Below are 56,109 nucleotides of genomic sequence, written 5' to 3' on the forward strand. Positions count from 1 at the left end.
GACAGAAGTATGTAGAACATGTACTTTGGTTTATGTGATATTTGAGTATTTAAATTCAAATCCTATTTCTATTAAATAATAAATAAGATTAGGAAAAAAATAAGCTTACTCAATTTTCTTCCTAACTTTATTTATTATTTAATTATCACACTAAGATAGGTTTCATTATGGTATTTTCAATCAAATTTTTTCTTTATTCTCTTTTCCTCTTTCTCCCTATCCCTCTGACACTGCTTGTGTTCTTCCCTGAAGACCTTTGTCCACTTTCATTGTTAGTGTATTCTTTCCTTCCTCCATACCTTATTTTATCCTTCTCTTCAGATTTCAAACTTTATTCTCATGCCTGTGTGTGTGTGTGTGTGTGTGTGTGTGTGTGTAGGCATAAACATTGTAATTAAAAGCTGGAATTCATATATGGGAGAACATGCAATATTTATTTTTCTGAGGCTAGGTTACTTTACTTCAAATAATATTTTCCAGATGCATCCAACTTTCTGTAGATTCTATTTTTCCTCACAACTAAACAGAATTTTATCACACACACACACACACACACACACACACACACACACACATACACACCTTTACACATGCATATACTACATGCTGATAACAGACCTGATAACAATTTGAAATTCATCTATTGCTTATATTGGGCATTCTGTATTATAATTATACAGCAAAATCTTAGTAAGACAGAATAGGTGAATTGTTTTTGACTTCATTGCCTCTGGTATTCTGTACAGTTCTGATAGAAGCATGAGTTAGTTTCAATCTCCTAACCTCATATTTGAAATCAGATATAGTGTTTTCACAGAGATTTCTTTTCTTTTTAATGTTTAAATATATTTATCTATTGATTTTGCATCTATGTATGTTCCCTACAAATGTTTATGCATGCCACATATGTACAGAAGCCCATGAAGAACATAACATAACATCAAATCCACTGGACTTTGTAGGTGTCAAATACTTACAAATTCATGAGAAACTGCAAGTATGAGGCAGAAAATTTTGTGTAATATCTACTGGCCCAGTTTTCTTTACTTTTTTATTAATTGTTTTATTTATTTATTTATTTATTTTTTAAGTTTATTTTATTTATTTTTTTGTTTTTTGTTTTTTGTTTGTTTGTTTGTTTTTGAGACAGGGTTTCTCTGTACAGCCTTGGCTGTCCTGGAACTCACTCGGTAGACCAGGCTGGCCTCGAACTCAGAAATCCACCTGCCTCTGCCTCCCAAGTGCTGGGATTAAAGGCATGGGCCACCACTGCCTGGCTCTGTTTTATTTATTTACATTTCAAATGTTGTCCATCTTCCTAGCCCCCCTCCCTGAACTCCCCATCGCCTCCCACTCCTCTTTGCTTCTAAGGAGGTGTTGTCTCATCCATTCACTCACTCCTCTCTCAATCCTCTAGGATCTCCCTTCTCTAGGGTATCAAGCCTCCACAGGACGAAGTGCCACCCTTCCCACTGATGCCAGATAAGGCAGTCCTCTGTTACATATGTAGCAGCAGCCATGACCAGCCTAAGTATAGTATTTGGTTAGTGGCTTAGTCCCTGGGAGCTCTGAGGGAGTTGTTGTTGATACAGTTGTTCTCCCTATGGGGTTACAATCCCCTTCAGCTTCTTCAGTCTTTCCTCTAACTCTTCAGTTGGTGTCCCTGGGCTCAAGTCAATGTTTAGCTAGCTGTGAGTATCTGCATCTGTCTTAGTCAGGTGCTGGTAGAGCCTCTCAGAGAATATTTTTACCAGGCTCCTGTCAGCAAGCACATCTTGGCATCAGCAATAGCCTTTAGGTTTGATGTCTGCAGACAGGATGGATCCGAGGGTGGGCAGTTTCTGGATGGCCTTTTCTTCAGTGTCTGCTCCATTTTTGACCCTGCATTTCCTTTACACAGAACCAGTTCTGGGTTAAAGTTTTGAAATGGGGGCCCTGTCTATCTACTGGACATGTTCTCTTCAGGTTCCATTCTCTGCTATTGGCCTTTTCCTTTAATGTCATCACCATTGGATCCTGGGAGCCTCTTGCATCCCAAAAAACTGGGACTTTCCAGTGGTTGCCCTGTCAGTCTGCATGTAGAAGAATGCAAATTGATCCATTCTTATCTCCTTATACAAAGCTCAAATCCAAGTGGATCAAGGACCTCCACATAAAACCAGATACACTGAATCTAACAGAAGGGAATGTGGCCAAGAACTTCCAATGCATTGCCACAGGGGAAATTTTCCTGAGCAGAACATCAATGACTCAGGATCTATGATCAAAAATTGACAAATGGGACCTCAGGAAACTGAAAAGCTTCTGTAAGAAAAAGGACACTGTCAATAGAACAAAATGGCAACCTACAGATTGAAAAAAGATTTTTACCAACTGTGCATAAATAGGGGGCTAATATCCAAAATATACAAAAAACTCAAAAAGTTAGACTCCAGAAAACCAAATATTCCAATTAAATATGGTGTACAGAGCTAATCAAAAACTTTTCAACTGAGGAATCTCAAATGGCCAAAAAGCACCTAAAGGATGCTGGCAACCAACCATTGGACTGAGCACATGGTCCCCAATGGAGAAATTAGAGAAAGGACTGAAGGAGCTTAAAAGGTTTGCAACCCCATAGGAAGAACAAAAATATCAACCAACCAGACCCCCCTGCCCCAGAGCTCCCAGGGACCAAACCACCAACCAAAGAGTACACATAGAGTGTCCCATAGCTCCAGTTGCATGTGTATCAGAGGATAGCTTTGTTGGGCATCAATGGGAGCAGAGGCCCTTGATCCTGTGAAGGTTTGATGCCCTAGTGTAGGGAATGCCAGAGTGGGAGGCAGAAGTTGGTGGGTGGGTAAGGAAGCAACCTCATAGAAGCAGGGGAGAGGGATAGGATAGGGGTTTTCGGAGGGGAAACCAGGAAAGGGGAGAACATTTGAAATGTAAATAAAAAAATCCAATAAAAGAAAAGAAAAAACAAAAAGAAATATTCATCCTTAGTCATCAGGAAATGCAAATCAAAACAACCCTGAGATTCCACCTCATACCAATCAGAATGGCCAAGATCAAAAACTCGGGAGACAGCAGTTACTGGTGAGAGGATATGGAGAAAGAGGAACACTCCTGCATTGTTGGTGGAATTGCAAGCTGGTATAACCACATTGGAAAACAGTCTGGGGATTCCCCAGACAACTGAAAATTGTTCTACCTGAAGACCTAGCTATACCACTCCTCTGCATATACCCAAAAGGTGTTCCAGCATATCATAAGGACACATGTTCAACTATGTTCATAGCAGCTTATTTATAATAGCCAGAAGCTGGAAACAACCCAGATGTCCTTTAATGGAAGAAAGGATGTAGGAAATGTGGTACATTTACACACTCCTCAGCTATTAAAAAGATGGGCATGGTGAATTTTGCATGCAAATGAATGAAACTAGAAAATATATTCCTGAGATAATATATAGACACAAAAGGTGTGTACTCACTGATAAGTGGATATTAGCCTAAAAACTCAGAATATCCATTATACATCTCACAGACCATATGGAGCTTAACAAAAAGATGACCAAAGTATGGATGCTTCAATCCTACTTAGAAGGGGGAACAATATAATCACAGGGGGAGGGCAGAGAAAAGGAGGGACCTGGGTAGCAGAGGAGGGGGGGAAGGGGAGCAGGATTAGGTATGGGAGGAGACAAGAAAGAATTTCAGAGGGCCAGGAGAATGAATAGAAAGAAGTAACAGTGGGGAGTGGGGAACGGGTGTGGGGGAAGCACAGAGGTTTCCTGATCCGGTGAAGGTAACATGGAATAGAGGCTGCTGCAGAGATGACTTTTTTCCATTTTATTGGTTTTTATAAATATTCTACTTATAGGGCTTTTTACTTTATTTTATTTATTCACTTGATGCATTTTAATGAGCCAGTCAATCCGGATGATATAACATGGATAGTTCTCACTTTTATATGCAGTTTATTTCCTTTAAATGAGATTTTTATCACTTTGTTGAAAAGTCTATACACAGTATATATTTTTTATTATATTCTAACCTCTGCCCTAACTCTTCTCAGATGTAATCTCCATCTTTCTACCCAACAAAATTCTTACCTTTGCCTCTAAAACCAATCCAGTTCAGTTTGTACAATTCAAATACTTTTTCTTGGGTGTGGGGCCAAACCTTGGAGAGTGCTTAATCTATCATGGGTTAAACCATTAAAGAAAAGTGTCTCTTCCTTTCCCAGCAGCTATCACCTTCTCATCTAGGGGTGGGACTTTGTGCCCAATTCCTCCCACCATGATTGTTTGAGAACATTTCTCATTACTCCTTATTGCCCATGTATGTACTTGGGGAGTAGAAGCCTACAGATTCTGACCAGCTTCAGAGTCTTCTTGAAACTGTTTTGAGCTGTTTACTTTCTAAACTTAAGGAGAGCTTCCTATTAAATGGCATATTTACATCTTACTTTGGAAATCTTATAATTTTACCTTTCTGTAATTGTTCAGAGACCTTCTTCAAGATCTATGGTTTTAATCCCATAGGAAAATACTGCACAACCAAGGTCTAGTTCAATCTACTCTCTAGAGGTGGACGGTGCCCTTCTCTTCTACACTGTGGTCATCATGGTGCTCTGACTGTAGCCTGAGAAGCAATGATGGCGAAGATGCCTTCAGGAATGAAACAAAGACAATATAGCCATAAGCATGAATATTATCCCTTGTGCTAGAGCTTTGATTACATTTTCTAAATCATTCAGTCATAGACATGCTTATATATTTATGAATTTCAATTAAATTCAACAAGTGACCCTCTGAACAATGAAATGTTGAACAAATAACTTTTGGTCATCACTATTCCCTGGTTATGAGATATAAACCATTTAATGTGCCTGCTACAGCACTTGAGTGTTTGTTGCTTCATTTTTTATCTTAAAAAAATCATTTTGTTGGCTATTTATGAATTATATGTGGGTGAAATAACACCACTTCTGTGGTTAAGTTTGATTTAAAAACTTTTAAGCCGTTACTGGATGAAGAAGATTTAGAATGATGAGATTTGTAGATTTGTGAACAAGATTTTCATAATTACATTCAAGTAGGTGTTACCTATAATTACTTGATAAATCACCAATGGAGTGTATACAAACAATCTTATAAACCATACAGTTTTTACATATAATACTAGTAAAAAAAACTTTGAGAGTTTTCCTAAATTTTTGGAGAAACATGAATTCTTTTGTTTGTATGTTACTCTAACCAGTGTGTTTTCTCATATGGAAGGCTGGTACTTCACAGAAGCCTCCCTCAGATCATACATTAGCAGAAAATAGTGACTTTAGTCAAAATGAAACAAATGAACCAACAACAGCACAGTTTACAGGTAGGGTCCATTGTTTCTTCTTTTTGTATTTATCCTGATGCATCCAGATGCATCCTTTTCTCTGTATTCTTTGCCATAAGCCTGTGTCTTCAGCATTACCAATCTCTGCAAAAGTTGTTTATGATGCTCCCATATATCTCAGTGGATTAAGTGCATTTCCAAACCTGTAAAAAGTGTGTTTGGCTCTGAGCCTAATTCTTTATAACTCCATGAGCTCAATACCTCAACTCTCTAGTGGCCCAAACTAGATAGAATACCTCTATGCTGGTGTGTTTTTCAAGGTCCTACTGAGATCCTTTCTGTATTTAATTTACATTAATAAATGGAGTGGGTCAATAATCATGTTTTTTACTGGGATTCTTTGGGGGGGGGATCAGTGCAGGTGTTATCTTAGAGTAACCTCCCTGTGTGGGAAACTCCCTTGGGGCAATTTCTCTGCAGTTCATTTAGACTTATTCTAAATATACATTCAGATCAATGAAATAACACTAGTACATATAAGCAGACAGTTTAATTAAGAAAGAAATAATATTAGTATATGGCTAATTTAAGAATAAATATATTCCATATCATTTGTATAAATGGAAGTGAGGGTTTACATATAAGAGGTTTCTTGATCAGAGATGAAATGTTTATATTATTTGGGAATTCCATACATTCACTCATTACATTTCAAAATCAAATCTACCTCTACTTTCTCCTCTTTCATTCCTCCCCTACACACCACCAACTATATAATTTTTTTATCCTATTTATAACCTCTGAATTTTTGTTTTAAAGTTGCTGAATCTACTTAGTACTGCTTGTATGTGATTGAATGTAGGCCCTTCTACTGAAGTATATCAGCTTGATAGTGGTTGTATCCCTGAAGGTAACATATTCTTTCTCCCCTAGCAGCTATAATTGTCAACAGCTTCTCAGCTAGTGGTGAGACTTCATAATTATATCCTCTGTCTATGCTGAAGGTTTGGCTGGTAACAATTAGTAAAATGAATATATTTTAAGTTTATTAAAATTAAAATTTAACAAGTAGTTATAGACACTACATCGATTATGTTAGCTTCTGGTTTCGTATCCTTCCCTCTTCAATGATATTTTAGAGAAATGTTGTCCTCTTTCTTTCTTTAAAATAAAATTTGACATTCCATATTCATTCTCATTGTTATTTAAGAATCCTTGCTAATATTTGGACAGAAGAAATTAAGGTATATTCCCCATTTGCTATAATTCCACATGATGTTTTCTTCACATCTACATAACAGGCATTATGCAAAGACAATGAAAGGGAGAATAAAGTAAACTTCAGTATTTTGAGTATTATATACTTTCCTATTTCATACCAAATTCAAACAACCAATCAAAACATTTTAAATATTAACAGAAGGTTGTAAGCAATACTATATAGTTCAGTCATTAGACAAAAGTAAACATGAAGTGAATATGAACAAAGTTCTTCATATACTTACATGAAGATATTACAATATAACTCATTATTTATTACATAAAAATTATACTTTTAAATAAAAACCCATGTACCCTATTCAGAAAATTTTGGTGAAATTTCAAAAGATGGAAATTATAATTTTGATACTGTTTCTCAACCTTGCCCACAAGTAGTGTGTTATCATTTAGTCCTGGCTTGCTAAGTGTGTGTCAACTTAGACTTCAGAATGAGCTAACTTAAAGAGTTTTCTCAGCGCTTCCTTCACATCTTTATTCCTCAGACTGTAGATCATGGGATTCAACATTGGGAATAACACAGTATAAAAGGTAGACACCATTTTATCCTTTTCCAGGGAGTAGCTGGAACTTGGACGAGAGTAAATATAGAGAATGGAGCCATAGTACAAGGTCACAGAGATGAGGTGTGAGGAGCAGGTGGAGAAGGCCTTGAGACGGCCCTGGGTGGATCGGATCCTCAGGATGGCAGCAATAATGAAAAGATAGGAGGTCAAGATGAGTAGAGTAGGAGAAATGACATTGGAAGCTAGGAGGAAGTATAGCACAAACTGGTAACTCTCCCTGACATCACATGCTAACTTCACCAGTGGTGGGACATCACAGAAAAAATCATCAATGACATTGTCACCACAAAAGTCCAGTGTGAATGTGTTGCTAGTTAATATTATTGCATTGACAAATCCTCCTGTATAGGAATATACAACCAAACAGATGCATAGCCTTCTTGACATAGCTTGAGCATAAAGCAGGGGATTAGAAATGGCGGTGTAGCGATCATAAGCCATGGCAGCTAGTAGGTAACATTCACTATAGGCCAATCCAGCAGAGAAGAAGAATTGAGACAGACATCCAGCAAAGGAGATGCTTTTGTCTTCAGAGATGCAGGTCACTAGGATCTTTGGAGTATAGACAGAGGAATACCAGAGATCCAGAAAAGACAAATTTCCAATGAAGAAGTACATGGGTGTGTGGAGCCTGGAATCATTGCAGATCAATATGATGAGGGTGGTGTTTCCTAGCAAGGTCAGTGAATATACTCCAAGGAACAGGACAAACAGTATCTTCTGCATCATGGGGTCTGTTGAAAAGCCCAGCAAGATGAAGCCAGTCACTGTGTGATTGCCCCTCTCCATGCCTCAAGAAGTTTGCACCTACGAGTACAGAAGAGCTTAGTTGTCTCTACTAGTATTAAATATCAATATTGTTTCTGATGGTCTCCTGTAACATAATCAGCAACAGCATGAACCCTGTACTTCTTTTGTAGGTGATAAAAGTCTCCAAGTCTAAACATATATTCAACAAATTTAATAAAAATGCAGCTACATAAGGTGGCCCCTTCTGAAATCTCAATAGCAGAAAAATAAAAGCAGCATGTTTGGAATAAATTTGGCCTTTGACTAGGGTACTTAGTGGTAAAAGTATAACTAGATTTAATTTGTGAGATATAGAGTATAATGCATAATACAATATTAACATGAAGTAGGAGGAAGAAGATAATGGTTATAAGACTTAACTGAAAGGTAACAAATACTTGTTAAGCTTCTAAATTGAAAACAATTACAAAATATTTCTTCAAATTTCAATTGAAATGAGTCTATACGGAACTGATAAAACATATTTATGTGGAAATGAGAAACCTCTATAGACATGCCAATGCCATTTGTGCATGCACTATATAAACATGACAAAAACAAATTTACATTTATCAAAGGAGATGGACCATTCCACCTGGTATCCATCCCATGTGCAGTCACCAAAGATAGATGCTGATGTGGATGTCAGGAGGCACATGCTGACAGGAGCCTGATATAGCTGTTTCCTTAGAGGTCTGCCAGAGTCTGACATATTCAGAGGCTGCTGCTCACAGCTAACCATTGAACTAATTAAGGGGTACCCAATGAAAGAGTTAGAGAGAAGGAGCTGAAGACTCTGAAAGGGGTTGTGGTCCCATAAGGAGAGCAACAATACCAACCAACCAGAGCTCCCAGGGTCTAAACCACCAGCCTGGGAGCACATAAGAAGGGACCAATGGCTCCAGCTGTATATGTAGGAGAGGATGATCTTGTTGGGCATAGGTGAGAGGGGAGATCCTTGATCCCATGAAGTCTGGAACCTGAGTGTGGGGAAATTCAAGGGTGGGGAGGTGGGAGTGAGGGGGTCAGTGGGGACACATCCTCATAGAAGCATGAGGAGGGGGGATGGGATAGGGGGATCCTGGGCGGGGGGGGGATGGGGTAAGGGGATAACATCTGAAATGTAAATAAAATATCCAATAAAAATTAAAAAAGAAAGAAGATAGAAAGATGGATCAGCAGTTAGGAACATTTGCTGATCATCTAGATGACAAAAGTTAGATTCTCAGCCACTCACATGGTAGCTGACAACCATCTGTAACTTGAGTTTTCAGAGCTTCGACATCCTTTGCTGGCCTCTAATAATATGTATTTAACAGATATGCATGCAGGCAAATCACCGATATACATAAAATTACAATGACATCCAGTATGAGATAATAAGTCTCTGCTGACTAACTTAACTTGATGGTAACAGACCGCTCTCTAGTTGATCTCTTCAATAAGAGAGAAATCATGCCTGTAACTGGAAACCTGGCCAACTACTAAGTGCTAATGAAGTCATGGATCTTGGAGGAAAACTACAACTATTATAGTCCTGAGCAACAATTTAAAAACTAGTCTGCATACCTAGAGATAAGTGTAGCCCTCACCCCTTAACAATGAAACTTTTATTTCCAGCAGAAGGGGACCATGATAGAAAATAACCAACAAAGATGCAGATTTGTGGAGCCTAATCCCAATGGATACATCTAAAAGTTATTCCCACACCTAAGGTTTAGGGAACATTGTGGAAAAGAGAAAATAAAATTGTAAGAGGCATAGGATCAGGAAGTTTGCTGTGAGATCGTTTCCAAGTAATATCAGATGATAGTCTCATAAAGTCTCAGTAGCATGACTGCTCAGCCCTGAAAATATATATACAAGTAATATGATACAGATTAAACAATTTATATTTAGGAATATATGTATGTACATATGTGCATGTAATGATAGTTAATAAGAAAAACAGCTATGAATTTGAATACAATACAATAAATGCTTAAGATGAATGTGTAAATGTTCTTTATAATATTATAACTCTCAAAAACATAAACTGTAAACAGTGCTATGTTTTAATTGGGATGCTAAGAATTTTTAGAGTTATGATTTCAGATGTTTTACTTACATATCCCTAAGCTGATTTTCCTCTGTAATGCAGATGATAACAATTCCATACATATCCCTAAGCTGATTTTCCTCTGTAATGCAGATGATAACAATTCCATACATATCCCTAAGCTGATTTTCCTCTGTAATGCAGATGATAACAATTTCTTCCTATAGTTATAGAAACATTTAATGTTTAAATGAAACATTGCAGATAAAGTCATTAGTACATTGTTATTCAAAATACCTGTCATATCAAACTGTTACACAGTTGTAATATGGTGACATTTATTACCTTTTAATTTAAAATATTGCAGTTGGTTAGATTTTTACTTGATGTCTTCCTTCTGACCTCTTGAGCTACTTCTATTCTTCACTGGCATTCTTTTTCTTCCTGTCACTACTTCCTCTGAACTGTGACCTTCACAGTGACCTAACCAGAGGAATGACCCTCAAAGTTGATCCTTTATTCTCCAATTTCAGTTGCTATTGAGATATCAGAAGGTGTCTCTTTGGTTATGGTTCCTGAACTCCTTGTTTGTACAGTTATTATCATTTCCTAAAAATTTTCTGTATTGTCAATTGATGTTTTTTGTTTTGTCTCTAATGGTATAAAATTCTACTTCTCTAGTCAACTATCAGCAGTTTCAAAAATGGAAATGAAAGGCTGAAGACATCTAAGGCACTCTTTCTCTAGCACATAGCTATATCAAAAATCTATAGTGCTGATTTTTACAAACAAATACAAATCTTAAAAAAAAATAAGAATTTACAAAACTTACCTAGTTTTCATCAACAACATCTTATACGAATTTAACTCTGCCTATCTTTTACCCAAAATGTTTTATGCCAGCTTCTGGTTTCCCAGAGTTATAGATTGCTGAAAGCCCTCAGGATTTCACAGCCTGCAGGGAAGGACCCACAGGACAATTAAAACTCTATGTTGATAAATTGGATAATCTCAAATATGAAGGAGGAAAAAATTATTTGTTGACTATGTTGGTGAAAATGAATCAATGAAAAATTGTGGAAAATGTATCAATGATAAATTATCTCCTTAATTTGTGTAATCTAATAAAAGAGGTATATAATATATTTATGAATTGCCTATTCATATATGTAAATATACATAACTAATTATACATTTTCTCCATGTTGATGTTTCTGTTTGTTGTCTCTCCAAGTATACTTTACAGTTTTCCAATATTTTTATATCATCATGTGAACTGTATTAATTAGATCACTGAGATCTTTTACTGTCTGTTTACCTAATGACTTTATCCAGGAATGTCAATGTAAGGGAGCAGAGTGAAGGATGAACTCTTTACTTGAATACATGGTATAGCTGGTAGCAGTCTTGGACTTTGATAATGGCTCTGAGAGTTTGGCCTCTTACAAGGCTCTCTCTTCTATATGCATAACACCTGTTTCCCTATATTTTTAAAGATGGAGGTCATAGGACCTGTCATTGGATACATCTCATAATTATCACAGAATTCTTTTAGAACTCACTACAAGATAGATATCCCTTTGTTTCTTTTGAGAATTTTTGTTCATATTACAATTTTTTATTTTTGAAAATTTTATAATGACATGATTATATTTATCCTTCAATTTCCTTCCTACATTACACCTCCTCGAGCATAACCCTCGACATTTGCTGGTCTCAACCTTTTATCTATTTTTTATAACCCACTAAGTTAATTAATGCTGTGTCTATGTGGATGGGTGTGTGATCCTGACCTTAGCACAAATAATTTACCAGTGGGAACACCTTCAGAAAGAATGACTTTTCTTCCTTTAGGAGTTGTCTGCTGCTAATAGCTTCTCATTAAGAGTGAGGACCTGCAAAGCATCTCATCTATCTAAGCTGAAAGGTTGGTTGACTTGATATTGGAAAAGTCTTAATGGTAAGAACTATAACTACTGAGAGCTCAAGGATATGATATGTTTCTCATACACAGAGGCCCCCCATTTACCATATCTATCTGCATCCTATAGCCCTTACATTCCTTCTGCTTCCTCTTCTATAACATTCCTGAGTCTTGGCATGTTACTGTTGGTTGTGAAAATGTCCCATTTTCACCTGAGCACTCAGAATCCATTGACAGTCTAAGAATGAGAGACTATGTCTCTGTAACAGCTTTTTACAAAAACTTACATATATGAATTTATTTAGTTGGTGGTATAATACTGCTTGGTTTATAAGTCAACATTCCTACAGTATCTTTAGAGTTCTATAGTAATTGTGAAGTCCTCTTGATAAGAGAATAAGACTATACTTATCTGTAGTTATAACAACAAATGCTTAGATTATTGTTAGGGAATATGCTAATTTAGTAAAGTAGTGGATGTAGATCCTCTTCCAGTAACCATGAATTCATTAGCACTTATCAGTTAGCTAAATTTCCAGCACTAGGCATGTTTTAGCACTTGTTTAGCAAGTCTTATATCCAGTTAGAGAGTTGTTGGTTACTGCCAAGGTACAAATGCTACTCCTGTACTCTTAGGGTTATCATACCATGCTGATTAAAATTTAGAGTTATGGAACCCAGTCCCATTGGTTATATCTACAAAATACTTCTCCACCTAAGGCTCAGGGAACACTGTAGAAGAGGGGGATGAATGATTCTAAGAGCCAGAGACATACCACATAGTTTGTTGTAAGACTGCATCTTTTACAAACATTAGGCAGAGCCCGAGGAGTCTTGTGGAAGAGTAGGGGAGAGAAGTGATCATGTCAGAGTGATCAAGGACACCACAAGAAGACCCACAGAGTCAGCTAACCTAGGACCATAAGGGTTCACAGAGCCTGGCTCACTGAGCTGAGCTAGACCTCCTACACATTTGTTGCAAATGTGCAGCTTGGTGTTCATGTAGTTTCCCTAACAAGTGGAATTGGGCTCTCTCAGTCTCTGTTCCCTGCCATTGGATCCCCTTCTCCACTACTTTTGGACTGCCTGGTTGGGCCTCAGTGGGAGAGATTGTATCTAGACTTGCTGGGATTAAATGCTCCAGGGTGGGGTGGTACCCAAAAGGGACTCCTTTGAGGAGAAGATGAAAGAGCATTAGGAGGATTCATTTATGAGGGTAGAACTGGGAACACAGAAGTAAGGGGGCTGTGATCAGGATATAAGGTAAATTTAAATAAATAAATAAAATTGGGATGTAGCTTATCATCAGTAAAATACACACACACACACACACACACACACATACACACACATACACACACACACACACGAAATATCAGAAGTGTTTCCCATAATGTCTCACCAACATGACTATCAAAACATGAAGTGAACAAAGATGACCCCGATGGACACACTAGAGGGGACAGGGAAAAGTCCAGATGGTCTCATCTCTATACAAAAAAACTATAGACAACTGAGAAAAATTGGTAATGAGGGAGTGAGTCTGCTCCAGAAAGAACATACCAATCAAATAAATGGGCTTTTCAAGATTTTTATTTTAGTCAGGTCCACAATTTTAGGAAATCTGTGTATGATGAGACTATAAAATGTCATCATGTATGTGGACTAAAACCTTTTTCACTGTAGCTGTTTCTGGGTCACTCACATTCCCATCAGTAACTTTGTACCAATTGTCTCTAATCCAGACTCATGGTTCTCCAGTGTGAACTTTGAAATTGAACTTTGTTTTACCATTGGGATCACAAAAAGAGGGGATAGACATTCCTTAGTCCTCCTTTTCCAGGAAGAAAATTCTCACAACAGACAGTAAATTCATTTGCTAATACTATTATGTCTCACACTATTAAGAAAAAAAATATGGAAATTTGTGAAAAGATGGAAATTGTTTGTAGTAAAGATGGGTTAATATAAAAGACAATAAGATGGATGGTTTGATATTTCCAGAAAAAGTAAGGTGGATGGATGGGTGGGCAGATGTTTTCACAATAGACAAAAGAAAAGTAGAAAACTTTTTCAAATTGTGAAGATTTGGGTAAGATATATAAGTATTATGGCTGTTCAGTTGTTCTGATTAAAAGAAAATTCTGTTTCTGGAGATAGGCAGAAGGAGGGAGTGAAGGAGAGGGTGAGCAGTAATGCAGAGTGAGACCTAGCAGTTAGCTCTCTCACTGCTAAATCTTTTGGAATATAGAATAAGATAAAAAAAAAATAAACTCTCCCCAATAAACCTCTGCTGATTGCATCCAGAAAAAAAAGATAACCAATGTTTCAGATGAATTTGAAGATCTATATCATGTTGTATGTATTCCTAAGAACATGTGTTTATAAATATTCAAATATCTACATGCATAAGTGAAGGTGTCCACACAAATATTTGCTCAAACATGAAAGTAATTATATGCATTTATTTGAATTCACCCAAACAATACAGAATGTGTAGTGATTACAACTGGATACAATGGAAACATACCCCATAGATTTTTCTTTATCTCATTAAAAAAATTAATCTAACATCACCAGCGGACTGTTGATTAATTGTCCTGCTTGTCATTTCCCTGAGCTGCAAAACCATGAGGAATTCCATGAATAAAAAACCTCTGGGATCAAATAGCTGTTATACAGATCTGGAAGTAGCTGATTTGAATTCTAGGGTGATGTGTCTGCTGAAAATTTGGTAAGTTGTATTGTACAGGTATCAGTGGCAAATAGATATTGTTTCATTCTCATAATCTCTCAAGAGTTACTTGCTTTACGTTACAGGTGGGAATCTATGAAACCACAGTTTTCCTACCCATCCATCATTGTTTAGCAATTTAAGAAACTTCTGAGAGCAAAATCAAGGGTTTAACTTTTCTTCTGTTTGTGATAAGAAAGGCTAATGTACGTTAAGGAAAGGGAAAGAACCCTACACAATTCACACAATTCACTCCTAACTAAAAAGAGTGTCCTCGGAGAAGAAAGTCCCAAAGATTTGAGCTGTTGTGAATACCTCACATGCCCTGTAAGTGGTAGACAGAAAGGGGTGTTTCTATGTGTCTTCCCAAACAATGAAGAGTCTCAATTATTTCAGTTAATATTTTCCTAGAACGTGAGAAGGTTAGGTGCTTTTTGAAGGAATGTCTGACAGCTGATTGCCATGGCTGTAGGGTTTCCATGCTTTCTGGCTGAACTTGTCTAGAAGAACATCTCTAAGAAACATTAACCTTTAATATAAAGTTACTGCTAAGCCTCACAGGTCTCTATTATTGAGTAACAAACACTGTAAATACTTGTGCATGTGCATGTGTGTGTGTGCACCTGTGTGTGTGTGTGCGTGCATGTGAGCATGTTTGTGTTGTAGATCTAAATTTGTTCTGATGTTGAAATTTAATTAACTCAGGAATCAAGAAATTTGATGCCAGGTGTGGTGGCGCACACCTTTAATCCCAGCACTTGGGAGGCAGAGGCAGGTGGATTTCTGAGTTCAAGGCCAGCCTGGTCTACAGAGTGAGTTCCAGGACAGCCAGGGCTACACAGAAAAACCCTGTCTCGAAAAACCAAAAAAAAAAAAAAAAAAAAAAAAAAAAAAAAAAAAAAAAAACCCAAAGAAATTTGAACCTCAAAAACTTCATAGTTATTTTGAAACAAGAAAGCTTACACTAATGGGCTCAAGAAAGGTATGTATGGTACATGATCCTAGGTAATTTGCATGCAAGAAGGTTTGGAGAACAGGAAAATGTAAAATAAATGGAATAAATATATAGTTTTTTAATCATTTGTGTAATATTAAGTATTCTATATTTTTATAATTATGTTCCATCAATGCCAAATAATATTAAATTCTTCCATGTAATTACTATTATTAGTAGTCATTGGGTCACTGGATATTCTTTAAAATGTTTCTATTTATTCTAACTACCATCTTATCTGTAACTTCTACTTTATCATATAGGGGATGCACATTAAAGAGAGACAATCGATTATCTAAAGAATTAAGTTACTTCAGATGTTTATCAGTACAACAAATATCTTCTGATCCTAAATGTCACACTAGGGCCTATTTTGCTTCTCAGAGTTACTGTGTAAACATCAACAAAACACTTTCATGTGAACAGGCATTTGTTTATGTAACGTTTATATCACTCTGACATACTTTGATGTTGTTCTCTTATCAGTGGTCAATATTGCAATATTTTTCATAGTATCACATTGAGACAACTAAGATTTTGGAAGCTTTGGCTTTATCAGATATCAGAGAGTTATCATGTTTTCTGATTTTAAAGAACACTGATTTATAAAATGTTTTTCATGTGTTGACCCCTAGAGGAAACAGTACACTGTAAAGTTTACAATATCCTGTTTAACAGTTGCCTTAGAAGAGTATTAAACCTGATAAAGCTTGTGAGGATGGTGAGGAACTTAGATCCATCCAATTATCACTTCACAATTTCAGATCTGTTTGGTTTGCTCTCTCTCCGATTGTGGCACAAGTCGTGTTGAATATTGTTTCTAAAAGCTCTTCACATTGAAAGACAATTTGCTGCCCTAGTGGACAGTGCTTCCTTCACAAATTTCCATACATTTTAGTGGCTAGATGGTGAATACAATTGCTATCCATCTGGTTTTCTTGTTTCTGTTTGTGAAGACCACAGGATGGTCAGACATTATTAGGTCAAGAAATGTGAGATATACTTTTGGGATAAATTCCATGATTTATTTCACCAGAGAGTGGGTTTGGTTGATGTTTATAAAGCCTAAGATTTCCCAGTGTGACCTTGGACTTGTTATGAAGCTGAGAATGGACTTAAACTCCTGGTTTATTTTAGCTTATTCTTTGTAGGTGTCTCCTATGTGCCATGCTCTTCTTGGCACAACATTCTCTTTAGTGGGGACAAACAGCAAACTCGATGATTTTCTTTCTTTTCTTTTTTGTTTTTTTTTTTAATTGAAAAATATGTCCTGTTATAAAGTTTATGCTGACTAATGCATGAATATCTTGTGTCAATATTCTGAAGGTGGAGGGCATAACATTTACTACCACATTTGTTCAGATTAAAAAAATAATGATTAGTACATGTTTTATGAATGTTAATAAAAAAATCATGTCTTCTGAGGTAACTCAATTTCTACTATTCTTTATATACAGTCTATGCCAGTCAGATCTACCACAATACTCACCTTCTGTCACCTTCCTTTTGATTTCTCCCTTCTGTGAGAAAGTAATATTTTTTTCTTCTGCCTAGAAATATTCTTTCCCACAGGCAACTCTCCACACTTTCTACACATGGAAACATGCTTTGTTCTTTGTGTGAACCAAGTAATCACACATAAAGTATTATCCTCATTGCTTATACTAGAGTCTATAATTTGACATCCCATAGCCAGTTATGGCAGTGATTGTAATAGATTCTATTGTATTTGTTTACAAAGGTTTCATTTATCCCAGTAACATATACTCATTTTACGTAGAGGCCTATTCCTACTTTCTGGTTTTTTTTTCTCCTTGGTACCAAGAATATCTGGAATACAACAATTCTTTTAGGTGAGCAGCTTTGGACATAGATAATATGTTCTTGAAGAAATTGTTTTGTTTTATTGCTTTGTCTACTTGACTCCTAGTACCTAGGTATTCATAAATAAATAATCAATTTGGTAAACAAAAGTAAACACATTCACTTTATAAGATTATTTTGATAGTTTGATGGAATACTTTTTAGAATAGAATGTCTGACATATATTCAATATTTAATACATCTCCTCCACTAAATACTACACAGATTAAATGTTTTTAACATGTAAGATGTGTCAACAAAATTATCTGTTGGACAAAACTTTTCATCGGCAAATTTGATTTCACTGTTATGAATATAAAATTATGTAATGAGTTGAGGAAACAAAAACATGAATACTCTGTTTCTGTCTTTCTGTCTTTCTGTCTCTCTGTCTCTCTCTTTTTATGTGTTGTGTGTTTTTGTTGCTGTGTTTATATGCATGCATATGCAGTGGAATGTGATGCCAGAGGTTCTTTTTGAGAGTGTTTTTCACCAATATAGGAACTCACTAACTCTACAAGGCTAACTGTCCAATAAACCCAAAGGGTTTCTCTGTCTTTACCTGCCTAGCATTGATGTTACAGCCATGTGCTACTGAGCATAGAATTTTATATGGAAGCTGAAATCTGAACCTGGGTCCCCATTTTTGCATCACAAATACTTTACTAAGTTAGCCATCTGTCCAAGTTGAGGGTAGATATTTTGTTACAAAATTTACAAACTAATACTGTAAGTAAGATCTACCTTTAAAGTAATATAATAACAGTTTAAAAGAAATCAAAAGAATACAATTGACTGAACTTACTTGGTTCATGGCAAATTTAAATATTTTATCATCAGAATTCTTTGGGCTCATTTCCTACAAGATTAAAAAGTTATTTGGTTAAATGAATTATGCTCTGAGTTCTATTTTCTACTTGATAAGTAAAAATACAGCAATACTCTGATAATTCAATAAATATAATATTGCAAATGACAACTATTTTATATTATGAACTCATGTATAACATATAAGAACATAGAATCATTTCAAATATTAAAATCTTTTTATTACTATATTTTTAATTAAAATACATGCTTCTAAATTCACAAAAACTGTATCAATTACATTTCCATGACATTTATTCATTCAATTTTTTTAAAAAGTTATATTTTCAATTGAACTTAACATAGCTATTTTACTAGTTTGAATTTTATACATTTTTTTCAATCTGCTTTTATACCATTTAATTACATCCAAGTATTAAGGTCAGTTCTAGGAGGAGGAACTAGCAATGCAATAGATGCAAATAGTCAAGGTTGGCAGCCAAATTACATGGCTTGAAACTGAAAATGGAACTCCAGAGTTACTAATTTAACAGCCTGGCAAGCCAAGGATGGGTAAGATCTGCACAGAGTCTTGCCAACCTAAGTCAGAAGTGCATTGTTTTTGATAATGCATTTTCCACAACAGGTAAGGAAGGCATTCTTGTTAGAATGACCTAAGACAGGCTCAGTCTAGTTTATGAAATAAAAAAGGGGGTGATGTGGAGAGCTTTTGGGGCTGCTTGGCAGTAATCTGACATTGGCCAAGGACAAGGAAATGGGCTGCTTAGCAGGAATCTGACATTGGCCAAGGACAAGGAAGTGGGCTTATGGCAGGAGTCTGACATTAGGCTAGAACAAAAAAGTAATTTCTGTCAGGAATTTAAATCTTAGGCTAGAACAAAGAAGCAGTCTCCAGGCATGAAGATGACTTTGGGCTAGGGCAAAGAAGAAGGCTCAGATAATTTGGTCATCCTGATAAGCCCTTAGAAATAGTGGTCATAGTAGTGATTATTCATTTTTTAAAAATTTATTCAGTACAGTGATTTAACTTGAAACTTCATTTTCTCTCCCCTTAAGTCACATTTTTTACAGCCATGGATCAGAATAATAATACTGTTAGTGAGTTCATCATGTTGGGATTCACAACAGACCCTGTGATTCAGAAGGTGTTGTTTGCAGTGTTTCTTGTTGTGTACACGTTGACTTTGGTGGGAAATAGCTCCCTCATTATGTTAATCTGCAATGACTCTAGGCTCCATACACCCATGTATTTCTTCATTGGAAACCTATCATTCCTGGACCTTGGATTGTCTTCTGTCTACACACCAAAGATTCTAGCAACCTGCATCTCAGAAGACAAGAGCATCTCCTTCACTGGTTGTGTGGCTCAATTCTTCTTCTCTGCTGCACTGGACTATACTGAATGTTACCTTTTGGCTGCCATGGCTTATGACCGCTACGTGGCTATCTCAAAGCCACTGCTTTATTTCCAAGTCATGTCTTTAAAGCTGTGTATATTTTTTGTGGCAGCCTCATATTTGGGAGGTTTTATTAACTCTGTGATCATTACCAAAGACACATTTTCTTTGACTTTCTGCAGTGACAATGTAATTGATGACTTTTTCTGTGATATCCCACCACTGGTGAAGCTCGCCTGTGGCAAGAAGGACAGCTTTCAGTCTGTGTTATTCTTCCTCTTGACTTCCAATGTCATCATCCCTATTGTGTTCATTCTGGCCACATATCTCTTCATCATTGCCACTATCCTGAGGATCCGTTCCACTCAGGGCCGCCTCAAGGCCTTTTCTACCTGCTCTTCCCACCTGATCTCTGTGACCTTGTACTATGGCTCTATTCTCTACATCTATGCTCGGCCCCGGTCCAGCTACTCTTTAGATAGAGACAAAATTGTTTCAACCTTTTACACAGTGGTTTTCCCCATGTTGAATCCCTTGATCTATAGTCTGAGGAATAAGGATGTGAAAGAGGCTCTGAATAAACTCCTCAAGTAAATCAAGATTATTTCTTTATATTAAGAACTGAAATAATGAATTGGGCTACTTATGTTTCAAGAATAAGTTCCAGTTATTATAGTGGTATAAAGAATTATAAAAGTCCATGTCCTTCATCCACAAGACTTCAGGGTTTAAATAAAAATAGTACAAACCAGCTTACCATAAAGATACATGTACACTGGTGTTTATTGTAGGAATATTAAAATATCTGGGTTATGGAATCATTGTTGGTATCTATAAACAGATGAAAAATTTGGAATGTATACAAGGGATCATTATGATTGGGTAGTGGTAGAGCAGACAACATATAAGTGGTCACTTATAAATCCCTACTGTTTGTTCTTTCCAAATTCTTGATGTAATGATAGATAAAAAATTTTACTTATCTCTCTCAAGTCAGATACACTACTTACATAAAGCTGGCCTTGAAATCTTCTCTCTATTAATCTATTAGCAGAACTTTCTCTGATCCACCAGTGGTATAAGTAATGACACAGAGGCTGCTGATAAAGTTAAACCTAAGGCCTTTTGCTAAGACAGTCTCACAGTTAGCTCATCTAACTTAACCTGACCATCTAGACCATGACCTGCCACATGGCTAGCTCTGTACCTCTCTTCTCTGCTCTGGTCCATGTCTGTTCCCCTTGGTGTACACTCAATTCTCCCATGTTTGCTTTCATTTCCCTCCCTCCTCTGCATGAAAGTTTCACCCTCTTTCTTCCTGACCAGTTATTGTCCATCAGATTTTAATTATAACCAATCAGTAGCATGACAACCTTTGATGAAATTCTGGATTGTTTTGAGGCAGGTGAGGAAGGATGAATATTTACAAAATAGATAATCCAGTTATGAGAATAGGAAGGACAATATCAGAATTTTACCAGAACTTAGTTCTTTGCCTTTACAGAATTAACACTTGAAAATACAGAGAGTTATCTTCACATGACATGATGAAAACATATCTCAATACCTCTCAACTATAGGAATTACAAGCATAAAGGCCCCGGTTTTTATAGTTCATACTATCATGGTTATATTCCATTTCACAGCATTGACTCTTTGCCCTTGACTCAATTTGGATTTCATGCTGTGACATCACTGGCCATGTGGGTGGCATATGCCTTGGCTTAAGTGTTAAAATTCTGGGTTCCATATGCTACTTATTATTGTATCAGTAGGAGTCCTTCTTAGAATCTACTGTTCTACTGAAATTGACAAATTAAGGAGGATTTAATAATGTATAAAAATGTGAAGAGAGCACTGTAAGTGGAGAATATAATAGGGTTGAATAATTTATTGCCATAGAATTTGACGATATCTAGGCATTCAAGGGGGAGGGAAGGAGAGAGAAAGAAGTAAAAGGGGAAAAAGAGGAGGATGTGAAAGGGGAGAAAGAGAAGAAAGAGAATGGGGTTAAGAAGAGTGAAGAGGATGATATGAGAGAGAGAAAAGGTGAGGGGAGTTAGAGACTGTGCAGAGCTTTGCATCCAGTTCTGTGATCTTCCAATGACTCTGTCTGAGGCCCTGGAGATAAGAACCCTCACCTCTGTTTATTACTTCCCACATATTTACATATTTAATTGGTACAAGTTGGTAGATTGATCTCTTGAGGTAGTGAGCAGATTGTTATTGATTTAGAGGAAATGGAAGAAACCAGAACTGTGCAGAAATATATGTATTACTCTATTTAAGAATATTCAAATGCCTACATTGGGCCATATGGAAGTGAATATAACCTTGAAAAATTTTAAAACCAGTAAAATACAGATTGTGGGAAAATGTGACTGAATACATCCATCAGTTGGAAATCAGTGTCTAAATAAAAACTTCCTGAGTCTTACTGACATTGATCCAACTTTAATGTACAACTTTCCCTAATTGCTTTGTTGTTCCCCAAGCAAATGAATTACAAGGTATTTTAGATTTGATTCTCTTGGGATTAAATATCTAATATAAATGATCCTAGAGCTAGCTGGTTGAATTTTGGAGATTAGAAGGAGGTATTTTCTTTAAATTTGGTAAGTAGCATAGTGACATTTTGTGTATCATTAGAGTTTTATAAATTTTATTCTGCTTTCATAATGACTCAACAATTGCTTGCTTTCTGCCTCAAGGGGAACTGCAAAGTTTTCTGCTCATATGCCCTCATAATTCTGTAGCAGTTTTTAACTTCCTGAATGAGAAGGCAATTAGTTTCTTATATATGAGGTTCTATAGGATAATTTACATGAGAGGAACATACAGAAAAATATAATTAACTTTCATATGATAGGATTATGCATTAAGAATCACTTACTATTAAACTTAGACTGTCTCAAGTGCTTCACTAAGTAATAGATTGGTGTTTCTCAACTCAGATTCTGAAGGAATTTTAAGATATTTAAATTCCTTTCAATTTATTATTGTTCCTCAGAAAGCAAAAAGACATGAATGGTTTGAAAGAATACCAGAGGACAGTTAACTCTGTCAGGCTTGTCATAGCCTTTCAATAAAGTTGGCCAAAAGAAAATTCATTTCTTCAATTCTTCTTTCTGTTCCTCCTTCCCTCCTTCCCTCTCTTCTTTTCTCCCTCCTCTTATTTTCCCACTTCCAGTGCCAGGAAGTCACATGCCTTCCCCAGCTGTCAATACTTCTTTACTTAAAGGAAATGTTTAGCATATGACCAAATGTCATTAATGAATCCATAAGAAAAACATGATTAAATATTTGGACTCTTTCTGTAATGGTTTTGACCTTTTTTATTGCAAAGATCTAGACTGTTTACATTCTCAAAGTCATTGCCCCTTACAATTATATGTATAAAACCAATTGAATATATAAGAGGAATAAGCTATAAAAGAAGGTAAGAGTGGGTCATAAATATGAAAACTTTGAAGTCATAAATAAAATGCAGGTGGGCCATTGAAATAGAGGATCAAATTGAGAGATAGTGGCCAAAAAAAAAAAAAAAATAGAAAAATTCCAATATTGACTTTTGAATTCTTATTATGATAATTTAAATTATGCCATAAATTATGGCATGAACCAACACACATTAGCTTCTCAACACATAGTATCTATTACACATCTGATATGTTTAAATGTAATGTGCCCATTAAATGAAATCATAATTTGATAGGAAATGCATTAATACAGAGAAGTGCTTTATATTACTATTTAGAAAATTGCTTCTCATGAGGATTAATTAGATTTCCAGTATTGGCCAAACTGTACAGAGATAAAAACAGAATTCTACCTAAATCTTTCTGACCACACATCTCTAGATGAGGAGAATTTTCTGCTTTCCAAAAATATGTAACCACTCATAAACTACTTTTGGGCACATGTATGAATTTATTAAATTTTAACAAGACTATAAAATAAAACTTCTGCCTTCCCTATAGTAATGGACAATTCCACCATATTTCTTCAATATTGTGTAGAGCCTGTTTTCATCAGAATGTCTCAGTCTAGGAGAGTTAGAGGAGATTTTATAAACCAATTTTTTTGTTTGTGTTTTTCTTTTTTTTTTTTTTTCAAGACAGGGTTTCTCTGTGTAGCCATGGCTGTCCTAGAACTCACTCTGCAGACCAGGCTGGCTTGGAACTCAGAAATCCACCCGTCTCTGCCTCCCAAGTGCTGGGATTAAAGGTATGCACCACCACTGCCTGGCAAATAAACCACTTTTTAGAGAACTGTACCACCTTGGGTTGAGACTCATCTTGGGTTGCCCATGTCATTTTCTGCATATGCTTTTGAATTAATGACTACTAATGAATGTCTTTCTTGTGTTGATTCTATTAGTAAACAGTTCAGGGTTTTGTTTGGTTTTACTTGCTTTTATTTATTTTGATGTCACTTTTCAATATTTTATTTATTCATTGACAATTTTATACATGATATATATATATATATATATATATATATATATATATATATATATATATATATATATATATATTGTATCTTGATCATATATACCCAAAATTTACTCCTTCCTTTCCCCTTAAACCTTCCATTTATATATAATCCTCCCAGCTTCATGTCATTTATAGTATAACTCAATGAATCCATTTAAAATTACTGACATGTGCACAGGTATGGGTCTACCCACTGGAGCCTAGATAACCTAACAGGGACAAATTCTTGATGAAAATGGTCTTTCCCTTTCCCAGAAATTATCAGCTACCTTTAGTTCTTCTTCTATGGCCTATTAAAATCAACTAACTGCTTTGATCCTGTCTTTTTATGATTTTAATTATTTTTTCATACAGTCTACTTAATTACATTTCTCCTAGACAACTCCTTTCAGACCCTCCATATCTTTCTGTCCACACAATGTCATATTCATTCCATCACTATAAAACAGAATAAAAAATAAGTAAAATTTGAAGAAAATCAAAAACCCTGACAATAAATTTTATGGTATTTTCCAAATTTTACAACAGTTCTGTGTGACAGTTGATGATCACTTTAATTTACAAGTGAGACCATTGAAGTTTGTTGGCTGAGAACTGGAGAAATGAACTGGAACTTTTGAGAAGTCTTTGTGATTTCAGTGTTAGATTTTTCCAGTCTCATTTCCCAATCTTATCCCAGTCTACTCTAAAGCAGAAAACTAATAACTCTTCAATCTGAAAGATGGTTTGATACTCAACAAGAGCTGTATCCTTCACAAACATGTTGTATTTGACAAAATTTTCTGCATATATATAAATTCTACCATCTGAATTCCGTAGCTACACTTGGACTTTCTTGTATCTAATTCTGAAAAAAACCCAGAATATTCATAAGTTTGATTATGGCAATGAATATGGAAAAAAAAAACTATTCATTTGGGGCTAGTGGCATTAGCCACAAAAGCCACACTAATCTAGCCACATTAGATGTGACTAGAATGTGTATTTTTCTTGAGTCTATTCGGAATTTGATTGAATTGTTTCTCGAGTATATCCATTCATCCTCTCATGAAACATGATTCAAGAACTTTTGTAAAAGACACATCTTTGAGCAGTATTAACAAGCAAAGTAGATAATTAAGCAGTTTTTGTGATTAGCCGTTTGATTAACTAGAGAAGAAGGAAGAAAAGAAATGGGAAGATATTTGGGATATGAAGGCAGGTGTAGAGTTGACCATGGAATCCTTACTGAGAAGGTCATATATTTATGAGCAAACAAAATGTATATAATAAATTTCTAAGGAGAATGGGCAGAAAATGAAAGTATACTGACTTTCAAAGTTTTGAGCTACAGATAAAAAGAGTCTGTGTAAATAAGTGTGTCTAAGTCCATGCAGCGAATGCAGGATGGAAAAAAAATTCTCTGAGGACTTAATTTCAGTGCTGTCTTTTTTTACCTTGCTAGTTTATGTGCTACGTGTACAAGAAAAAAGTGGACAAGCCTCAGAGATCTAGAACATAGGGTTATTTGCTCATCTCTAAGAATTGAAGAATATCAAGAACTTTTAAAGGATGGTAGAGTAAATTTCATGGACTAAAGGTATTTGGGTGATTTACCATAGCAGAAAGGGCAGGCAATGTTTAGAGTCTGCTAAGTTTAGTATTCTCATTACTGACTCAGTATTAACTTGTAACCCTAAGAGTCTTCCAGCTTTGTCAGTAGAGTCTAATTTTGTGAGTTCATAGCATTTTTATGAACATGAGACACATGAGAACACTCTTTTCTAGCACTTAAATTTTAGTATTATTTTTCTCCAGCACTAGAAGTTTTCTGCAGTCAGATTAGTGTAGAAATATCATGGCTTAATTCACTTTTCAGTATGAAGCATAGCACTTGGCATACAGTAAGAATTCAAAGCACATTGTGAATGTTTTTGGAAGATGGCTTACTCATGTCCACTGCTGTGACCAGAGGAGGGCTGAAGAACAGCTGAGATGTGCGAGACAGGTCTGGGATTATGAGCCCTATAAATCCAAAAAGGTGCTTTTAGTTTGCTCCTTTTCTTCTATAAATTCCATAATGGAGTTATGGGCATCTGGATACAAATGAGACCTTGACATTCCATATTTGCATAATATAATACAGAGGATATAGGTTCTCTCTTTATACAATCTTAAGTATAATCCTATTTATTTGTTCATATCTGCAATTAATATATTGGACATCTGTTACTATACTTGCAAGATGAAGATGATGATTCCTTGATGTTTTTAGGTTGTCATAACATGATGCTGTGTAGTGCTGTCTTCAACAATGTACAATTGTGTTTTCAGAGATTTACAGGTTGCATCAAGTAAAAAAATCAGGGTGGATCCATGGTTATCCTCTAGTGAGTTACATTTCACATGTTAGAAATGTCCATCAGAGAGAAAGGGATGGTGAGAAGATCAGAAAGAAAGAGGGAGATGGAGACAGATAGAGGGGGGGCAAGAGTTTTTTCTCATCAAACCACTTAACTGTGCAGACTAGGATGTCAGCTTTATCTTCTAGAATTTCATCCCTTTCCCAAATGTAGTCACATTGGATTCATCAAAGGAAATGGAGGACACAAGTATGCATTAAGTCTCAACACACAAAAAAAAATGTGTTGAAATAAGGTATCTCAAATATTAAGACTGACTTAGCACACACATTTCTTCTGTCTCTTCTCAAACTCCAACCACTTATTCATAATTTAACTTATCTTTTGTATACATTTGAAAATGCTCACGTGGATGAGGGTTCCATTGTGGGAAGGGGTTCATGTGTACATGTGTGTATGTGTGGAGCTCAGAGGGCAACTTTTTGGAGCCCTCTAGGTGGTGCTTTTTTCTTTTCAACTGTTTCTCCCTGGCCTAGAATTCATCAAATAGCCTATGCTGATGACAGTGAACAAGAAGGATGCCTAAGTCTTATCCTTTTTAGTACTTGAATCAAAAGTGTGCACTACAGTGTCTGATTTATTTTTAAAGTGATTTCTTGCTATTAACCTAACGTTTTCATGTTTACAAGGCAAGCACTTTAGCAAATGAGCTATTTCCCAGTACTTTTATAGAAATTTTATAATCAGGAAATAAACCAAGTCTCTTCAAACAAAATATTTATCATTTAATTGAGTGATAAAATTATGATTGACTTTATGATATTTTTCTATTTTTGTTGAATTATAGTTATATTTTTATCAAATATATGCTGATTACTGTTTACACTCTCTCAACTCCTCTGAGATCTCACCTTCTTTTCATCTGAATACTTTCTGGAATAATTATTTTTGAAATTGTATTTATTGAGTGTAATTCCCATTTATTTTCCATAACGGATCAAGCTAAATTCCAACTTTATCTAGTCCTAGATGAGAATTCCTAGTGGAATGGAACAATATAATGATACTGTGACTGAGTTTATCCTGGTGGGATTCACAACTGACCCTGTCATGCAGCTGGTCCTGTTTGTTATTTTCCTTACTGTGTATGCATTAACTGTGTTAGGAAACAGCACCCTCATTGCATTGCTCTGCAGTGACTCCAGACTCCACACTCCCATGTATTTCTTCATTGGAAATCTGTCTTTTCTGGATCTTGGATTGTCCACAGTCTATACACCAAAGATCTTAGTGACCTGCATCTCTGAAGATAAAAGCATCTCCTTTGCTGGTTGTGTGGCTCAATTCTTCTTCTCTGCTGGACTTGGGTATACTGAGTGTTATCTGTTGGCTGCCATGGCTTATGACCGCTATGTGGCTATCTCAAAGCCACTGCTTTATTCCCAAGTCATGTCCTTAAAGCTATGTGCATTTTTAGTGGGATCCTCATATCTGGGTGGTTTAATGAACTCTTTCATCATCACCAAAGACACATTTGCCTTGACTTTCTGCAGTGACAATGTAATTGATGACTTTTTCTGTGATATCCCACCTCTGGTGAAGCTCGCCTGTGGCAAGAAGGACAGCTTTCAGTCTGTGTTATTCTTCCTCTTGACTTCCAATGTCATCATCCCCATTGTGTTCATCCTGGCCACATATCTCTTCATCATTGCCACTATCCTGGGGATCCGTTCCACTCAGGGCCGCCTCAAGGCCTTCTCTACCTGCTCTTCCCACCTGATCTCTGTGACCTTGTACTATGGCTCCATTCTCTACATCTATGCTCGGCCCCAGTCCAGCTACTCTTTAGATAGAGACAAAATTGTTTCAACCTTTTACACAGTGGTTTTCCCCATGTTGAATCCCCTGATATATAGTCTGAGGAATAAAGATGTAAAAGAAGCTCTGAATAAATTGTTTAAATAATCACAAGCTTATTCTACAAAAAAAAAAAAGAGATGTGTCTCAGAGAGTGTATATGCAGTTATGCTCCCCCCATTATTGTCAGGTATGAATTCTTATGGTATTAGTTATCCATGATTGACAATGACAGTTCACCTTATCTGTGCTTGAGGATGACAGTTCATATTATCCCATATTAAAAATTAAATATTTTACAAGGCAACATTTAAAAACCAAATATGTATATTTGAATTCATTTCTATGTTACTCCTGGCTGAAATCAAATAAACAAAAGACTTAATCTCCCAAAGACTTTTGTACTATAACAAATTTATAGATTCTGTTTTCCTTGAACTAAAATTTTGTAGACTGATTCTTGTAAAATAGGATCTAAGTTTGTAATTTAATCTACTATAGGTCAACCTAATGCGTTCTCCACATGTAGACCTTTCTTTTTACTGTCAGAGTGTGCTATGGTTCAGTTCTCTTCATTAATCCCTACTTTTCATAACCTTTGCAGCAGAATATGGCTAAAGCAATATCTGTATTCCATACTGTGGCGGTTCTAATTTGGAACCCCATATTCTTTAGATTAAACAAATTAAACATATTGAAGATGCATTGAGGGCAATCATAGATAGCAAAAAATGTAAAATAAAAATATGGCTAAAATACTTTCTTTAAAAAACTGTTTATGGCTTTGTAGCTATTTTTACCTTTTACTCTCAGATAAAAATAAAATATGTAAAAAAATAGTTGTTATAGTATGTTTATTATAATAGTTCTTTTTGAATTAGCATTATTCTATTTTAATATGTTGTTAAATAAATGAATCATGAGAATTTGAAAACGTGTGTCTTTTACTAAAATATATTGAAATATATCTTATGTTTATAATTGCATATGCTTAAAGTAAGCAACACAATGTTCTTATATATATTGTGAATATATTAACATAAAGTTGGTTAGTAAAATCATCAAGTTAGATTCTATTCATGTTTTTTGTGAGACAATTTGTAATTCATCCAGCCTTTTTAAACAATTTAACTTGCATTTATTTAGAATAATAATTTATTTTAAAAATTTCACATTGTAAAACTTAGTTTATATTTTACCTTCTCCAGCTCTGCCAAGTTCCAGAAACTATGAATATAACTTAGTCTTTGATTTATGAATTTGAACCCATACATAGCTGAGTTCATGCAGTATGTGCCTTTTTGCATTCAGACAAATTCATGTGGTACTTATCCCCAGTGCTATCTCTATTGTTGAAACGGAAAGATTTACCCTTTTTTCAAAGTGTGTGTGTGTGTGTGTGTGTGTGTGTGTGTGTGTGTGTGTATGTATGTATGTATGTATGTATGTATGTATGTGTGTTATGCCTTATATAAAATGCTCAGTAGACACAGAGTTTCTCTATACCTGGACTTTTATGATTATGCAATAAACCCAAAATTCCAGGTATCTTTCAATAATTGCATTTTATTTACACTGAACATATAACCCAAAAGTGAGATTGTTGACTGTATAGTTGTTTCATTGTAAAGTTTTGACTAACTGTCTCACTATTTGCTGTAATGGTTTTAATTTATGTTCACATCATTAGTTCACAGGACTTTTCTCTACTTAAAGTCCCAACTTTTTTCTTTGTCTTTTAAATTTTAGCCATTTTAACAAGTATGAAGGATAACTCATTTGAGTTTAAAATTAGTGTATTCTGTATTCTATTCTGTAATATGCACAACTCAGAGTTGCTGTAAAATTTACGTAATGAATCAAGGGTAGGTATAGAATAGTAATCTAGAAGAGAGAAAAAAAGATATACATAAATAAAATAAATAAAAGAGAGACAGTAAGAATTCAAAAGTCTCTATATCCCAAAGACTCTTGATGAAAATTTTTATTAGATAAACTAATTATTTATAAAATAGTATTTTATGAATTCATCTTTCATTTTCAGCATTATATATGAATGATTTAAAAATTATAGAACACTGCATTTTGATAAATCAATTTTCTAATTTAATATTCTTTTATCTATGAGATTGAGGTCTCACCAAAATAAAATCCTTCTGTTGGTCACCAAAAGTAATTGGTTTTTTGAACACAAACAAACTAGCTGGGTCAAATAACAAAAGTTCATCTTCTTATAGTTTAGGATGTTAGATGTTACATTTGGTTTTATGTCAAGTCTACACAAACTTCGTCATTAAGGTAGAGGAGAACGCTATAAGAAAATGCCCTCACCTGATTAGTCTGTGACTCCAATGTGGGCAGGTGGTCCCAGGGTGGATAATAAAGCACTTTGAGAAAGTCAAAGAGGACCAGCCAGTAAACAGGGCTCCTTCATGGTCTCTGCTACAGTTCCTGTTTCAAGGTTTGCCCTCAGTTCCTGTCTTGGTTAGACATTTAATTTCAAATTGTCAACAGGTTGCTGCTTGTATTATCCTTATTCAATCATATTGGTAGTGTGTTTCAGTATGACCCCTGTATGCATGTGTATGTTGTGCCTTAATTATGTCTAGTCTCTCTAGTTCTCTCCTTGCGTTTTTCTCTGCCCGCTCCTCCACCCCACCTTTCTTTTAACAGTACAAAGCAAGATACCCGAAAACAAAGCAAAAGCCCTCATGTGGAGAGTGGACAAGGCAAATCTATAAAAAGAAAAGAGTTTCAAAGAGTCTCCAAATGTATACCAGTTCCCACTGTTAGGATTCCCATAAACACCAAGTTAATAACCATAACATATAGGCAGAGGGCCTGATGAAGGCCCATGCAGTCCTGGTGCTTGTTTCAGTCTGAGTCCGTGTGAGCCCTTCCTGGTTAATTTAATGGGCCATATTCTTCTGGTGTCCTCCATTCTCTCTGACTCCTAGAGTTTTTCCTCCCCCATTTTGGTAGGGGCCCCAATCATTAAGGAGAGCCAATCAATGGAGATATCTAATTTACGCTCTCTCTGCTTAAACCCAATTCTCAGGGTAGCCTTTAGTGCTGCAACAGAAAACTAGAAGCTTTCACACTATTTTCTAAGGAGTTAGTGCTTTTTTTCAGGTTTTCCTTTGTTCTTCTCCTCACTTTCTTCTCCCTACCCTTCCTGTCCATTCCTCTCCTCTCTTCTCTTTTTCTATACTCTCTATTTTTCACCAATAGATCAGAGTTTCTTGATAGACAAGACAATATACTGCAGTCTGAAGATTGAGAAGAGCATAGCTCAAAGAAAAATGTAGATTACATAATAAATACAAGATAAACTTAATTACCAAAATTTAAGTCTGTTTTCAGCTGTACTTAATGATTATTATTGAGACTTATAGCCATGTATTGACTTTTAAAATATGTTGCTGAATTCATTTTATCCCAATTAACCCAGTATCTTCAAACTCCAGATGGACTCTAATTAAGTCTTTGGAGACAGAGGCACATATTTTTCTACTGCTAAGTTGGTAAAGTCTCAAAGGGCTGCTAAAGAAATGTGTATATTGAGTTCAGTGGACATAGGCCATGCATGAGAGAGTAGGCAAAAGGTGTCACATCTAAGAATTGGCTCTTCTAACCAAAGGTAAGCATAGATAGTAAAGCTTAGCAAAACAAGGCAGTTACTCTGTGGCCTTGACTGCAATTAGAATAAGCATAGGTCTGTTTCGGTTCTGAATGGATTGCTTCTATAAACACACATGCACACCTTTCTTCTTAGTCCGATCCTACTTGATGAGACACAGATTCTTCACCTATAGCATTAAATTTTGTCTGAAACCATACCATGGATATTTTTATTTACTCAGGGGAAATTAAGAGGACAGAACCCGTGGTGCTTTTGTGAATTGAGTTGTTGTATTGCACTTTGCTTCCCAGACATCCAAGGTATGATGTTTTCATTTCTTGGTACTGATTTTAAAGTACCAGAAGGTCATGTTATTTCCACTGAATTTGAGGGGCTCCTATGAACAAAGCAGGGAAGGGATGATATGGAATAAGAGATGTCTTAATAAAACTTATTTTTAATTCATTCCCTATGGAAAACATCTTCATAAGCTGCACTATGTAGAGGAAGACAGATATTGATAGAGCTTTTAGAATTGGAGACTTTAGTGTGATAACTTTTGACATTGTTTTTATTTTTGCCTATTGCTTCCAAAGCATGCTTTAGTTGACAATTGATTAAAAGTTTCTGGTGGGGTATAGACCTTGAAAATGAGTTTTTAGTTTTATTTTTATTCCTTCTTTCTAGTTATGAGATAATGCAGTATGCTTGAAGAGTCTAACAGCCTGTAGATTTTTACCATCAGTTGTGAGTTGATTAGGAGTAAACAGCTGAGGAAATAGCTATAAAATAGAATACTAATGGGCCATCTACTCATTTTATTAAGTGCTGCAAGTTTGTTAGAAATTATCCTATATACTACATTTTATTAGCAATCATAATAGCAAACAATAATCCACTAGAGTTTTCTTTTGTAGTCATTTTGAATGCTGTAGTAAATTGCTCCATTTATGCATTTAAACTTTTTGATGGTTTTCAAACAATTTTATGAAACATTATATTTAATGTCTCTTCAAACTTTTCTTGGAGATTGTTGGTGTTTGAAGATACAAAGTACAAGGATTTTAACTCTCTTGATGCCATCCCATTAAAGACTAGACTCTTCCTCAAGTTGAGCGCTGTGATGTCCAAAATGCCCTCAATCATGTTTATATTCCCACAGCACCTAAGGCAAAGTGAAAAACAATGTGGTTTTTTAAAATAAATAGTTTTAAACATTTTTAGTAATTAAAGAAGTTGATGTTAGCTAAAGTCTGAGTGAACTAGAGATGGGAAGACAGTCATTCACTTCTACTATTTATAATGACTTAATGTTTGGAAAACATTTTTTGCTTTGTGAAAATAATTTTATTTTTATATCATATATTTTGAAAAGTTTTTCCCTTCCTCATCTCTTCCTAGATTCTCTCCCTCTGCATGCCCATCTGATTATACATCCTATTTATCTCTTTCTTTAGAAAACAAACAGGGTGAAAATATGAATGTTTAATTTAAAAATTAAAATACAACCCCAAGTAGATAATTTCAGCAAATTAAAGAAAATCAGAACTAAGCAAAGCAAACAAACCAAAAGAAAAAAAAAGTAAAACTGCAAAGAAACACATATGCAGACAGACAGACACACACCATAAAAACACAAAATTGAAAATAATAATAGATAAACAAAAGAAAAGTAAAGTTAAAAATGCCCAAACAAAGCATTATGAAACAAAACTATCTCCAAGAACATCCCTGCCTTTATTTTATGTTGGCTATTTATTGCTGATCATGTGACCTCCCTTAAGTGTGGTTTGTATTTCCTTTTTTTTTAATTAGATATTTTATTTACACTTCAGATGCCATCCCCTTTCTCCATTCCCCCCACTTAGAAAACCCCTATCCCATGCCCCATATGGTTTGTATTTCCAGTGAGGTGCCTTTGGAAAAAAACTAATTTTTTCCATGCCTATTAGCTTGGAAATGTACTTTCAATCAAGGAAATTCTGAGGTACATTATGAACTAGGCTGCTCACCAGATCATCTTGATCACTATAGACACCCTATTAAATCTGTTATTCCCATTTATCAATTCATACAATAGGTTTATCTTGTCCCTCATGGCAAAGATGAAAGTGGGAGGTGGGATTTATTGCCATAACTGGAACATAGTAATAAATACTTTTTCTCTGTGTACTTATAGTTTGAAAGACTACAGTATACTGCTGGTCATAAAAATATCAAAATGGTAGAAGATGTTTTCCATAGATTATGGAGAAATGATTGAATGTTTTAAATTTAATGGAAACTGTTTAGTTTCTTTGGCTATAACAATACACAAGGCACATAATAATATTTTAGAAGAGCCAACAGTTATCTGTTTTTTTATTAAATTTGAAAGTTGTAATTTGTTTCAATCATATATTTGTTTTTAATTAGAAATAACATATTTTACTGAATACTTTCTTTAAAATATGCTCTCTACCATACATAGTTATTGAGTATTTTCTTGTATATATTCTTTACTCAGTCTGACACAACCTATTAGAAAATCTTACATAATGTTTATGAGCTTTTTGTATCTTGTATTTTTGGTAAGAGACTGGCTCTTTATGATGCAGTTCAGAAATGAAACTCTGAAAATCTCTAATTTAAAACTTGGGCTATTGCTCTAATTCAGAAGTCTTCCATATTCATAGCCAGAAACTCACAGTTCTTTGATAATCATACTATTATTTAAAGGAGTAAAAGTCTGTAAACCTCTAGTTATTGTTGATTTGATGGATACATTGCTTACATATCTTAGTAGGTTATGTTTCTAATATATGTTTTCACCATATCATGTTATTCAGGTCCAATATTTGTTGACTGCTTATTTCTCTTAATCTCTTATGAGATTATCTCTAAGCTGTGTGTTCCCTGCATTCTCCTACCCCGGATTTCCTCTCTGTGGACATGGAGGTGGACAATCGCACCATTGTGACTGAATTTATCCTCATGGGCTTCTCAGCAGACCCCCACTGGCAGCCGATTTTATTTGGTATATTTCTAACCATCTACTTGATGACCTTGTCAGGGAATATGACCTTGATAATTTTAATTCGCGTTGATACCAGGCTGCACACACCCATGTACTTTTTTATTGGAGGTCTATCCTTTTTGGACTTCTGGTATAATTCTGTGTACATACCTAAAATCTTGGTCAACTGTGTTTCAGAGGACAAGCGTATTTCTTTGGCTGGTTGTGGGGCTCAGTTTTTCTTTTCCTGTGTAGCAGCCTACACTGAGTGCTACCTACTGGCAGCCATGGCATATGATCGACATGCTGCAATTTGTAGCCCATTGCTCTATTCAAACATCATGTCTACTTCTCTCTGTGCTGGACTAGTGGCTGGCTCCTATGTAGGAGGGTTTTTGAATGCCATAGCCCATACTGCCAACACTTTCAGGTTAAAGTTCTGTGGTAACAATATTATTGATCACTTTTTCTGTGATGTGCTTCCATTGGTAAAAATGTCTTGCACAGACACCCGTGTCTATGTAAAGATCCTTTCCAGTATGGTGGGCTTCACTGTCCTCTCCAGCATTCTTGCCATCCTTGTTTCCTATTTCAACATCCTGCTGGCTATCTTGAGGATCCGCTCAGCCTCAGGAAGACGCAAGGCTTTCTCCACCTGTGCCTCTCACCTGGTCTCTGTCACACTCTTCTATGGCTCCTTGCTCTTCATGTATTCATGACCCAGTTCCAACTACTCCCTGGAAAGAGACAAAGTGGCTGCCATGTTCTATACCATCATCAATCCATTACTCAACCCTTTCATCTATAGCCTGAGAAACAAAGATGTCAAAGAAGCCTTTAAAAAGTTGATGCAGAGTATACTGCAGCAAACATGAAGGTTGCATTTATGCAATGGGGCTGTTCAAAACTGGCTTATAGACAGGTTTGCTGCATTTCTTTCTTTAGTTAGAGTTGAAACAATGTACTAACAATCATGAAAGCCTTGACTATATTCTCTTTAGTTATGATTAATATAGTCTTGCTATGTAACCTTTTCCAAATCCATAATGATGGGTTTTGCAATGTAATATCCTTTTCTATTTGCAATACTAGCTTTAAAAAATAATGCTTCCCCATTTTTGGTAGGAATGATCATGGGAAAACAATGAAATAACAGATGTTGAATTAGTTTCTACCCCGTGGTTTGATTTTGAAGTTTTGAGCATGAACTATATTAAACATAGAAATGATACACAGTAGTTAGATTGCTAAAAGCTGTTCAAGATTTTATAAATTAGTATTCATATTAAGGTGTCCTAAGTTTCTTCCTATTAGTATAATTGAACACCTAAAATATATTTGTGTAAAATGTGTTTTTTGTACCAGGATATTAATAAAATGTTCTTAAGAGGTATTTTGAGTTAAATAAAAATAAAAGGCTGGAGACATGGCTCAGAGGTTAGTGAATATATTGTTCTTGCAGAGGACCAGAGGTCACTTCCAAGTATCCACATTGGGTGGCTCATTATTGCCTATAACTTAGGCTTTAGTGATATCTGATGACTCTGGCCTATTTAAGCACCTGTAAAGAAGTACACATGCCCATTTACAAACACAGACAATGTATACATAATTAAAAGAAAAATAGATCTTTAATAAATATTAGTTTTATTATTTTAATATTAAGTAAATATTAAAAACTAAAATATTCTAAATCAAACATTAAAAACACATCTTTATGCTAGTACTTTAACCCAAAAAAGTACATACATTATCATTTATGCTTTACTTCAATGTAAGCCCCATTGAAGTAAAATATTATAATTAATTGGAAAAAGTTTAAGTAAAATAATATTCAAATGTATTCTGGACTTCACAATTGTTTTCTTTCCTTAGGTATTTTATATCAAGTTTCAATTCAGTGTTTGTCATAATGTAGGAGCTTAGTTGATATTTTAGTTACCTTTTTAAGATTGTTATTGAAATATTATAAATCTTGTACTTTGCATGTGAAGACACTAGAACTCAAAGTTAGAACTTCCCTATTGAAAAAAAAAAAATTGGTGTTGGGAGAATGATCTAATTATGTTATTTAGTTAATTTTTATTTGGTAACTTAGATATGAATTATCATATTTTTTACTTTTTGTAATAGACTTTGATCCAGCTTCTTCAAAGGTATATTATTATGTATTAGACAAAGTATTTTGTAGTTCACATTGTAGTCTGACATATAATGATAATGCAAATGATTTGTGTAATATTCTTACTAATTTATTATTATATAAAAATTTTGAAATATTCAGTTTTATTTCTGTATTTTTCTTTAGTTTAAAATAGATTTTTTTCATAAGATATATATAATATATCCCGATTACATTCCCCCTTCTACTCCTGCCATCTAGAGCCACTCGTTTTCTGTCTATTCTTAAAAATAAAAACAAAACAAACAAACACCAAAAAACAACAAAAACAAAGCAAAATAAGAAAACAGGTTTCTAAGAGGTAATAACAAAACATAACATAATATATTGTAAGATGAAACAAAAAACATCACATTGAAGATAGACATGCCAAATAAACAGAAAGAAAAGAGCCTATGAGAATGATCAAGAATCAGAGACTTACTTGTTCACACACCCAGCAGGCCCATAAAAATACTGAACTGAAAGGTATAATATGTACAGAGTACCTGATGCAGACCTCCATCCCTTCTTATTCTTATAGACTTTCTGCATTATCTTCTGGGTTCCCTCAACTCTGAAGAAAGAGACTTGATAACGACATCCCATTTACAGATATGTGTTTTAAGGTCTGTCTCTCTGTCTTTGTCTGTGTGTCTCTTTGCTCTCTGTCTGTCTCTGTCTCTGACTCTCTCTGTATGTCTCTGTCTCTCTCTGTCTCTCTCCCTCTCCCCTCTCCCCTCTCTCCCCTCTTCCCTCTCCCCTCTCCCCTCTCCCCTCTCTCCCCTCTCCCCCTCCCCCTACCCCCTCTCCCTCTCCCTCTCCCTCTCCCTCTCCCTCTCCCTCTCCCTCTCCCTCTCCCTCTCCCTCTCCCCCTCCCCCTCCCCCTCCCCCTCCCCCTCCCCCTCCCCCTCTCCCTCTCCCCCTCCCCCTCCCCCTCCCCGTTCCCCTCCCCCTCCCCCTCCCCCTCCCCCTCCCCCTCTCCTTAACCCCTCTCTCTTCCCACCCCTACTTGTGGGTTAGGATGTATGCCTTAGCTTCTTCTCTAGCACCAGGAATACTTGCCACCATGCCCATTGCCATGATAATAAAGGAGTAAGTCTCTGAAACTGTAATGTAAGCCCCCAATTTAAAAACTTTCTTTGATAAGAGTTGCCTTGTCTTGGTGTCTTTATACAGCAATAGAACACTGACTAAGACTGTTGACACTATCATAGATATTTTGTCCACTTAAAACTGGAGTTGCCCAGGCTTCAGTACATAAGCTAATATGATAAAAGCCCAAGTAATATTTTTGAGTGGTTCTTTCTTTCTTTCTTGTTGCTGCCCTATGTTTGGGGGCCAGAAATGTTGAGAGCCACTCTGCCCCACACTTGGGGGCCAAAATGTCTTGGACTGCTCTGTCAATGTTGAAACCCACACTGCCAAAAGCCTTGGGGCCTAAACTGTTAGAGCCTGCACTGCCCCAAGCTGCTCAGGTCTGCAGGTTGGGGTTCAGCAAGAGAGAGAGTGAGGATGGATGCAAAGAATGGAAACCAGACAGAGTGTGATTCAATCCTGTTTATTCTTCAGTCTCTCTTCCTAGTCCAAGTCCCAAGTCTTGAGTTTCTAGTCCCTAGTTCCTAGTTCCTAGTCCCTAGTGCCTCCAAGTTCCAAGTTACTTCTTCCAAGTACTAAGTGCCTAATGTCTAACTCCAAGTTCTTCCTCCAAGTGCCAAGTGCCTAATACCTAATATGTCTTCTTCCTCAATGCCTAATTCCTACTCCAAGTTGTATTCAACTCTTCTGTCTGCCTCTCTCCTTTTATATGTCTTACTTCTAAGCCACACCTTTAAGTCACACCTTTAAGTCATGCCCTTAGGCCTTCTCTCTAAATCTGATCTCTAAGGCTCTAAATCAGAGCTTTAAGTCTCACACACCCAAGGGAAGATCCTGGGTATCTAAACCAAGATGTTATCAGAGTATGCTCAGCTGTTGTAGGCTGATGTTATCAAGTGTCTTTTCAGGGTATATGGCTCAAGATGGCTGCAAGGATGATAGCCGCCTTCTGTTGGCTTCCCACACTTTCTTTCTTTCTTTCTTTCTTTCTTTCTTTCTTTCTTTCTTTCTTTCTTTCTTTCTTTCTTTTTTCTTGCTTGCTTGTATATTTCTTGATTCCCAAGTACTTCTCTGAACTCTGTGATAGAGCCATGAAGATGATAGACCTGACCCTTATCTGGTGGCATTTTTACTCCAGGAAGTAGTTACTCAAAAGTATAACAACAACACAACAACATGCATCTAAATACAGATGATTTTTCAATTAATGTAACTGAGAAGATAATATAGGATGGTGGGACAGAAATAAAGCATTTGATGAGGTAATTGAGTGGAGACAAGAAAATAAATAATTTCATTAAAAAAGGGTCAAGCCTAGCTTTTTCTGATGTGAAGGGGAAGAAGGGTAGATAGGGTAATGAGGTGAGAGGGAGGTACTGGGAGAAGAAGAGAGAGGGAAAGCTTTAATCTTGATATAAAATAAATAACTTAATCAATAATAATAATAAAAGAGGACCAAGCAACTAAATGCAAAGACTACAAAAAAAAAAAAAAAGACAGAAATGGTCAGCAGATAGATGAAAAAGTGATCAGTATCACTTTCAGGGAAATGTATATTAAAATCACAAATGGGGCGGTGGTGGCGCACGCCTTTAATCCCAGCACTTGGGAGGCAGAGGCAGGTGGATTTCTGAGTTCGAGGCCAGCCTGGTCTACAGAGAGAGTTCCAGGACAGCCAGGGCTACACAGAGAAACCCTGTCTCGAAAAACTACACACACACACACACAAAAATCACAAAAATGTAATCATTACAGCTATTCAAACAGCTGTTCTCAAGAAAGATACATAGTAAGTTAAGCAGCCATCATAGGGAAAGGGGAATATTTCTGTACTGCTGGAAGGACTGTAGATTGTTACTTCATAAAGTCCCCTTTATTTAACTATAATGAGCACTTTTGCTCTCTTCTCTGTGCTTGAGGAGTAGAATGAAGTAAACACGGGGATGATAGAATAGGACTTCTTGTTCACTCATTTTTGCTTTCTATCTTTATTTTATTATTCTTTTGATAATTTCATACAAGTACCACATTTACATCATTTCTCATTTTTTCTCTTCCTTCCAATTCCTCGTGTGTTCCCCCACCACTTATTATTAAATTTATATCTTTTATCCTTTAATTATTATTGTTTTGTATATATGTTTCATATAAATATACACAACCTACTGTGCTCATATGTACACATGTTTATGACTGACCTCTTGGGATTCAATATCTGTTGGCTCTGAAAAAGACCGATTCTCCTCTTTCAGCAGCCATAGACTGCTTATAGTCTTTTATAGAGGGTTAGGGTCTTGTGAACTCCCATCAACACTGGCATGTCTACTAATATTGCTGTTTTCCACTCTTATTCAGGAAGCCATTTTGAGAGCAGCTTGGCTGATGTATACAGAAGACACTATCTTGCAGCACACATCCTTGTCCTCTGGCTCTTACCGTCTTTCCATCTCTTCTTCCACAATGTTCCCTGAGCCTTGGATGTTGAGCTTGTGCAGTAGATGTATCAATTGGGGACAAGCTCCCCAAAATAAGTAATTCTATATCTTTTTACCAGTGTAATGGTGTCTGTCTGCTATAAGAAGAAGCTTCTTTATGGAAGGCTGAGAGCTACATTTGCCTATGGGAATGTAAGTATTTATAATGTAGTTAGAAACTGTTTTAGGAAAGTGGCAGTAGTAGGTTCTTCTCTAGGGTTCATCAGCTCAACACCTACAGGTAGTGCGTGGGTTAGGTTTATAGTGCTAGGCAGGACACCCACATTTCAGTGGCCTTGAATTTCAAAGTGTGATGGTCATTGCTATGCTCATAGGTATTTTCTCTTAAAATGCCATATATTTTGAAATCTATTAAGTATTCATAGAAAAGCTGTCATGTTTTCTGTACAAAAATAAAAGGTCATAATTAATCTTGGATAATAGCACATGTCATCAGTCTTTCTTTGAATCCTACATTTGAGCAACAAAATTAAGGACCTGCCTTGAAGAGCTGGGTTTTGAATGAACTTATCAGAACTAGAGAGTATGGCAGCCTGTAAGTGTATGCCAATTATGCAGTACAACATATAATTCTCTAAGCTTATACTTTTGAATTATAAGTGTAAAGAATGCTTTACTCAAAAAATATTAAATTGTAAGTTTTTTATTTAGAAACAAGCTTGTCTTGCTTCAAGCTGTGGCATAAGTAGGTACAGTTTGAATGATAGAACAATAGGATGATTATGTGACACACACATACATGCACACACACAAACACACACACACACACACACACACACACACACACACACACACACATACACATGCCTCCAGGCAGAAACTTGTCAAATGTGAAATGAAGCAACAGAACGTGTTCATAAAACAGTGAGCCACATTTGGATATTGGTAAGTTTCAAAATAGTCAAATACAACAGAAAAATGCCACTAAGGTTTAGGTTTCTTTAAGTAATGTGAAATTGAAAGAAGTTTAAATATTCCTGAGAATTTCATTTTCTCACAGATATAGTATTTCCTCATTGCTTCCTTGTACTATTAGATTCTGTTGTCTAGCATGAGATAATATGGCTGTTTTTTAGACATTTCTGATATATATATTTCTCATCACATAATTTCCTATAAAGTTATATTAAATACATTTATCTCTAGTAGTTAGAGACATTAATTCTGTTAACTTTTTGGCATAGTACCCCTTTCTGGGGGAAATTAGTGATCCACTTGCCTAGCTGCATGATAAAGTTAATATTTTTCATCAAAACTTGAAGCAATCAAAACTAAACATCTGGGGAATCACGTTTTATAGAATATTATTTATTTTGTATTTGTTTTAAATGCCCATTTCTATTCTAGTTTCTCTCTTCCTTGATATATACTATTATACCTTACAATTTCCATGAGTAATTTCTCTTTATTTTTTAAACAAAAATATTTTTAATCCTCTCACCAAATAGTGACTACTTATTATATATCATCTCTGTGAAGACATTAAAATCAGTATCTAATAATTTTATCTAATGCTGGTACTGTAGTAATTTTTAAAATTGACACTGGTTTCTTACTTTCTGTAGAAGATAAACTATAAATTTTTTCAACACATTTAAGCTAAGTATTTTGAATTATTTCTAGAGTTCATGGTTAGGGTCTGTGGCCTAGATAACCCTAAGTCACGTTAGGCAACATGTCTAAAATAAGTTAATGAAAAGAGCCAAAATAATAGTACAAAAAGGAGATTGATTCAACATAGCTACCTAAAAAAGAGGGACAATGTTATCTAGTCAATTCCCAAGTCCATCTTTGTGTTCCTTGCATGAGGTAAGGTTTCTTAGAGGATAGAGTTACATGTGTCTATGCAGTCAAGATTTTGTTCTGTCTAATAATTCTCTGGGATTTATTCTCATCTAGCTTATGGTCAGACAATTTGTTGTCACTCTGGGAGTTCCTCCGATGGCTGACTCCAGGATTTCATGAAGTTCCTATGGAAAATTTCAATTCTCTCGGGTGTTTTTTATTTACAGTCTGAGAGTCAAACACAAAGATGTGATATCTTCTTTATAATACTTTAATTGTTTTCAAATATGTCAGCCTTAATTGGATTTATATCAGGGAATAAAGAGAGTCACCTTTTGCCTTCATACTGTATATATACACACAGCTCCAAGGACCCTCCTCTGAGTTCATGCAACCACAGGAGGAAAAGAAATATAATTGAGAAACTTGCTGCAGTGCCAAGGATGCTGATTTGGCTTGTGGAATGCCCAATTATCATGGTCTACTTTGAAAGAATCTACAAGGACTTGTATACTAGTTATTCAAACAAAAGAACTAAATACTTTTTTCAGAAAAAAATGCTCAGCTGTGAAATCTCAGTAGAGAATTTTCATCTTGTCCTAGAAAAAGTTAACTATCACCCAAGAGAGCACAAAAAAATCACATCTTCCATCCAAGCAAAATTAGCATGAAAAAATGACTAATATAAAGTAAGAAGCAAAAAACATCCTGTTGATCCTTATGATGAACTGGTATCACATATGCAAGAATACAATTCAGAACTACTCAGAACAACAGGCAGTGGGCACAATGGCACAAGAAAATATATAAATAGGGAATAAGGAAACTATTTGTTGTTGTTGTTGTTGTTAATCTTCAATGTATATGTGACTTTCATATCACCAGATGAATTCATTAAGTATTTGTAGAGATAAGACCTGAGCTATTTCTATTTCTTTAGCTAAAGTGAATGAGAGGGAAAGCAACCAAAAGAAAGGCAGTGAGTGAAAAAGAATAATTTTTTTAATGTTACTGTGTTATAATTTCCTCTTCTTGTCACCCTCAGACACTTATAGCAACTTATAGCAACTTGAGGGTCCCTAATAGCATCATGAGTTACAGCTTTCTTCTCCAGCTCACCATCTATTATTCATAATTACTCTGCTTTCTGTGGTGAAGGGTCCCATTACATCTCTTACTGGTATTTATGCTGGCTTTGTGTGCGTGTGTGCATGTGTGTGTGTGTGTGTGCATATATGCAGGCATGTGTACCTGTTTATGTATGTACATTCATGTGTGCTAATACCTGGTACATCCCTACTCATGTTAGGTGATTTAAATAAAGAGAAAATATAGAAACTTGGTGATCCTCAAACCCTTTCAGAAGAAAAGATAAACAAATCATTCCTAGCATTGTACATCAGAAGAATTCCAGATCCAGGGTAACCTGCATATATCAGTGTACAGAAAATCTAGGTATGAATACTGAGTGCAAAGAACAATATAAACTTTAAAGAATTTTTTACTGTGAAAAATGGAATTACATAGCTATGGCATTTTCTTAAAGAAGGAAAGGGAAGGGAGAAAAGTAATTATAGTATAATTTTAATAGTTAAATTAAAAAATATAACAATTTTCATGTACTAAAATACACAGAGTCTGTTTAAGAATAAATTAATGAAAAGAGACTACAAATGTGAAAGATAAGAAGATAGAAGATAGTAGATGCTGGGGAGGATGTGGAGAAAGAGAAACACTCCTCCATTGTTGGTGTGATTGCAAATGGTACAACCACTTTGGAAATTAATTTGGTGGTTCCTCAGAAAATTGGACATAATATTACCTGAGGATCCAGCTATACCACTCCTGGGCATATACTCAGAAGATGCTCTGATATATAACAAGGACATATGCTCCACTATGTTCATAGCAGCCTTATTTATAATAGCCAGAAGCTGGAAAGAACCCAGATGTCCTTCAACAGAGGAATGGATACAAAAAAATGTGGTATATTTATACAATGGAGTGTAACTCAGCTATTAAAAATAATGAATTCGAGAAATTCTTAGGTAAATGTATGGAACTAGAAAATATCATCCTGAGTGAGTTAACCCAATCACAAAAGAACACACATGGTATTTACTCATTGATAAGCAGATATTAGCCTAAAAGCTTGGAATAGCCAAGACTCAACTCACAGACCACATGAAGCTCATGAAGAAGGAAGACCAAGTGTGGATGCCTCAGTCCTACTTAGAAGGAGTAACAAAAATACTCAAGGGAGCAAATATGGAGACAAAGGGTGGGACAGAAACTGAAGAAGGGGCCATCTGGAGACCATTCCACCTGGATATCCATCCCATGTACAGTTACCAAATGTAGACACTGATGTGAATGGCAGGAAGTGCATGCTGACAAGAGCCTGATATAGCTGTCTCCTTAAAGGTCTGCCAGAGTCTGACACATTCAGAGGCAGATGCTCATAGCTAAACATTGATGTCATCAAGGGTTTCCCAATGGAGAAGTTAGAGAGAAGAATGAAGGAGCAGTAAGGGTTCATGGCCCCATGAGGAGAGCAACAATACCAACCAACCAGAGTTCCCCAGGGTCTAAACCACCAGCCTGAGAGCACATAGGGAGGGACCCATGACTCCATCTGTACATGTAGGGGAGGATGGCCTTGTCTGGCATAGGTGGGAGAAGAGATCCTTGGTCCCATGAAGGCTGAACACTGAGGGGGGGGATTCTAGGGTGGGGTGGTGGGAGTGGGGAGGTAGGTGGGGGCACATCCTCATAGATGCATGAGGAGGAAGGATGGGATAGAAGGTTCTTGGGTGGTGGGGAGAATGAAGGTAAGGGGATAAAATCTGAAATGTAAATATAGTATCCAATAAAAATAAATAAAATAAAATAAATAAAAAATTCAAAAAAGAAGGGTTACATAGGAGTGTGTGGAGTTAGAAAAGAGAATATAAAAATATGTAAGTATACTATAATTTTAATCAAATAAATAACTTTAAAAGGAATAACTGGAGCTTTATTGACATGACAATTCTATTGGTCTTTGCCTGTATTGGAAAAACAAGGGGCCTTAAACTGCTGGACACTTTGTCAAAAGGTTTACACTGTTGTGTATTTTTGTGTAGTGACTCAGATTGTCAAATATAAAGGCATAAGTTGGAAGATTCAAGGAAATACTAAAAGCTTTTAATGTGTGCTTATAATCTAAGTCCTAATTTTAACGAGTTTATGTTCATAATTATAAACAAATCTATTCATTGATAAGTAGGGAGCACTTTCCCCTCTATTTCTCTGGTTCATAGCAGCCAACCTTGCTAGCTGGGGAGTCATTTTATTGGGTTGGATACTCAAAATTTTATGTAGTTTTGGTATTATTCTCTGACAACACAGTTTAAAGAAAATGGATATTAATGATAATAAATACATCAATCTTCAGAACATTACATGATTTTAAATAAGTGAACAGAGAGAAAGTAAAGTTAACAAACGATTAAATTTTGATGCTTCCTCTCTTCTCTGAGAATCTGATTTATAACAAGGAGATAAATAAAAACCCACTAGGACTTTTTTCAAAGTAAGTAATTTTTGCTTTTATCAAATCCTATATTCTTAAATTATATATGCTGCTCATTTTATGTTCTCTAAATATTTCTGAAGTCATAAGAATTCTATGTCTATGATGGTTTTTCTCACTGTAGGCTACCATATTCCTCTGCACTGTGCATAGTAATAAAATACTACTACATAAATGTTTGTAAGGTGTTAGGTAATTAACTAATTAATGAGAAAGTTCATAAGTTTTGAAAATGACTTCATTAAGAATGAAGGATATAGAACAGAGTATATACACCACCTCTCAATATGTGAGTATTATATGCATTTTATGTGTATTCAGGCATATGACTATAAATAAATTAATATTCCTTAGAAGAGGAAATGAAGTGAGAGCTAGGCTCAGAACTTGCATTGTTTACTGACCGCCTCTTACCAAATCCTAAGGAATGATATTACCCAGTCCTAATTTTAGAAATAATCTAGAAAATATTTGGCAAGACAAGTTTAAATGAGATAACTAGTAAGTTGAAGAACCAAGTTAGGAGGAGAATTAATCAGTGCCCAACAGGGCAAATGAAGAGAAATCATATGACACACTGCTTTGAACTTCCTGTGTAGCACGAGAGGCTCTAGGACTTTAGCATGCTCAGCAACTTCAATAGTATAGATTTTCACTCTTCATATCTACATTTGCATCATACACAGATATCATTCTGGTTTTATTTCAATCCAAATGAGTCCTCATTTTTATTAGAATATTTAAGTTCAAGAGACTTATGACATAGCAATTATACCTAAAATCTTGTGTCATTTAAAAATATTTATTGGATTAAGCATTTTACAAATGAATTCAATTATAACATAAGATGTGAAGTTGAACAAATAAGACACGAGTTGAACAATGGTAGTAGCAGTAGACATATTAAAGTTGATGGGAAGCTCATGGGGCCTCAACTCTACACAAAGAACAACAGGCAACTGAGAATTGTTGTGAGCAAAAGAAATAATTTTCTCCAGGTATATGAGCATACGAATTGTTTATACACTATCGAATGGTGAACTCTGAAAACATACACAACAAACAAACATACAAACACACACACATATGGTATATATATATACAATATACAGAGTGAGCAGTTAGGTGTTTAGAAATACATATTTATATGTATGCATGTAACATTGAAAAAAGGAGATCATGAATTTCTAAGAGAGCAATAAGGGATATAAGGGTAAATATAGAGGGAAAAAAGGGGAGGGGGGAGAAATGATGTATATTGTAATCATGTTGTCACAACTGTTCATAGGCTTTGATAAAAATTTCTAATGAAATATATTACTGTAAACAATGGATAAATACCAATAAATATGTAAAGAAGCAATAAATTCTAAAAAGTAACACACTGAATTAATTAAAATTTGTATGTCTGAATGTACAGCTATGAAATCTAGTTATATTTTTTCATTTTTTATTGGATATTTTATTTATACTTCAGATGCCATCCCCTTTCCCCATTCTTCCCTTAGAAAACCCCTATCCCATGCCCCCTTTTCCTTTTTGCACTTATACATTTTTTTAAAAAATGTTAATCAAAGGCTTTATAAGTTTGGTATTGTTCAATCAGAGGTGTAACCCACTACCCAACCTAGATATATCAACTATCTTTGACTGGTGGAGATACATGAACATCTGCCTCCCTGTCTCTCCACTCTTTCTCTCTTTCATCACCTAGCTTCTCCTCTCCTTCTCCTCTTCTTCTTACTCCTTCTCTTCCTCTCAGTACTCCTCCCACCTTAGCTCCTCCTACATAGTACCCTTCCTGTTAAAATGAACCTTTTCTCTCAAAATACAATTAGAGCATAATTATGCCAATTTGTACCAGTGAGGTACAAGATAGTCCTAATACCCAGTCCATCATTTTGTTGACTAACCAGCACCTCTGTCATCTATCCTAACTAAAACATTTAGTTCTGAACCTGGCTTTAGGATGAATGTCAGCTGACGACCATCCACTCAAATCTTTTCTCTCAAGGTAAATAGCCAGGAAATCTAGTTATATTAAGAATTTAAACTTTGTCACTTGAAAAAAATAAGAAATTTCCTGAAAAGTTTATACTAAAATTTCAAATTAATATAGAATATTCCTCTGAATACTTTAAGGTTATCCACATTCCCTATAGAGCATGAAGAAGATCAGTATACTCTTAAATTTGTTCTAAAAGGTCAGTGCCACTCACATTTTGACTGCACTAATCTTTCTATTTTCTTAGATTTATGGACATTTATAGATGATCCTGGAGCCAATATTCTTTTTCCATGAAGGAAGTAAATGAACATACACTTTGCTCAGCCATGCTTACATTATCTGAATATTTTCTGATCCTTATTACAGAGGGGATTTTGTTTGCTTTCAGTCAAATGGTTAGAATCAAGTTTCTGTACATGATGGATTGAGAAACCCTGACCCCAAAGCATAGAAGTGGGTATGTGTTTCTGATACAAATAAATTTTAAAAATACTTGCTATAATATTTCCTAAAGTAATTTTAGTTTGGAACATGTTTGCCTCTAAAATGGTATATATTTCTAGTTTCATTCATATAGTTAGGTAAAAATTTTAAAAAGGACACACATTGACTTGTAGTCATGGGAAAGGAGTGAAATGAACTCAATACAGATTCTCATTCAAAGTCAATAGTTATGTACATATTGTTTTCATATATTAATTAGCTGGATTTTCTGCTACAATAGTGAGCTGTGACTTGTGTCATAGCTAGACAATCAATTGTCGATTTGGAGTTTTATTTGTAATCTAAAATAATTAACATCAACACAAGCCTGTAAATATTAAGTATTATCATGTGCGTTTACCTACTTAATGTAGTATATCTCCTGAAATGTCATGTGAAGTGGTGGAAGCAATTTTATCTATGTTTGTGGGGAGATGAACACCATCCTTACTTACATCCTTACATGCATAAGTAATTTGTATGTTCTTTGTGTCTCATAAAGGAATGATCTTGAAGAGTTTATTCAGAGCCTCTTTCACATCCTTATTCCTCAGGCTATAGATGAAGGGATTCAGCATGGGAAAAACTACTGTGTAAAATGTTGAAACAACTTTGTCTGTATCTAAAGAATAGGTGGTACGGGGTCGAGAGTAGATGTAGAGAATGGAGCCATAGTACAAAGTCACAGAGATGAGGTGGGAGGAACAGGTGGAGAAGGCCTTCAGGCGACCCTAGGTAGAGCGGATCCTCAAGACAGTGGCAATGATGAAGATATAGGAGGCCAGGATTAGTGCAATGGGTATCATTACATTGGAGGTCAGGAGGAAGTACATCAGGGCCTGGTATCCTTCCTTGCCACCACAAGCCAGATTCACCAAAGGAAGCAAGTCACAAAAAAAGTCATCAATGATGTTGTCATTACAGAAGTCAAAGGTAAAAGTCTTCTTGGTGATAATGGAAGAGTTAATAAAGCCACCCATATAAGAGGCTGCTACAAAAAATGCACACAGTTTTATAGACATAGCCTGAGAATAAATCAGTGGCTTTGAGATGGCCACATAGCGGTCATAAGCCATAGCAGCCAGCAGGTAACACTCACTATAGTCCAGTCCAGCAGAGAAGAAGAATTGAGCTACACAGCTAGCAAAGGAGATGCTCTTATTTTCAGAGATACATATCATTAGGATCTTTGGAGTGTAGACAGTAGACAACCAGAAATCCAGAAAAGACAGATTTCCAATGAAGAAATACATGGGTGTGTGGAGCCTGGAGTCATTGCAGATCAACATGATGAGAGTGCTGTTTCCCAACACAGTCAATGTGTACATAATGAGAAATATCACAAAGAGGACCAATTGTGTGGTAGGGTCAGAGGTGAATCCCAAAAGGATGAACTCAGATACTGTGTGGTTGCCTCTCTTCATGGTTGTAATGACTTTCCTTAGAAGATAAAACAGAGAATTGTTTTATAATAACTGCTGAAAAAATGTCAAGTGGGTAAATCAGACTATTTCTCCTTGTAATCATGGTAGCCTCACATGCAACACTCCAAATTATTTCATTTATAAATAATTTTTATTTAGTAACAAAATAAAACTTCAGGCAAATGTTTTTCATTTGTATGATCATTATCTTAATAACTATAAAGGTACATTATATTCATGTCTTATATTCTTATAATTAAATAGCAATGCTAATAATCAGACTTATTTTTGAGTAAAATATACAAAGACATATGATGCACCATGGGGGCTGTCAGAAGCTTACTTCACTACAAATTCAGTGGCCTCATGTGAATATATATGTATATACGTATATATATATATGTATATATACGTATATACATATGTATATACATATGTATACACACACACATTATATATATATATATATATATATATATATATATATATATATATATATATATATATATGGAGAGAGAGAGAGAGAGAAGTAGTAGTAGTAGTAGTAGTAGTTGGCATAGCTGTTGATTCTGTCTGCTGGACAACAAATGGTTTGCCTGTTCACCAAGTTCTCATAGCTTCCTGAGTTATTTTTCTATTCTTTTGTTGCATCTTCTCAGTATCACCATTCCAGCCTTTGAACCAAAAATGCTTCATGAATCGATCCTTGTGCCTCTTCATCATCACATCCTGGTCAGACTTTGTTGAATACATCCTGACGACTTTAAGCACTTAACACATGTAAAATTTTTTTAATGATAAATTTTATGGCTCTTTTTTGCCATATAATTTAAGTACTTGGGTTTAAATGCTTACTTAATGTGAATAATAGCAAGACCTCTGAGAATCTAAGGAAAAATTCATCTCTGCATTGTTAATATCACTTCCCCTTCATGATACACTTTGGACAGAGGCATTATTCTCCACTGTAGAAATTCATTTGGTCACATTTGTTAATGAACTCTAGCTTCATGTTGTCTCTGATTATTTACCAAAATGTATGTAGGACCTACATAATATCCACTGGTCCAACATTTGATTCTTATATACAAACAGCTTTTTAAAAATTCTCTATTATTGTGGAAGTCTTCTTGCTATCTCCTACCTCTGTCTTTACCCAACTTGAGTCAGCATAATATCCAAAGTGGTCATGTATAAATATCAGTTTAATATGGTATTCTTTTGTTCTATACACAAGTCATTCTTCAACCTATTCTTAGAAATGACCATGATACTCCCAAAGCTTCTGAGGCCTATGTTTATGCCTGGCCCTGGCTATCTTTCTGCTCAGAACTGCTATACTTCTTTCTATTCTTACCTTACAAGGACAGTCTGTCTGTCCTTGAATAACACATACTCAATGCATTCCCAGTTGTTCTTGACTGTTGTTGGACTGATTGTTCTCCTTGTATCTTTACAGGTCTAAAATTTATAGTCTCAGATTTTAATATACTCTTAAATGACTTTAAAAATGTGTTCTCCAATGCAATGCACTGCAATCTCTTCTACCTCCTCTGACTTTTCTCTTATTCCTCTCTAATCTACTATTACCTGACCACTAACAATTAATTAATAGCACATATCCCATTAATTTAACTTTCCCCCTCTTCACTATAAAATTTAAAGTGTGTATAATGTTGACTTTAACTTTTGTTACAACATTATGAATCATTTATTATGAAACAGATAGATCATACAGAGTAAAAACAATTTATCATGTAGAACAACTTTCCCTGAGTCAGCACAGCACAGTTATTATTCCACATATAGGATTTTATTTACTGTTCAGATACTTCATATTTTATGTCTTTAAATATTAATGGCAACATTTTCAAAAAAATCATCAAATTGATGTTTACTAAGTGGCTAACAATAATTCAACAACTTTTTTTTTTTAAGGAGATCTATTACTTAACCAGAAAGCCACCCTTTTTTTGTCAAGTTATCAGGGAATCAGTTGCTGGTTGGCTTTATGGCATTTTATATTTGAATATATTGATCTACCAGCCAGAGGATAACCCTAAGAGCTAATAGATGTCACAGGTGTTTAAGAGCTTCTAAAAACTGGTCAAACTATCTGATGGCAGATTTATATGTATTGTATGTAAAAAATAACTAATTTATATGTATTTCATGTAAAAAAAATAACTAGACAGTTTCTTCAATATCCAGCTAGGATAGAGCACTTACCTGCAACTCTCACATTCAAAACCAACAGTAGACGACAAGGTAGATCCAGGCAACTTATGCCTGCTCAGATTCCCTTGAGTATATGATCTCTCCCACCTCAGGGGTTCATAGCTTTAAAAGTGTTTGAAAGGCAATTAAGCAAAAGTCTGCTTATTTTCTTGTTCAATGCAAAAATAAGAAAATGACTAAAATGTTTTAATTTTGTATAGGAAATCACTCTTTCTAAAAATCACTATTTTCAAAAACTCTTAGAAATATGCATTGCAATTACTATTATAGTCAAACAATTATGTATGGAAGTAATTGCCTTATACAAATTAAAGAACAAAGTGCAATTATGCTTTATGTCCAATGCATTTTAAATTTAAAATCTGTGTTTGTTCTGATTAAGATGATGAGGCATGCAGGAAGGTAATAGTTTTTACTTCAATAATTTAAAACAATTCATTAATTTTTTAGAATGTGTCATATAATTCATGTTCTTCTTGAGCTCATTCTGTAACTAGGGATGACTGTGAAATTCTGGTATTATTTTCTCCATCACTCATATACTGAGAGTACACCTGTTGCTCCATTTTATGTTATGTTGGGGATAGAACCCACGAGTTCATGAATATAAGATAACCATTCTGCTTACTGAGCTACATTCAGGTTGCAAGAACAGTCTATGCAACTTGACAGATCTTTAGCCATATTGCTTTAGTGGTGAAGCTTGCTTGTTCTGACTTTCTATGTAGATATATTTTGCAGCAGTCATATCTATTATTACTTACATATCACTTCTTGAATTTAAAATCATAAGAAATATGCCTTATTAGAAAATATAAAAATTATGGCTAATGTTATTTTTCTTTTACAGCAACATGACATACTAACTTAAAACAATTTATCAACTTTGATAGTTTTGTAATAGTTTCTACTAATCATATTGTGATGTTGGATACTTTGCTAACTACTTACTAATACAGTCTTAGTGAGTCATAAATGGTCTGGTGATATAAATATGATGATTCTCATTTTACTGATTATTCCTCTGAAACATAACAATGTGATGCAGGCTGCTGGAAAATAAAAGAAATCAAAGACTCACGCAACACTGTCTACTTCATGCCACAACACAAACCCATCAGGCAAGTTATTCAAATTAGTTTGATAGTGGCATGATAGCTGTGTAAGTAATTGTTCACATTCTTACTGGATGTGAGACATTCTTCATAAGAGTGGTTTTATGCTGGTATTGTAGTCAGGGGTAACCTGTTATAATGCTTTCCCAAATAATCATGTTGTCAGATTCCCTTATTAATATGTATGTTTATATTTGTAGATTTATACTACTCTCAACCTTGTTTAGAGAAGATTCCTTTTGCAATGTATATGGGCTAATGAAGAGACTCATAATTATTCAAGTGCTGAGAATAAGAAGTATGCGTTTTCAGACACAGATGGGAAGTCTACATCAAATAAACCTTACAGAAGAGCTGTTCTATAGAATATTAGACAAGAAGGATGAGTAGAAGAGCTGCAAATTATTGTCCTTTAGTCATGGCATGGTTGATGCACACATCAACTCACAGGAACTATGATTGCCTTCATAAGACTTGTAGAAGATAAAAGCAATGAAAATTTCAAAATGGACAGGGAGGGGCTTCTGTGACCCATCTCCTAGCTGGAGAAACTATTGGCACCTGTTAGCTTCTGAGATATTTATTTTTCTTTCAGGGTTCACCTTCTTGTGAGTAGTCTGTACACCACTGGATGCCTACATAATCATTTGCATATGGTCAACACTAATTGGAGCCAGGGAGTGGCTAATAATAATAATAATAATAATAAATCAGATAGATTGAAGAATTTTGGTGGGAGATGGAGGGAAGTTGTGGGGTGAATAAGATCAAAATATACTGTATATTGAATAAAATTTCCATAGAACACATAAAAATATTTTAAAATGATCAAAATCTTAAGATACTTTTCAATGTAAACTAATCAGTAACAAATAGCATAACTTTGTTCATGTTTTCAGGCAATTTATTTGCTACTAAAATTGTAAAAGTCAATACAGAAACTGGAGAAGCTGTCATGTTATTTTAATAACTTTCAGTGTGAAAAGAATAAAGTATAGTGAAGAACACGTGTTTGCTTGACGCTAATGGCATAAAGTAGTACAGTTCTAGATAAAGCAAAATGCATGACCTGTACCAGATGTTGATATACTTTAGGATTAGTACGCAAGGGCAAATACTTCAGGAAGTATAAGACAAGGTAACCATATGTTGCTACTGGGAGACCATTATAAAAAGTGTGTTCATAGTAAACTTTGTTTGGTTTCTAAGATGAAATTGCAATGTCTTCTTAATATTCTAAGATTTAACAAATCCACAGGTAAAAAATGTTTAGAAAAAATGATTAAGATTAGGTCCTGTTGCCATACTTTTTAATTTATTATTTCCTGTTTGTTGGATTTATATAAACTTAACTTCTTAGATCTCTCATTTGAGAAAGGATAAAGACAGCTAGTCTTAACTCATAGGACTATGTTGAAATCTATAAGGTGCTTTACCTAGGAAAATTACTAGAGTTTCAATGCAAAGTATCTATGACTCTCATTATATTAATATTTCAGTTATTATTAGTTATAAAATATTTTTCTAAGCTATATACATATATTTTAATTTAGGAATTATTTTGTTGGATTAAAATATATTAATTCTACATGTAAGTTCATTATGTTTAATTATATATTCACGAGAACACATAAAATACTTGCCTTTCTGATTCTATTTTGTTTCAACTAGTAAAATACCTTCTTTTATCATGTTTGAGCATTTTGATGCAAATGTAGGGTTTTATTTTTTATGGTTAAATAATGTTCTATTACATATCGTATTTTAATCATCCAATCATGTAATTTCTTTGGATCAAGTCTATTCCTAATTACTTCCCTATTCCTCCAGAAGTATTCCTTCTCAGTTTTCTGTATTTTATTTTTTTAATTATTTTATTTATTTACATTCCAAATGTTGCCTCCCTTCTTGGTCTTTCCTCCATGAGTTCCTCATCCTCTTGTCCCTCCCCTTTGTTTTTGAGAGTGTGCTCTCCCAGCCACCCACTCACTCTTACCTTACCCTGCCAGCATCTGACTTCCCTGGGACTTCAAGTTTCTACAGGATTAAGTGCATCCTTTTCCATTGAGATCATACAAGGCAGTCCTTTGCTACATATGTAGCAGGTGCCATGGATTAGCCCATGTATGCTCTTTGGTTGGTGGCTTAACTTCTGGGAGCTCTGAGGGGCCAGGTTAGTTGCTATTGTTCTTTCTACAGGGTTGCAATCCCCTCCAGCTTCTTCAGTCCTCCCTTTAACTCTTCCATAGGGTTCCTGACCTCAGTTCAATAGTTGGCTGTAAGTATCTGCATCTGTCTTAGTTAGCTGCGCATAGAGGACAGCCATGCTAGGCTCCTGTCTTCAAGAACATGGCATCAGTAATAGTGTCAGGGTTTGGTGCCTGCACATGCAATGGATTCCATGTTTGGCTGATCTTAGGAAGGCCTTTCCCTTAGTCCCTGCTCCATTTTTGTTCTTGCATTTCCTATGTCTCTGGTTACAGCAGACCTCCTGGGAGAGAGTCAGGCTGTAGGGTTAACTTTGTTGACTTTTGGCTAATAATATCCAATGTATGTATGTGTTTATATATTTATATTCCTATAATAGAGCATAAAGCCTCCAAATATAAAGAAATGATGAGGAGAGAATAACGCCATGTGATGGCTATCTTGGTTGTCAATATTAGTACATTTGA

The 56,109-nt window shown here is 35.3% G+C and overlaps 5 protein-coding genes across 6 annotated transcripts; 3 read left to right on the forward strand and 2 right to left on the reverse strand.

The window, feature by feature from the left end:
* Window positions 1–3,890: 3,890 nt before the first annotated feature.
* LOC117704276 (olfactory receptor 9G19-like) lies at window positions 3,891–10,885 on the reverse strand. Its single transcript, XM_076929002.1, has 2 exons — window positions 10,834–10,885; window positions 3,891–7,981 (listed from the first exon to the last, which is right to left on the reverse strand). The coding sequence occupies exon 2, from the start codon at window positions 7,961–7,963 to the stop codon at window positions 7,028–7,030; it is 936 nt and encodes a 311-aa protein (XP_076785117.1). The 5' UTR covers window positions 7,964–7,981; window positions 10,834–10,885; the 3' UTR covers window positions 3,891–7,027.
* A 3,726-nt stretch (window positions 10,886–14,611) lies between these two features.
* On the forward strand, window positions 14,612–23,125 carry LOC117704309 (olfactory receptor 9G19). Its single transcript, XM_076929004.1, has 2 exons — window positions 14,612–14,659; window positions 19,401–23,125. The coding sequence occupies exon 2, from the start codon at window positions 19,418–19,420 to the stop codon at window positions 20,333–20,335; it is 918 nt and encodes a 305-aa protein (XP_076785119.1). The 5' UTR covers window positions 14,612–14,659; window positions 19,401–19,417; the 3' UTR covers window positions 20,336–23,125.
* On the forward strand, window positions 22,328–29,243 carry LOC117704291 (olfactory receptor 9G19-like). 2 transcript variants are annotated; one of them, XM_034496392.2, is made up of 2 exons: window positions 22,328–22,356; window positions 27,603–29,243. In XM_034496392.2, the coding sequence occupies exon 2, from the start codon at window positions 27,609–27,611 to the stop codon at window positions 28,542–28,544; it is 936 nt and encodes a 311-aa protein (XP_034352283.2). In that variant the 5' UTR covers window positions 22,328–22,356; window positions 27,603–27,608; the 3' UTR covers window positions 28,545–29,243. The 2 variants fall into 2 exon arrangements, with proteins under 2 accessions (XP_034352283.2, XP_076785118.1); XM_076929003.1 differs by having other exon boundaries at window positions 22,335–22,356; window positions 25,682–29,243.
* Window positions 29,244–31,989: 2,746 nt separating this feature from the next.
* On the forward strand, window positions 31,990–37,270 carry LOC143441158 (olfactory receptor 9G4-like). The gene is made up of 2 exons (XM_076928246.1): window positions 31,990–32,076; window positions 34,887–37,270. Exon 2 carries the CDS (start codon window positions 34,990–34,992, stop codon window positions 35,770–35,772), a length of 783 nt encoding a protein of 260 aa, XP_076784361.1. The 5' UTR covers window positions 31,990–32,076; window positions 34,887–34,989; the 3' UTR covers window positions 35,773–37,270.
* A 9,714-nt stretch (window positions 37,271–46,984) lies between these two features.
* On the reverse strand, window positions 46,985–50,093 carry LOC143441159 (olfactory receptor 9G19-like). Its single transcript, XM_076928247.1, has one exon. The coding sequence runs from the start codon at window positions 50,079–50,081 to the stop codon at window positions 49,389–49,391; it is 693 nt and encodes a 230-aa protein (XP_076784362.1). The 5' UTR covers window positions 50,082–50,093; the 3' UTR covers window positions 46,985–49,388.
* Between the last annotated feature and the right edge of the window lie 6,016 nt (window positions 50,094–56,109).

Source organism: Arvicanthis niloticus, chromosome 2 (assembly GCF_011762505.2).
Source record: "Arvicanthis niloticus isolate mArvNil1 chromosome 2, mArvNil1.pat.X, whole genome shotgun sequence".
Taxonomy (NCBI): Eukaryota; Metazoa; Chordata; class Mammalia; order Rodentia; family Muridae; genus Arvicanthis; species Arvicanthis niloticus.

Excerpts from the sequence above, each read along its gene's own strand:
- LOC117704276 (XM_076929002.1), bottom strand. The coding sequence starts at position 7,963 with ATGGAGAGGGGCAATCACACAGTGACTGGCTTCATCTTGCTGGGCTTT.
- LOC117704309 (XM_076929004.1), top strand. The coding sequence starts at position 19,418 with ATGGATCAGAATAATAATACTGTTAGTGAGTTCATCATGTTGGGATTC.
- LOC117704291 (XM_034496392.2), top strand. The coding sequence starts at position 27,609 with ATGAGAATTCCTAGTGGAATGGAACAATATAATGATACTGTGACTGAG.
- LOC143441158 (XM_076928246.1), top strand. The coding sequence starts at position 34,990 with ATGGAGGTGGACAATCGCACCATTGTGACTGAATTTATCCTCATGGGC.
- LOC143441159 (XM_076928247.1), bottom strand. The coding sequence starts at position 50,081 with ATGAAGAGAGGCAACCACACAGTATCTGAGTTCATCCTTTTGGGATTC.